General features: G+C 39.9%; 4 protein-coding genes, 2 long non-coding RNA genes and 2 pseudogenes across 14 annotated transcripts; all 8 read left to right on the plus strand.

Annotated features, from left to right (window-relative positions):
- Positions 1-4,993: 4,993 nt before the first annotated feature.
- Positions 4,994-7,304, plus strand: LOC133731171 (WD-40 repeat-containing protein MSI1-like). The gene is made up of 3 exons (XM_062158611.1): positions 4,994-5,082; positions 5,488-5,583; positions 6,924-7,304. The coding sequence occupies exons 1-3, from the start codon at positions 4,994-4,996 to the stop codon at positions 7,051-7,053; spliced, it is 315 nt and encodes a 104-aa protein (XP_062014595.1). The 3' UTR covers positions 7,054-7,304.
- A 1,287-nt stretch (positions 7,305-8,591) lies between these two features.
- LOC133734298 (uncharacterized) lies at positions 8,592-10,553 on the plus strand. Its single transcript, XR_009858216.1, has 4 exons — positions 8,592-8,731; positions 8,894-8,955; positions 9,536-9,600; positions 10,230-10,553. It is a non-coding gene; the product is annotated as an uncharacterized LOC133734298 (long non-coding RNA).
- A 5,356-nt stretch (positions 10,554-15,909) lies between these two features.
- Positions 15,910-18,184, plus strand: LOC133728929 (uncharacterized). Of its 8 annotated transcripts, none has more exons than XM_062156381.1 (5): positions 15,910-16,340; positions 16,527-16,633; positions 16,803-17,013; positions 17,426-17,525; positions 17,829-18,184. In XM_062156381.1, exons 3-5 carry the CDS (start codon positions 16,834-16,836, stop codon positions 18,083-18,085), a joined length of 537 nt encoding a protein of 178 aa, XP_062012365.1. In that variant the 5' UTR covers positions 15,910-16,340; positions 16,527-16,633; positions 16,803-16,833; the 3' UTR covers positions 18,086-18,184. The 8 variants fall into 8 exon arrangements, with proteins under 8 accessions (XP_062012365.1, XP_062012366.1, XP_062012360.1 ...); XM_062156382.1 differs by having other exon boundaries at positions 16,527-16,625; XM_062156376.1 differs by having other exon boundaries at positions 16,527-16,611.
- Positions 18,185-19,157: 973 nt separating this feature from the next.
- LOC133728930 (uncharacterized) lies at positions 19,158-20,365 on the plus strand. Its single transcript, XM_062156385.1, has 2 exons — positions 19,158-19,812; positions 19,907-20,365. Exons 1-2 carry the CDS (start codon positions 19,521-19,523, stop codon positions 20,029-20,031), a joined length of 417 nt encoding a protein of 138 aa, XP_062012369.1. The 5' UTR covers positions 19,158-19,520; the 3' UTR covers positions 20,032-20,365.
- Positions 20,366-35,302: 14,937 nt separating this feature from the next.
- On the plus strand, positions 35,303-36,623 carry LOC133728927 (probable zinc transporter 10; annotated as a pseudogene).
- Positions 36,624-54,310: 17,687 nt separating this feature from the next.
- On the plus strand, positions 54,311-58,020 carry LOC133728931 (E3 ubiquitin-protein ligase RSL1). Of its 2 annotated transcripts, none has more exons than XM_062156386.1 (4): positions 54,311-54,632; positions 54,901-55,528; positions 56,007-56,767; positions 57,338-58,020. In XM_062156386.1, the coding sequence occupies exons 2-4, from the start codon at positions 55,121-55,123 to the stop codon at positions 57,726-57,728; spliced, it is 1,560 nt and encodes a 519-aa protein (XP_062012370.1). In that variant the 5' UTR covers positions 54,311-54,632; positions 54,901-55,120; the 3' UTR covers positions 57,729-58,020. The 2 variants fall into 2 exon arrangements, with proteins under 2 accessions (XP_062012370.1, XP_062012371.1); XM_062156387.1 differs by having other exon boundaries at positions 54,311-54,583.
- Positions 58,021-60,646: 2,626 nt separating this feature from the next.
- Positions 60,647-63,951, plus strand: LOC133732617 (2-oxoglutarate-dependent dioxygenase AOP3-like; annotated as a pseudogene).
- Positions 63,952-69,497: 5,546 nt separating this feature from the next.
- LOC133729260 (uncharacterized) lies at positions 69,498-70,667 on the plus strand. Its single transcript, XR_009856319.1, has 4 exons — positions 69,498-69,606; positions 69,752-69,862; positions 69,984-70,101; positions 70,560-70,667. It is a non-coding gene; the product is annotated as an uncharacterized LOC133729260 (long non-coding RNA).
- The last annotated feature ends 273 nt before the right edge of the window (positions 70,668-70,940 follow it).

Genomic DNA, 70,940 nt, shown 5'->3' on the forward strand with positions numbered 1-70,940 from the left:
ATTATAACGAAAAACAATTATTACAATTAAAACGATAATATAATTACTACATTATTTATAAAGACATATTTTACTATAATGTATCAACAAATTAAATGATTTGGGTGTGTGTGTTTGGTGGGGTGGTAAGGCTTTGGTCTCATATATAAGAGGTCAGGAGTTCGAGCCCCATCAAGGGTGGGAATGGGGTGGGGTTTTTTTTAAAAAAAAAAAAAAAAAAAAATTAAATGATTTATCAAAAAATATAAAGTTCATAATTTTAATAAGAAAGTATCCCACCGTTTTACAATAAAACTCAATAAGTACAAATATAAATATCGTGGTAATTACATCATTATTTATCAACTAATTAATTTAATTATAACGAAAAATAATTATTACAATTAAAACGATATTATAATTACTACATTATTTATCATGTAATATTTTACTATAATGTATCAACAAATTAAATGATTTATCAAAAAAATATAAAGTTCATAATTTTAATAAGAAAGTATCCCACCGTTTTACAATAAAACTCAATAAGTACAAATATAAATATCGTGGTAATTACATCATTATTTATCAACTAATTAATTTAATTATAACGAAAAATAATTATTACAATTAAAACGATATTATAATTACTACATTATTTATCATGTAATATTTTACTATAATGTATCAACAAATTAAATGATTTATCAACAAATACATACCTCATCAACCGCATTCGAACCGCTCTTGTACCAATTTTTTGCTTGCCTTAATGCACAATGCCACTCAAAGAGTTCAATCTTGTGTACTTTCCACCTTCCCTGCAAAGATTGGGCTGATCGGCTCTTGGGCCAATTTGCGTCAAAGTGGCGCTTCACGCGCAACCATAATTCATTTTTTTTCTGATTTGTGCCCACAGCCGGACATTGGCTTACAACTTTCCAAGACTTGCACAATTGAACATCTTCCTCATCCGTCCATCTCCTTTTATCTTGGGTATCTTCACTTTGATCTCCCTCTTGTCCGGCCACTGGACGTGTGTTTCCCCTTTGTTCGACCATAGTGGATAATGAAAAATATGGATGATGAGAGCTATATGAAGAGGAGGAAGGTGTAACTATGAACTCTAGTATTTTGGGTGTGAGATGTTAGAAAAAATTGTAGGTATTTATAGAGAAATTTTTGGTATGATTTTTAGAATTTTTTACATATTTTTTTTTGCCCGTTTTCTTACCGTTACCTATATTAGATTCATATTAATTCCTAGCCGTCAGATCCATTTTTGCTGTTGATTTGGTCGGCCCAGATTTCTTGACCGTTGGGTTAAATTCCCAAAGCAGCCAACGGCTACTTGCCACGTGCCATGCACTGCCATTAATTGTCGCTACGCGACAAAAAACTGATCCTCCTGCTGTGATTGCTCCGTGCTCTTCACGGCCTCTCTCTGGCGCGTCTCTCTCTGCGCTGGCCCATGTGACGTCAGCCACGATCGACTGTGGGCCGAGGTGGTAGCAGGCCAAGCTTGGGCAAGACAAAAGCCATGGGCTTGGAATTTTTCTTGCCCTTGGTCAAACAAAGCCAAATGCTGCCCAGGCAAAACAGGCCCGGTGGAGGGGAAAAAAGGAGCTTGCCCAGTCAAAATCAAGGATTGCTGAGGTGGTGCCCGGGCAAAAGAGCACCGGTGCACTTGCTCTAATGAACCAAAGGCAAAAGCCAATTCGTCTTGCCTGTAGGCCATTACTTCTCATCAAAATTGCCGTTGCACTCAAATTTTTCGATGCAGCAGTTAATGGGAATTGCTTTATTTTAAATTTAAATCATATTACAGCTTTTTTTCATTTCAAAAAAAAAAAAATTTTAATCATATTACTAATTAGTTTACTATGGAATATTTAATTACATTCATTTTTGATGATATCTATATTTAATCCCAATAACTTGAATGCGACCTGAACATTTCATCTTTTTATATACTCGTTGTAGTTGATATGTCTTATTTAGCATCAGCTATATATCCTTATATATCATCAGTAGTCTTCTTTTCTACTTTTAAACAATATTGTATGTGGTATTCCTGAATAAAAATGAATGCCTAGATTACACTACTTGAGCTAATCTCGATTGAAGACTTAATAATTGACCGCAACTCAATCAATAGTTAACAACGGAGTCTAGTAATTAACTTACCAGAACTAGAAACAGAGTCAGAATTTGAAAATAGTTGTCACGTCCCGGATTAGGTGTTAGTAGATTTTAAGCATCTAACCCCGAATTTGAGGTGGATGTGAGTGTGACAAAGTAGAATGTAAATGAGCTCTTTCTTTTAGGCTCGTCAAATCCCTTTATGGCTCGACAAACTTTTAATACTTCTCTGCAAAAGATATTAAAAATGAGTGGGTGAGCAAAACCACGCGCTTAGTAAGTAAAATATGTAATATGCTAGTGAAGGCTGTGAAGCCATGCAGTTTTATGCGTACCATAAAAATAATATATAATATCACAAATAGCATTATATCTCATCATCCATTCTTATTGGTTATTCTGCAATTTTGTGATCCCCACAGGCACCTATATTGGCAATTTTCGCAATATACCTCCGTGTGATACATTCTCATGTCGGCATAACCAATCAAGAAGTTCACATACTCCATGAATAATCTCAACCACCAAAATTAGTTTAATATATATAAAATAAATCCCATCTCAAGAACAAACATGCTTCACTTCAAAAAGAGAGAAGAAGGTTAGAAATGAATGTGAGATTTATAATATACCGGCCTTCGTGTGATACATCCTTAAGTTGGCATAACCATTCAAGAAGTTCATGGGTAATTTCAACAACTAAAAAAAAAAAAAATACAATAAATCTCATCTCAACAATAAACATGGTTCACTTTAAAAAGAGAGAAGAATGTTAGAAATAAATGTGAGATTTGTAATACATTACATAACCCATTCACCTCAACAATACGAATCGCCTCCCAAAATACCAATAAAAAACCGAGCCTCCTAAAATGAGTCTTCTAGAATTAACTATCCAATCTTACTCAAACCTCAAAAAATGGTAATAGGGTATCAAGAAGAATCCGTAGCTTTTCGCGGATTCAAAATCAGAGTTACGAATAAAAAAGGGCTAAATACTAGTTACTACCTTGTAGTTTAGGTTCAAAATCAATTCAGTCCCTGGACTTCCAATTTCATCAAAAACACCCCTGGACTATCATTTCTCATCCAATAGGTCATTCTGTCATGTGTCCGTGAGATGAAGCCGTTAAATGGCTGACGTGGCATGCCAACTCAGTTCAAGTGGGGCCCACATGGAAGGCAAAATTCCAAAATTAACCCTGCTATTTTCTAACCGAGATTACACCCACAATCCCTATTACACGACCTCTCCCTAAACAAACAGATCAAAAAAAATCTTTGCAAACTCCAGAAACCAAACTCTTTTCGTTTGAATTTGTGCGACACCCAAAAAACCCAGAAGGCTGATTTGGGTGAATGAATTCTAGGAAGTTATAAACTAAATAGACCAGAATATTCAACCTAAGAAAGCTGCGCACTACCAAATTTGACATCACAAGAGGAGCATTTCAATTGATTCTCGTTGACCTGCTCCTTGTTTGATTTGAATCTTTTCACTCTTGTTTGAAGAATCTGACAGTTTTTTGCTACAAATTCACCACCTACATCACAATCTTAAATCTCAACGAACTCACACAAACTGATTAACAAAGGCCCATTTCAATACTGAGCTCAAGCAACTAGTATATTCATTAAAATTGACAAATTCCAAATACCCAGATCAAAATCATGAATGTATGTAAATCCCAAAGAGAAACAAACCAGAAAGGAACTGAAGCAATTTATTGGATAAAAGGGAAAAGTTGGGTCTTTTGAAGAAGGGGACTATGATCGTACTTGAAGCAGAGGCACCGCTGGCAATTGCAGAAACGCTTACAGACAATGTTTGCAGGCAGCGTATTTGCGCCGCTCAAGGTGTCGGCTTGGCACTATTTCAGAGTTTGCCCAGCACTTTCTCTTTGCTTTTGGGTCGAAGAATCGTGCCCTATCTTCGCTGTTACTGCTACTATTGTTACTGCCACCATGAGAACGATGAGGATGATGAGGAACCACTCATCTCTCTCTCTCTCTCTCTCTTGGTGATTGGTTTATGCAATTGTTCTCATCGTTCTTCATATGTTATACACACTTAACAGTTTATGTGTTTGGAGTTTTGATTTGGGACTGTGTTTGTTTAGGGAAGAGCTCGCGTAATAGGGACTACGGGTGTAATCTGGGTTAGAAGAGAGCAGGGTTAATTTTGGAATTTTACCTTCCATGTGGGCCCCATCTGACCTGAGTTGGCATGCCAATCAGCAATTTAACGGCTCCATCTAACGGACACATGACGGAATGACCTATTGGATGAGAAATGATAGTCCAGGGGTGTTTTTGATGAAATTGGAAGTTCAGGGACTGAATTGATTTTAGAGCCAAACCGTAGGGTAGTAACTAGTATTTAGCCCAATAAAAAATTATGATCTACTGAAAGTACAAAAATAAAATATAGAGAAAAGCTAGAGGGAGAGAAACTCTCTCGTAAACAATGTGTGTAATGCCCCGTACCTTAAAGTTTTTACTAGTTACATTTTACCGTGGTTGACCGAAGAGTGACTTTTTCTTTAGTCCGGTAAATTAGGAAATTTATTTGAGAATATCGTAGTATACGAAAAATCGAGTTCGGGGACACATAGTTTGTTTAAATCGGAGTTGTTTTGGGGAAGTTGTGGTAAAAAGGGGAAGTTACTATTCCTAGCATGGTTTTTTTTTAAAAGGTGAGTTTCTATTTGTGGAAAGGAGAAGATTAAAAACAGAAAAGGAAGAGAGAGAAATCGGGAAACCCGATTCCAGCTCCCCCTTTTTCCGGATTCGGCTTCTCTGCTAGAAAAGAAATTGCTAAGATATGCTTGGATATCATTGTGAGCTCGCCACGTCAGCCTCACTCGATCTAATGGCTATTAAATTGACACCAGAAAAAGCCATAAACCTCACAAACGTCGACGTAAGTACGTTAACGTCAACACTGAATCTCCAGATCTGGTTCGTCTCCTCGCATCTCCCTCTCTCTCTTCGTCCAATTTCCTCCTTCCCCTCACCATCTAGTCGTGAACTGAATCGAACAAGATCATGGTGGAAGTCGTTGGAGCTGAAGAAGCCGATGTCATGGTCATGGTGAAAGTACTGCTCGACGGGAACCGGAACAGGAACGTAATCGTAGACTTGGGCGTGTATTTCAATTTAATTGATTTGGGTGTATTTCCATTTATTGGATTTGGGCGTGTTTTGTTGGGAGGTTGTAGGAATGAATTCTATATTGTTTTGTTGATGCAGTAGATCGAATTTCAAGATTTTATTCATGGAGCTGAGCTGATAGCTTCAAATGATACACTTCTGTTTGATAGAATGTCTGTGCAAAATCTTAATCTCAAATTCTGTCTTTTGTAGGGAGGAGGTTTTCCAAGTTGGTTGGAATCCGAAGAATGAGACTATCTTAGCTTCTTGTTGTCTTGGCAGGAGACTGATGGTGTGGGATCTTAGCAGGTAATCCCTTAACCAACCAATTGCACTATTTCATTTTATTACATAGGAAGAGGAGATATTGACGTTATCATTTGCTGTTATACTAGATATCAAAACATTTTAAGTGCCTGTTTTTTTACAAAACAATTTCCTGATTTCATGCATGTATGTAGGGTTGTGAATCTATAGCATTTAGTGGTTTGGTTAGTAGCCCAGATGGTAAGAACAATGATCGGTCTGGACAGCCAGATCAAGTGAACTGTGTTATAAGAGGGAGATATGTTCACAAAAGAAAAATAAAAATTGTTGCGTCTTATTATGAATGTGGTTAGAATACTTTGATAAGTAGAAAAAGCTAGACTGTTGGTTCCAGTTGGGGGTTAGGATGCTGGTTCATTGATGAGGACATCATTGTCAAACCATTTTGGGTTTATGAGTGGAAGAAATGGAAAAGGAGAACATCTAATTCGCTGGATTAATTGAATTCAAATTAATTACTAAGTTTTAGTTACAGAACATCTAGTTCATCTCTATCCATATGGCTGGATCTAATTGATCTTGGAGCCATAAAGTTTCCTCTATTAAGTCTTGTATGCTTCAGCCTCACAAGTCTAAGTCTCATCATTAATTGAGTCGTAACTGATAGTTAATGGGAGTGTAAGTGCCTTTTGTCAAGTCATGGTTTGATGAATAAATTATCAGAGTTTCCTGAGATGGGATTTGTTGATGTGAAGTCTCGTAGAGCTTCTAATTCTTGTTTTCTATCCCCTGTCCTATTGTTTCTGTCCTAGTTTGCTCCTAATATTAGAGGTTGCTGATCTTGGTCTCTAAGGCAGTAGGTATACTGCACCACTTGTAAAAAAACCGAGGCACATGAAATGGATAGTAAAGGATAAAAGGGACAGGAAGAAACAGAAAAGAAAAGGAAAAAAAAAAAACAGAACAAAAAAGAAAAAGTAGCGGCCTTAGACAACAGACGAAACAGTAGGCATTATCCTCTTTGTATTGAAAGGCAATGTATATGATCAAGGCTTAAACTTTTGAAGAAACATTGACAGTTCGATATTGAGCAAATATGACATTATTGTAAGGATAAATTATGCACAATTTTGTATTTTCAAAATCTTGGTGCACATGTAGATGACAAATCCATATACATCCAGCAAGAGAGTGAAAAGTATCATTACTGTTACACATGTAGATAAATTATTGTAAGGATAAATTATGCACAATTTTGTATTTTCAAAATCTTGGTACACATGTAGATGACAAATTCATATAAATCCATGTATATGAAATTCAATCGAATTTAAAAATCATGAAGTCTATGAAGCTAATGTTATTCATCTTCACCTTATCAGGTTTATCATGCTCATGTTGTCAGTGACAATTTGTACAAGAAGCCATGCATGTTGTTGTAGGACTCGCTTTGATCTCTACAATGAAAGATCCCGTGAACGAATGAAAATTAGAGCACAACATGTTGGTTGAGATATGGAAGTGGAGCTGATGATGTTAACAAATAGTCTCTTTTTCATTGTTGAAGGCTGTTGGGTTTTTGGTGAAGGTGTAAACTTTTACTTTTGGCCATGACGGGTCAATTTGGAGTGAATTGTTAAGTTTCTATGTATGAAAAGATTGTGCAGGACTCCAATTTGGAGTGAATTGATATGAAAAGTTTCTATGTATGAAGAAATTCTGCAGAGTATTATTTACATGAATGAGAATTTCATTTTTTATATTGACTTGGCAAATGACCAGCCATGTTATTCAAAGTTCTCAAGCTTCTTTAAGTAAAGTAGACAAGCAAGAAAAAAAAACTCACATTGATTGTAATTGTAAGTATTCGAAAGATGAAAACAGGAGAGAATAATTCAAATTGAGGTGTGTGATTGCCTATAATAATCTTTTCAACATCTTCAGTACCCATTCAAATTATTAGCAATTATGTCAAATGCCCCAGAACAAATTCCCAGACCATCATGCAGATTGAGCATCACAAAGTCAAGGAACTCTTTCACCAGAAGTAAATCTTCAAAGTGTCCATTCATTATCAAATAGGTAATGCTTAAACTACAAAAGCACAGAGCATTGAACAGTTCCACAAACAAGCATCTTATTATATAATATGAAACTCCCAAACTGTAGAAGAAGACACCAAGCTGTACAAAGCAACGATTCTGTGATATCCTTCACCACAGATGGCAAAAAGAAGAAGAAACTAAACTCTTAAGTTCAAATAGCATCAAAGACCAATCATTCATCACCACACTATGAGTCTTTCCCATCATCTGGAAAATCTTGAGAGTTAAGTAATGCTTGGAATAAATTGGAATACACCCAAATCAATTAACAGTCTCCCACACCATCAGTCTCCTGCCAAGACAACAAGAAGCTAAGATAGTCTCATTCTTCGGATTCCAACCAACTTGGAAAACCTCCTCCCTACAAAAGACAGAATTTGAGATTAAGATTTTGCACAGACATTCTATCAAACAGAAGTGTATCATTTGAAGCTATCAGCTCAGCTCCATGAATAAAATCTTGAAATTCGATCTACTGCATCAACAAAACAATATAGAATTCATTCCTACAACCTCCCAACAAAACACGCCCAAATCCAATAAATGGAAATACACCCAAATCAATTAAATTGAAATACACGCCCAAGTCTACGATTACGTTCCTGTTCCGGTTCCCGTCGAGCAGTACTTTCACCATGACCATGACACCGGCTTCTTCAGCTCCGACGACTTCCACCATGATCTTGTTCGATTCAGTTCACGACTAGATGGTGAGGGGAAGGAGGAAATTGGGCAAAGAGAGAGAGGAAGATGCGAGGAGACGAACCAGATCTGGAGATTCAGTGTTGACGTTAACGTACTTACGTCGACGTTTGTGAGGTTTATGGCTTTTTCTGGTGTCAATTTAATAGCCATTAGATCGAGTTAGGCTGACGTGGCGAGCTCACAATGATATCCAAGCAGATCTTAGCAACTTCTTTTCTAGCAGAGAAGCCGAATCCCCTTTTTCCTTCTTCCTTCTTTCTTTTTCTCTTCTTTCTTTCTTCTCTTTTCTGCAAAACCGGAACCCATTTCCGGCGAAGTCACCGCCACCGGCCGCACTACCGGCCATTAGAGGATCTTCTCTTCCTTCTCTTGCATCTAAGGTAAGATTTCTGACTTGGGTAGCCTTGATTTGAGAAGAAATCGGTGAGGGATTTCAAGAAATGGGAAAATCGGATTTTTCTTTGATCTTCGGTTTCCGGCCGGATTCTTTGAGGGTTTTGGTTGTTGGGGAGGTGCTGAACGTGTTCCTAACCTTGTTGCAGCTCGTTTTGATCGGTGGAGGAAGATTTGAAGGTGTTTGAGACTGTGAACAGTACCGTGAACAGTAACTATCGAATTCTTGGGTTCTTGTTTAATTTTTCCGGACATTTCTACTTGAATTTGGTTGTTGCAGGTATAGAAACTGTTAGATTTAATCTATGAATTTTGTGTTAGATTTAAGGTTGTTTGGATAGTGAGTTTCCTTGGAGTTTTGATGTTGGATGTGGTTCTAAGGGTGTTAAGATTTTAATCTTGGGTTGAGAACTTGTTGTCATATTTTTAGTGATGAGTTGAGATTGTTGAGAGGTTGGAGAAGTAAAATGGGTTTCGAATGTCAAAAGAGAAATTGGAATTTTGGAAGAAAATGTTTTGTTGTTGTAACCTTGTTGGCTAATTGTTGGTGGAGAAATTGGAGAAAGAATTTGGAGATTTTGGAAAGAGAATTATTTATAATTTGGTGGTTAGTTTTAGTTAAGAAATTGAATTTGTAAGGAATTCCGAAATTCGAGTGTTGAATACTAAATTGAAGAATTGGTTGTTAGAGGAAATTTTGTGAATAACAAGCATTACTTTTCGAGGGAATGAGTTTTGATTCTTAGATTATTTTCTTATTGAGGTTAATTATATCCTGCCAATTATTACAGGACGTATTGAGCCCTCGAGCGAGGAGGACACGGGCAGGCAGCAAGATTAGATGCGTGACTCACTTGTGAGTGGACTTTTATTTTATTTAAATAATGCATGCAGCATGGTATTCAGTTTATAATGGACTGTTATTTGAGTAAATGTGGTTTTCATGGAAAGAAAAGAATTTAAGGAAAGGAGTTGGCAAGGAGGCTATTCTCGGCGCATGCGTACATTACCTAGTCGGCAGTCCCCTCTAGGTAATAGTCTGGTCGGCAGTCCCCTCCAGACTATATCCCGGTCGGCAGTCCCCTCCGGTGAGTCATCTGGTCGGCAGTCCCCTCTAGATGAGGTAGTTAGTCGGCAGTCCCCTCTAACTACCTGTGGTTAGTCGGCAGTCCCCTCTAACCACCGCCTCCTAAATCCGGTCGGCAGTCCCCTCCGATGTGTCATCTGGGCAGCAGTCCCCTCCAGTTGGCATGAGATGACTAGACAGCAGTCCTCTCTAGTTATCGAACGAGTTTTCTTGAAAGGGATATTTTAAAAAGGAATGAGTTGGAAATGTTTTGTAAATCTCGCTGCATGCCGGATTTTGTTAACAAGAAAATGGGAAAGCATTCAAGCATTGGTTTCATAGTTTATTTTAGTTTCGTCCACTCACTCTAACGGTTTTTAAATGTTTTTCCCCTGGGCCCTTCGGTTTCAAATGCCCAGATTTCAGATTTGCCGAGATCGCGTCCAGGAACTAGAGGCTTGGAAATCAGCGCTTCCGTTTTGTTCGTAGGTTATTACTTAACCTACCTTGTATGATATCGGCTTAGTTATGTAGAATTGCTCTGATAACCCCTTTCAAATTTGGAGAATGTTAATGCTTGAGAATATGTTATCTTATGGAGATTAACGTGGAATTCGTACTTCCGGAATGTAATATATACGCTTGGAATGTAAATGTTAGAATGTATCTTCGTGTGTGAGCTTAGTTTTAAGCATGTCCAGGTTTTGCAAATTTTTGGGTAGCTCATTTTAGGGGAGGTTCTGCCGATTTTTCGTCAGAATTTCCTTTAAAATGGGTCCCGCAGGCTCGTATCCGGGTCGGGTTCTGTCAATGTGTACGGAGAAATTGGGTGCTGTACGGAAGAAATTATTATATAGAGAAGATTGACTATATGTGCTCAGATTTTGTGATAGTGTCAATGTGCCATGTTGCATGCGGAGAGAATGAAAAATGATTCTTAATTTTAAGTGCCATATATGGTGAAGCTTAATTAATTAATTTGATTAGAATACATGTTCACCTATACTTGAGGATTAAGAAAGGGTGTTTCTAAATGTACCCAGCAAATATCTTAACATACCCAGCCCTAAAATATTATGTTAAATTTTCCAAATTTACCCTCAAGTAAAATACACCCAGCAAAAAACCCAGCAAACTTCTAAGCTGCAGGCACCATTCAAACCCATAAGAGAGACCATAGATGATCTGATTTTGGTTTTGAAGCGAAGAACAGAACCCATTGCAAACCCAAGCCCTGTCCAGATCTCATGCCTTTCATAATTGCCATAGCCACCTGGCCCTCCTCATCCAATCATTCTAATCAGGAGGCTGTTGCAATAAGGAAGAGAAACAAGTATGATCAAATTAAGTTCTTGATTCCTCTCATCTACGCCCCTGTTCTTCCCCTCATTCGGCTCACACTGCGAAAGAATCCGGTTGTTGTCTTGCGTTTTGGAAGTTTTTTTTTTTTTTTTTACCATTCAATTTTTTGCAGATCATGCATACAATTATAGAAATTAATCTGAAAGAACTATAGTCACAACAAGAGAGGAGAGGAGAGGAGAGGAGAGGAGGAGCAATAAAAGATCAAAGAAACCGAGTGATTCCAGTAGCTGGTGTACCCATTTGTTACAGTTAATAAAACTTAAGCAGTCTATATAGTCACCCCCTATCCATCCTTTAGCTACAAGCTGAAGTCTTATCGTGCCTTTGCGGGACCGTTTGTTTACTGCTGTGTGGTTGGAGCATTTGCTCATGGCTCTTATTTGGTGTGACGGATCTTTATGATATCGAGAGCAAGTAAATTTGCAGAGCATAGTTTGAGATATGAGGTAGCTTACACATCTTCAGCAACTTTGAATTGGTTTGCGGATTCTTTGCAGCTCAATGCTTCAATGGCTTCCAGAGTATATTAAGACAATTTTGATACTAGGGAGACGGATAGAGTCGAGGTCCAATTGCAGGAGATCAATTCCTAGTCTTGTCGACGTCTCTCGGATCTGGTTGTTGGGTTTGTAAATCAAAGCAAGGGTAAAGTTGGAAAGTACAGGACAATATTTTAAGTGCTGGGTGTATTTAGATATTTGCTGGGTACATATAGAAAGACCCTTAAGAAAACTTCTGTGCTAAGGGTTTCTCTTGTTGATTAAGTATGTGTAGATACGTTTAGTTTAATTCAGCAATCTAATCCAATTATTTGATGAGCGAGCAAAGGTAATGTAGTGGCACCTTCTCGTTTTTCGGTCTTCTTTATTATTCTAGATTAAATAACTAAATGGTCACATTTGGTAGCAATGCTCACAACTAATAGTTTATATGTTAGGGAGCTTCTATTCATACCTCTAATATTGATATTTGATTTTTTTTTTCAAGCTATAGTTGGCTTTATCAACTCATGTCAAATTACCAATAAAGACATAAAAAGGAGAAAAAGAAAGAGTTTTTTTTTTTTTTTAATTTTTAAACCTCAACCCACCCCTTTTATGATGCCAGTGAGATTTGAACATGTGACTTCCACGATGTCGATTATTCTCATAGCTAACAGGCAAAAAAAAAAAAAAAGAAGGAAAAAGGGTCTCTTCTTACTTTTACAAACAATAAGTTTCAATGCGGCAATTCGCAAAATTCTAAGTTGTGCATCGCCTATGATGTTGTTCCTTGCGCCTAGGACAGTAGGGACAGAGGAGTTTGGCACGGTGGTACGTAGATCCATGTTCTTGGAACCTGAGTTTGGGTGATCTGATGTTGTCACCTGTTGTTTTAGTTGGTTTGCTGGCAGCTAGGGAAGAACTCATGGAGTTCTTTCAAGATGGGAGATGGACTCATGAATCAATTCCACTGTCTGTGATAGTTTTTTTTTTTTTTTGGAGAATCATTGTCTGTAATTGTTGGTAGAAGAGGAAGAAGAAGATTGTGAATTTTTTTTTTCCGTCTCAAAGGTTATTTTGGGAATTTTTCCTTTTAGGTGGGCCTTGACGCGAAAAAATATCAGGTTGTCAGTGCCACGTCACCATTTAACTGCACATTTAGACGGAGCTCTGGGAATTGGACACGGAAGATGAATTTGGGAAGTGTAGGGGTACACTTGATTAAAAAAAAAGATCAGGGACTAACATGATTTTCGACCTAAAGTTTGAGGAGGCAAAGTGAAATTAGTCCATAAAATTATTATAATTATTTATTATTAAGGATGAAATACTTGTTACTCCTCAAACTTTTGCCTGAAAAACAGTTTAGTCCCTCGCCTTTCAAATTAAACTGGATAGTCCTTATTTTTTCTATTTCTCACACAATAGGTCCAAAATAGATCTAAAATGACTATTCTACCCCCAAGATCTTTATTTTTATTTTTTTCTCTCTCTTTTTCTAATTTTTTTTTTTTTTTTTCCTGGTTCTCTCTCTCTCTCTCTCTCTCTCTCTCTCTCTCTCTCTCTCTCTCTCTCTCTCTCTCTCTCTCTCTCTCTCTCTCTCTCTCTCCAAGACTATTCTACCACCAAGCGCCTCTTTTCTCCTTCTTTCTTCGTTCTTCTCTGCTCTTTTTTTTCCCCCTTCTTACTCTACTCCATATTCCAATTTAATTTAATCTAGAGCCAATCCTCCCCACAAAATTCCTCCACCTCTCCAAATTCACACTCCCAAATCCAAGAGTAACCCCATACCCAAACACAGTAGCACACCTTGGCCACCTCTTCTCCGCCAAGGCCTTCTCTGCATGCCTGAGATCGTCAAAATGGACGGTCACGATCCCGTCGCAGGACCTCTCCGTCTGAAACCACCTCACCTGGCTGAATGCCTCCTCGGATAGATCCGAGAACTCTTTGAAGCCGTGGACTACTGTCTGATCCAGAGCTTGGTGCTCGGCGGTTCTGCATGTACTCCTTTCTAGTTGGATACTCCTTCCCATATTTCTCCGTCAGCAATTTGAATCCCTCCTCGATCGGCGGCGGGCTGGCTTTTATCATCTCGCCGGACGATGAGGTTGTCGGAGACGCCGGCGGGTGCTTGGGGCTCCAGAGCGTGGAGGACCCGGGTTCGAGTTCCAGGTTGAGCTTCGTGGCGGTGGACCTCGTGAATTGCTGGATCAAATTCGGCGGGTCGAGTCGGGTCTTCAACATATTCGTTTCGTATTCGAATCTCAAACCCAGAGACCCGCTCCTCTCCTTCCCTCTCGATCTTGATCAGTACGTGAACGACTTGGGTGTTTCTGGGTGTTTAGGATCTGGGTTGTTTTTGGTTGTTTATGATCTGGGTTGTGTGTTGTTATTGCTCGATCTGATCTGGGTGTTTCTGATCATTCGTAATATGTTGGATGATGATAGTGAGGTGGCTTATTGGTGGGAGTGGTGGAGGATGAGGAGGAGGAGAGGTGGCTGAGCTTAGTGGGGACGACGACGGAGGTGGAGATGGAATTGTGGCGGTGGAGCTTCCATGAGGGGTGGAGGGGGCCCACCAAGAGCTGCAGAGTGGTAGTGAGTGCGGTGGATCGAGTGGATAAACTCGAGGTCGGATAAGAGCTGGGAGAGAGAGAGAACCAGCCAGAAAAAAAAAATAGAGAGAAAAAAATAAAAAAAGGATCTTGGGGGTAGAATACTCATTTTAGACCTGTTTTGGACCTGTTGTGTGAGAATTAGAGAGAATAAGGACTATCCAGTTTAATTTGAAAGGCGAGGGACTAAACTGTTTTTCAGGCAAAAGTTTGAGGAGTAACAAATATTTAATCCTATTAAATATTAATATATATTGTATTCGTGTGATTTTGTAAGAGAATCAAAATATGGTGACTCAAATAGCATCCATCAACCAAATTTCCAACAGAAATAATTTCAGAATACCTTAAGACTTTAAGAGTCACGTACGTGCATTCGATGCTTGAGCAAAACACAAGCATACATGGGCATGACACATTTCTCCCCAGTCCCCAGATATGACAAAATGCATGCCTTTCCCCAAATATGGCATTCTGCAGGCCTTATTGATGTTACACACATAAATTATATCAACTACACACACAGCATTTATATATGTTAAGAGTATATGTCAAAATCAATAGAGATGGTCAAAGGAAATAGGAATCCTATCCTTTACTGTAGGTAGTAAGTCATCTTTGTAAAAATTATTTAGAGAAAAACCATTATCAGTTTCCTCTGTTCTCTCTCATTGTTCTTCATCTTCTCCATCTTCAATTTAGGCTTTATTCTTAGTTTATTTCCTTCAGATTTTTACAGATTTTCTATATTCACCATGAATTTTAACAATAGACACACACACACACACACAGCATTTTCTGGTTAATTTCGTTGACCTGCAAATTTAACTGAAAGTGACTTCAGAACTAATTAGAAACAAAAAGTCAGACTAATCTGAATCTACCAATCATATTCTGTAATTAAAGACAACCCAGTTGAATATATTAGCCGTAGGATATATCATGCCAATTATAAGAGTGATTTTATTTTGACAGGCATCTAGCTTAGTATATGTCAATTAATTAATAGTCTAACAATATAACATGTGAAATTAACTAACCAACAAGAGTTATATATATATGTAGTTTAGTTGTGTATTTGGCAAGAGTTGCATATTAATTTATGCAAATAAGTTCTACGTACAACTCGGTGACAGAGTACGTTAGATCTCTTCCAAAAAAAAAAAAACAAAAAAAATTAGGTATATGCATAATATTTATGAATTGAAAACTTGTGTTGGCAGGTATTAGAACTGGGAAATATTATTCACTCTGTTGTTAGAGGGCTTTCAGGTGCTTCAAACAACACTTGCACCGTTAAAGGTCTTCAAGCTGCCTTTTGCTTCCATCAAATGTTTGAAGGCATGGGCCTTGGTGGTTGCATTCTCCAGGTACATATCCTAGGGCTGGGCATCCAAAACCGAAGTCCCGGTACCGTCCCGAAATTCATCGGTACGGGTCGGGACCAAAATCTGAAATTTACTATTTGGGCCCGTCCCGTGGAAACGGGCCCGGTACCGGTACTAGCCTAGTAGAAACCGATTGGTCTCGTCCCGTTTGAATTAATTAAATTAAATCTTTAATTTTTTATATTACTTGGTTGGTTTTGATTGGGTAATTTAATGTGGGAACACAAAGGAATGACCACACCTCACCTGATCAAAACCTTTTGACCTAAACGACCTAAGTCCCTAAGCCGCTAAACGAAGTCTGATCCCCAATTCACTTCTCTTCTCTTCTGATCGCGTATGGCCTGGCCCATGATCTCCTCGGTTGTCGAAGAAGTTGACGCCGTGGTCGCGGCAGCACTGGAGCAGCGACTTCGCCTCCTTCACGTCCAGCGACTTCGACTTCGCCTTCGCCGTACGACAGCTGGCTCACCTTCAGCCCCGACCCCCCTCAACCATCGTTTTGTTTCCCCTCCAAGTGGAACCGCAACTAGACTTGAGGCGGCGAATTTGTACACGGTCCTTGAGCTTCTCTCCTCTCTTTCTTATTCCTATTTGCGTATTCTCTCAGCTATGATGTAGGTGTGATTGGTCTATTTGGTGGCTCCCTATTGAGTAGTGCTATGCATGATTCTTTGGTAAGCTATAGTATAGTCAAGAAGAGGAAACCTATAGCATCATAGCTGCTCAGCATTATTCTGGACAATCGAGCAAAATAGTTGAGAAAATGATAACAAAGATAAATAAATCCTATTAAAACAGTTGTAATAGTTAAGAAAATGATAATAAAAATAAATCCTATTAAAGTTGGAATCTGCATGCAGAATTGGTTGTTAGGAGATGATATTGCTCAAGAGGTAGAGGAGCCTACAATTGAGAACACAGAGTTCTATGAGCAGGCTGAGAAAGGTACCTTGATCATGGTAAAGGGGTAAATGAACCTAGCTAGCTAGCTTTCATCAAATAAATAAACAAACCATGTCATTTGATCTAGTTTTTTCACATTTTGCTCATTCTTTGTTTTCCAACGCATTTTATTATCTTATACTTGCTGGTGTGTTTATTCTAAAAGTGTCTGTTGTTGCTTGTGATTGCTGCAGTATTAGTTTGTGAAACCTAGACGTATTGTAGATGGGAGATACTGAGGTTACAATGAAGTCTAAGAAGACGGTTTTTGTAACTGTTGGAACTACTAGTTTTGATGCTCTAGTGAAAGCGGTGGACACACGAGAGGTTAAAGAAGAGCTGTCAAGAAGAGGGTACACCGAGATTCTCATTCAAATGGGCCGTGGCTCCTATATTCCCTCAAAGGTACTTTTGAAATTTCGGTCCCAGCTGTTTTTTTTTTTTTTTTGCAGGAATTATGTGATTAACGTATGCTGCTCAAAATGTACTTTAAAGTAATATCATCGGGGAGGAGCTAATATTGATTAGACAAGAAATAAAATATTTTTTATGCGTAACGAATTTAAAATTTCTTCACAAAGAAAACAAATTGATCTCGAAGAATAGGGAGTTTGTATTCTTCATCTTTGATTGATTGTAGACCTCGTCATTGTCTACTAGATTGAAATTAGGATATTTGCTTGAGACAGTTACATATAATCACTTGTATTCTCTTATCTTAACACACTGAATTATCTTCCATTAATATAATTTTAAATGTATCTATGCTTCTTTTCATTTTCTTTATCAACGCCCTGAACAATTTTTTTTAATGCAGTCTGACGGAGGTGATGACTCCATTGCGGTAGATTACTTCACTTTTTCATCAAGCATTGCAGACTATCTGAGAGCAGCATCTCTTGTCATTAGCCATGCAGGTATAGTTGTAGTAATGTGTTTTATTCCTCTGGCTCTTGCTACCATGGATTTAGACTGTTAAAATATTGGCTCATACAACCTCAGATTGGAGAATCACTACTTCAGATATGTGTCTAACATTGACATTTATCTGAAGTCACATGATGTATAAATGCTTTTATGAGGACACTTTTTATATGCTCACTACTTTCACGTTGTAGATCACTCAAAACTATAATAGGAAGAGAAATTAAGTTGATTCTGAGCCCTTTTTACACTTTTGATGCTTGATATTTTATGCATGTAATTTTACTGTGGTGCAGGGTCAGGGAGCATATTTGAGACATTGCGGCTTGGGAAGCCTTTAATTGTTGTAGTTAATGAAGATTTGATGGACAACCATCAAAGTGAGTTGGCAGAAGAACTAGCAGACAGGAAGCATCTGTACTATGCTCGCCCAAAGACACTTCAACACATTATAGCAGATATGAAAGTGGAGTCCCTCATTCCATACCATCCAGGTGATGCCACACCAGTTGCCAAGCTTATCAATAGGTTTCTTGGTTTTTCAGAGGATTGATAGAAGTGTATGATTTTGTTACTTGAACTGAATATATCCATAAGATGTTAATTTTGCATAATCAAGATGGATGTTTTAGTGAAGCATAAAAATTCTCTCTCTGTGGGCATGAATGTCTAACGGACTATAGATTGGTCATCAAGGTTTTGCACTTATCATCCTCTATCTATAGTTTTGGCAGGTTTCTCAACCGAGCTTTATTCATGCAAACATTTGGTCTAGTTGTAGATGGCAACTGCAGACCTGGATACTAGTCCGAAATTTAAAGTCGTAGATGAGTGGCTGTTTAGTGGTATGTTGATTCGAAAGCTTGTAACCATGATGTGTTCCTGAATAAGATGGATGGATCAGTCATAGATGGATGAAGCAAATGAAGATTAATGTGTTGGCTATGCTCTCAACAATTTCATTTGCATACTCGAAGAGATTCATCGATGAGTTTTGATGCATCATGTTATCAGTTTGAACTTGACCCTACTTAAACTGCAACTACAGGTTACGCAACAGCTAAGTTTAGAAACAAAAGTAAAGTCATATGATACACGGTCACGGAAAGTTGCTTGATGTCTCTCTTTCGCACCCAGGAAAGACTTGAATTCAAAAGACCGGCCGAGATAAAGCGACAAGTTCCCAGCTATGGAGACAGTAATGCGGTACTGCATCTACCGTCATTACCGTGGGCAGTGGTCGGTTCGTATTTCAATGTCTCTCAGTTGTTAAGGGCAAACAAAACGAATATCTATCACAGGGTATTGCATTTTTATCTGTTATCAACTCTTTGTATGATGTTTGATGGGGGATCATGTTGGGACTTGCGACTGGAAGGAAGTGAGATCTGTGTAGTTTTAGGATCAGTATACTTTTGAGTTTTACCGACTGCACCAGCTCTATGAAACAGTGAAAAATCAAACAAAATTATTAGACCTGTGGAACTTTACTGGTGTGCAGTAGTGCAGTATTGTCTTGCTTCATATTCTCCTTGTTTTCTGGGTTCAAGCTGCTATTTTGCTTGTTTAATATGTTGGTGGCAATTATAAATTTATACCCAATTGGTGAAAAAATCGTTGTCCAAATGTCTATGCATTCCCATAATGATATAGATAATACAAATATCTAGAAGCTGGAGATTGGCTTATTATTGGCAAATAATTATCTGATGAGAATGAGTGAAAGTGGTGCAAAAGCTTCCAAGACTTTCTGATAGGAAGACAGAGACAATTCCATAGAAAGTACAAAAGAAGAGACGAATGGAGTGCGAAATACCACTTGGTATTCACGAGGGGAGAGAGAAGAAGAAGAGGAATCATGTGAAGATATATGACCATCCTACCTAGAAGGGAAACCCAACCCCCCCGTTACCATATACAACACACAACTCTTTCTTTCTGTGTCGCTCGCTGCCATTTTCTTCCAGTTTGCATTGCTCTTTGTGCTCATGGAAGTTAACACTACTGTTGCGGAAAACCATACTGATCATAAACACCACCTTTCACATTCCTCTAGCCACCACCACCATGGAAGTTTTCCTTCCAAGTTGGCTATCATTATCATCATTTCCATCGTCTTTGTCATGGTCGTTCTTGCTATAACCCTCATCATATTATTTCTCAGACGGCTCAAGTCAGCCAAAACTAGTGGTGGTGACATTGACGATGAGAAGGGCAGCTTGAACAATACAAGCTGCAGGTTCATTGCTCAAAACTCCATGAACTTCAACTCCAGCCCAGGTAACAACCACAACCCATGTTTTGCAGATTTCATTTTCATGAGCTTTCATAATGCACATGACTAATGCATTAATGCTTGAAACAAATGTTGCAGATGTGAAGGGCGGGTGCCTTCAAGGAGGGAACTTGGGAAGGTCAATGAGGACATCAGTGGCAATAATGGTGTTCTTCTTCTCAGCAACAACCCCATTTGGAATAGCACTGGGAATGCCCATTTAAGGGCATTAATTCAGCTGGGCTCCTCATCTACATGGCTTTGGTTGATCTTCTCTCTGCTGACTTCATGGGTCCAAATTTGTTACGCAGCATCAAGTTCCAAATCAAGTCTTACATGGCGGTTCTTTTGGGTGCTGGTTGCATGTCTTTGTTGGCAAAGTGGGCTTAAGTAGCTAAGATCATCATCATCATCGACCATATGTACTGTTTTCATATGAACTAGATCGATCATGTTTCCTCAAGCTTACGGAAGTTCATGATCCTTATGTTTCCACAATATCGATGTTAGCTCAAATGGATTTAAATACATAGTGGCCGGGTTGGATCAAATAGTAGTCAAGCTCATCTTTTTGTTTGTTACAGTGGAAGGCAACTGATCGATCGAACCGAACCCATTTTCTCATAACTCGAACAGTGAAGCTTATCTTTGCCATCAATAAATAAAAAATTAAGAAGAATTAATTGGAAAAAGAGCGGTTCACTTACAAGTATCCCTTATTCCCCTAAATAATTAAAATCAATCCATTTACTAATTTGTTATGATTGAAGCCACCCTCAAGTATAAGAGCTAAGTTATAGTGTAGTGAGGGTTTAGAGTAAATGATATCGTATCCAAGAGATTGGTAAATCCCACTCTAGCTAGGAAATACCTAGAGGAAAACTAGAAAGAATATGCAAATATATAATCACAAACAAAAGCTCACAAGTGAACCAAAGTTCATGGTGAGTATGTGCAAGATGGTGTGTAGAGATTTGATTTTGATTTTGAGAATGGTTTCAATTCAAATTGAAACAATGAAAGCAAGTAATGTAAATTAAGCTAAGCTAACAAGTTGTTATCAAATGGATGAGAGTAATAACTACCTAGAGACAAATTCAATTACTGGATATGTCTCAATCTTTTGCCCCTAAATGCATAAAGCTTAGAGTTTAGGTAATCAAGCAAGCAAACTAATCCTATCTCTAGGTGATTTTAGCTCACCACTCTCACATGCACACATGGTGTGCTTTGATGCTCCCTTTTGCCTAAAGGTAATCAATCTCTAAGCAAAACTTCATGTCATGGCAAACACATAACTCAAATTGATTAGGTCTAAGTAATGCATTCAACTATTGAATTAGCATGTGAGAATGATAATATGAATTTGCATTAATTTATAAACAAAAACATCAATATAAACAGGTTTGGCTAGGGCTTTCAACCCTAGCCCCAACTAGTTCACTACTCACACATAGCTAGAGACACAAGCTTCAACATTCTATTAAACATCAAATACATAAAGAGTTATAGAGTAAAGGGTGACTATTGATGATGCCGGAAGTGGTGGTGGAGGTGGGTCTCCAAGAGCATAATGTGGTGATAGTCACCTCCTTTTCCTTACTCCAAGCTCTTGATATTGGTGGTGAAATTTAGAATCTCTAAGGTGAGTTGTGGTGTTGAGAAGTGGTGGAAATGGTGGTTTTAGTGGTGGAAATAGTGGTGTGTTCTCTAGAGAGAAAATGGGTCTTGGCTAGAATGAAGCTAATGGAATGATGGAGTCAAGAATCTTGAAGATTAGGTCTTTGGCCTCTTTTAATTTGATTAGCTATGTCCCTTTGGTTCCAAGATGTGCAAGAGATGCTCTTACACCATTGTCCCCTAAATGGTCCCAAATTTGCAAGATGACAAAGGACAAGGTGTAGGGAGATGTTTGAATTTCAAGTGATGGGAGATTCTAAAAACCATGGTCCTCCTTTGCTGGAGAAAGGATCCTCCATGAGTGGCAGCTCGCCGGAAAAGTTCACCAAAAAAGTCGATTTGCAATTTTCTTCCAATCTCCGTGTCTTCTTCTCTTAGCTTCAAATAATCTCCGCATTTCAAGCCTCAAATGGTCATTTTATTCTCAATGCATGGTTTCCTACAAATAAAAGAATATGGATTAAAAAGGATAAAATAGCATGGAAGACAAATCAATTTTCATAGTTATGGGGCACAATTGCATAAGTAATTTGTGACTCAACATATATAATTAATAAACATAGGCACAATTCCTCATATCAACTCAAGTGGAGGCTTTTAACTATTTACTTGAGGTCTTGATGATAGTGACTGAGCTGGAGATATTAATGATAGAAGGAGTATCACTGGATTTGTTTTTTATATGAGAGATGCAGCTTTCACATGGACTTCAAAGAAGCAACCCATTGTGACACTTTCTCCTTGTGAGGCGGAATATGTTACTGCAACATCATGTGTAAACCATGCTATTTGGCTAAGACATTTATTGAAAGAGCATAACTTGACACAAAAGGAAGCTACAGAAGTCTGCATGGACAACAAGTCTACAAACGCTTTGACCAAGAATCTAGTGCTCTATGAAAAGAGCAAGCACATTGACACAATGTATCTGAAAATTAGAGAATTTGTGAGTACGAAGGAGATTCAACTCAAGTTTGTCAATTCAGCCGACCAGATCGCCTATATCTTCACAAAACCTTTGAAGATAGAGACATTTAACAAATTGAGAGCTTCACTTGGAGTCGGTCCAAAACCAAAAAGTCATGTTTAAGGTGGAACGTTGAAAATTAAACATGTCTTTAATTAATTGTTAATTAGTGTTTAATTATAGGGTTAAATGTGTTAGTTACATGCATGAGTTAGTGGGTGTAATGCATGAAATAATGTGTGTTTTCAACTTTTCATTATGTAAGTTAGTGAGTCAATCATAGTGTAGTGAGTTTTTATGATAAGATGTTATAGCACCCACTACCTATGTACGAAGTCATGGGTTCGAGTCACCATGGGGGTAGGAGTGAAATCCTTTGATCATCTTTATAAAATTTTGTAAAAAAAAATAAAAATAAAAAAAAATAAAAAAAATGTTATAAGTCAATAAGTTGAATGTCGGTTATGGACGTTATAGGGTCTAGAATTATTATTAGTGTACTAAATGTTAATTATTGCATGTAATCATTGTAGTAAAATAATTCCCCTTCCATAGTATTGAGTGTGTGTGATTCTCCATCTAGTTCTAACAACCTTATGGTCTTTGTTCTGAGTGATCTTGAGCTTCTTTTTTCTTAGATAGCTATATAGGCAATTAATTCATTCTCTCTCCCCTTAAAAGTTAAAAATTCATAGCAGAGCTTCTATAGAATTAGAAAGTTACATGATAATTACAAAGTTACATGAAAGAAGCATTGGTTAAACAAACCCTGGATAAAGTTGCATGCACTATATTCATCATTCATGAAGTTCTAACGAATGCCCTATTCGACCAAAAAATGAAGTAAAGAACGAAAGCAATAGTAATAATATAGAAGCCCTAGTACTTTGATATATAGAAATATATCCTTTATACATAGAACACTGAACAAACCCTAGATATATCAGAACCTTTAGGCTTAATTAGCAATACAGAAGTATACACGATCAAGCAGATTAAAAACATGGGAAAATTTTGCAAACAGTACACAAACTAAAGGCCACTAATAATTTTTATACATAAAGTTTCAAACCGAGCATTTTGGTACACGAAATCTGAAGACCTACTCACCATCTAGACACGACGTCAATGACACCGTTAGTTTCAGCGCCACCTGCCCTAATTTGAGGGGTAATTTGGTCTCTTCAAGGTATTACTCTAGGCACCCAGGCTCTCTCTCTCTCTCTCTAGGCACCCATCTATCTCTTCTCCTCTGGAAAGGTAAAAATAGGTTCTGAGATTTCTGGAACAAAGCGAAGGAGGAATCTAGAACTCTCAGTCTGGGGAAAGTAAATGAGCTACAAGGGACCAAACAAATAGTGCATTAGTAACCCACTCTGTGCAGATTTGCACCCAAACTGATGTCCAGCCAACGTCTATAAGGTCTGAGATCTCTGATGTGTTGGTCTAACCCAAAAGTAAAAACCCCGTTTTGATCAAAAACCTATTTCTGAAACATCTTCAGGATTCTCCATTATTGATGCCGAGAACATGAATTACCAGAAGAGGAAGCAAGACCAACTTTGCAAAGTTTTCCTTTTTCACATAAAACCAAAGGAGAAAAAATAATCAACTTCAGTAAAGTGGGAGCAGAGCTCTTCTTTCCCTTCAAATATTCATCCCAAAATAAGAAAGATTGGTTCTTGAAGCATTCATTCATGTCCTTTCTTCCAAGAACAAGATAGTACAATGAGAAGCACATCAGCAAACCCAAAACATGAAGAATGGCAAACAATAACAACAAACCCAATAATCCCTATCGATTTGTCCGCATAACAAAACCATAAAAATGACAAAAACCCATTGATAAATACACAAATTGTGAAATGCATATGACAAGGCATTGTTAAGAGGTTGACCTCAATCTATGTTGTAAGCTCTAAGAGAGAAAGGAGAGGTAGAAACCCTGAGCTGAGAGAGAGAGAGAGAGGAAAGTACGAGCCACTAACTATTTCAGATCAAGCAAACGAGAACCAAAGGAGGAGGAGGAGGGCGGAGCCAGCGACAAGGAGATTTTGGTGACGGGAATTCTGGGATTCTTCGATTTGGGGTTAAGGTTCTTCATTTTGGGGCTTTTCCATTCTGGAAATTTTCGGGTTTGAGAGAGACTGAGAGTCGTGGGCCTTCTAGAGGTGGTGGAGAGGTATGGAGCCGGCCTTCTGGTGGCGGCTCATCTCCGACTTGGTAAGCTTCCGGTCGCGGCGGCCATGGATGGAGAGAGTAGTGGGTCTGTGGAACAAGAGAGGGTCTCTCAGTCAAGAGAGTCAGAGAGAGAAAATTGATGAAAGTACTTAATTACCCTCAGACAAATGAAAAATGACACAAGAATTAACGGCGTCATTGACGTCGTGTCTAGATGGTGGGTAGGTCTTCAGATTTCGTGTACCAAAATGCTCGGTTTGAAACTTTATGTATAAAAATTATTAGTGGCCTTTAGTTGGTGTACTGTTTGCAAAATTTTCCCTAAAAACATTTATTCCATAGATTTGCGAGATGCATGCACACCTTATTGATCTGGCTAGACACAAAATTGAGATCTATACGCAAGTGACATATTCAAGTAATACAAAAAATTCGATATGTGTTTAAGAAAAACTGAATTTGGAGAGAATTGAATCGTGCTTTCATTGATAATGGGGCCGGGCCTCTTTATATAGAGGATTACAAGTATAGAGATAGAGTTGTACATGGAAACATAATTGTACATTGATTGGATATCTTCTAAGATTCTCCAAGAATATCTCTAATATAAACCATATTTCAACTAGAGCAAGTAACCTTGAGTTTGGGCCAAACACATATTCTGGATTTACTTGAACACTCCCCCTTGTGTCGCCCAAACGTGGTGCTTCTCTTGTTGCCTCATATAAAAACCTTACTGAGTAACAAAAACCCTGTGGGACAAAAATAACCTCGGTCGAAGAGGAAAAAGAGCACAACACACCCTTCACGTTTCGAGACCATACATGTAGACATCTCCCCCTGATGACAACGGTCATGAGAGTTCAGATAACTTCCGCAAATGATGCTACCAACATGTTTCTCGAAAGTGGAATTTAGGCAATGACTTAGAGAGCAAGTCTGTCACACTGTCCTCAGATTTAACCTAGTTCACTTTGATCTTGAGGAGAGTCTGTTGTTGCTGATTATGCTTGGTGTTGTCGCTTTTGATGTAGCCTTTGCTTCTTTATTCAAAACAAGCTGCATTATCTTAAATGCTCGTAGGCTCATCTGTGGTAGACTTCAAACCACAATTGTTTCGAACATGCGTAATTATGGATCCAATGCATATATATTCACGAACCACTTTGTGAAGAGCAATAATCTCTGCATTGTTCGAAGATATAGTGACTAGGGTCTATTTCTGTAGACCTCCAAGATATCACGGTATTTACCCATGGTGAACACTTAACCAGTTTGGGAATGACCTTTGTGTGGGTCAGAAAGATACCCAAGTACCCAACATCAGCAAAACCTTCCAAAATACATGTCGTTTTGGGATGGGGATAGTGGACGCAGGCCAGAGTTGGCGGCGTTCCTGGTGTGTGATGGGTCTGAATCCATCATCTCTCTGTAGGGATAGAACAAGCCCATATTAATATACATATCAATTATCAAAAGATATCTTTTACACCAATCCAATGGCGTCACGGTGGCGCAGAGCTATATCTAGCTAACAAGTTCATTGCAAATGAGATGTCCGGTCTTGTGCATTGAGTTAAGTACAATAATGCGCCTATTGTACTTATGTAGGGCACTTCCGCTTCTAGCACATCTTCGCCATCATCCTTCGGACGAAGAGGGTCATTTTCAGGATCAAGACTACGAACGATCATGGGGGTGCTTGAAGGCTTGACCTTGTCAAAATGCCTAAACATCTATCAACACGATGCTCAAGTTCCAAACCGAGACATAATTGTGTTCTCCCAAAATCCTTCATCTCAAACTTGGATTTCAAGTGTTCAGCGGTTTTCTTTAACTCTTTAAGGGCTTCCAATGAAGATCATGTCCAACATGAACCGCGATAGAATCTGAGACTTGTTATAGAAACGCGTGGGCATATCCCTTCCCAATCAAGTAGTCATCTTAGTGAGCGTTTCAACCTTATTGTAAACGCACTCCGTGGTCTAGAGCCACTTGACTTGGGTAAATGAAGTTCACCATGAACCTTCATGTATATTCTGTATCTAGATCCCCATTGAGATACGTGTTGACCACATTTGTAAGCTGCATGTTCAATTATTTGGAAACTACCAAACTGACAGGGTAGTGGAGTGCTGTGACTTCCATTACGAGATAATATGTCTCATCGTAGTCGATTCCAGGGCGTTTTGTGAGAAGTCTGACGCCATAAGGCAAGATTACCATATCTTTTTCTCATCACGCTTTCTAACGAAGACCTATTAGCCAATAGGTTTTATGTCAGGAGGTGTTGGCATCACTGGCTCAAAAATCATTCCTCTTCGTTAGAGAATTCAACTTAACCTGGATCGCATCTTTCCATTTAGGCTAAATCTCTCTACGTTAGCATTCATTCATCAACGGAGCGTGGTTCGATATCATCCGACTCAACAAACTCATGCACAACGAAATGCGCAACTACATCATCAATTATGATGGAGTTTCTATCCCACGTCTCATGTACACTAGTGTAATTTTCATAGAGCTCTATATTCACAGGAATATGTTCTGACGTTGAGGCGTCCCCCAACGATAACCATAACCCGGAAGATTCTCATCAGACGGATTTGGAGTCTTGATGATCAAATGATTGAAATGTGCCAAAATATCATTCGAACCCACGGGCCTCCCATGCATCCTAGCTGGGGCCATGACCTATAATGCAAGAGTGCCACTCTCTTTGGCGTTGGCGTCATGCCTATCTCCGTGTAGGGTGGCGCTACGTCCTCTGGTAGGGACGTCCTTCTTTGCAGGCATGTTTGCAGCATATTTATGTGATCTCGTCACTTTAATGGGGATCAAGATGAGACATAGTGGGGACAGACCACGACAATTCCTGACAGATCACGACAATTCTTGTCGTTCCTGCTGAACATCTATGTTCTTATCTCCCCCTAACGACGGGAAGATTGTCTCATCAAAATGACATCCGCAAATCTAGCGGTAAGGAGATCGCCTAGCAAGGGCATGAAGTGGCGGACGATTGTTGGAGTCTCAAATCCAACGTAGTTGCCCATTCGTCTGTGAGGACCCATCATAGAGCGCTGTGGCGGCACAATTGACACATAAATGGCACACTCAAATATGCATAAGTATGATACTTGTACCCAGTCACTAGCTGTAACGCAGAGGTAGATTGAGTGGCGGTAGGTCGTAGACAGATTAGCATAGCTGCATGCAATATTGCATCACCCCAAGCGGATATAAAGAAATTGGTGCGCATTACCAATGTCCGGACTACCATCGTAGTCGTTTCCGCGAGACCATTTGGGTGTGTACATGGGAATATGATGTCCAACATCAGTTCCATTGCAATAACCATCGAAAGTCTTCGATGTAAACTTTCTAGCATAGTCAAATCCAATTGACTGAATATGATGATTCGGGAAGTGAGCCCGTTGTCATATGATATGTACTAGGAGTGTAGCATAAGCAACATTATAAGTGGACAATGGCACAACACGTGACCAGCGTGTTTGCGTGTCAACCAACATCATGAGATATTTAAACGTCCGCAAGTTGGTTGAATCAGTCCATAGAATCCTCATAGATTCTATGTAAGAACAGAATGAGTATTTTCATATCCTTTGCGTAGGACGGTCTCAGTTCTAATTTCCCTAAGGAACGGGCTTTGTAAAACGAGTGAGAGGCTTTAGAAGCAACCAATGAGAATTTTGGTTGGGCCTGAGAGTCAGAAACGCTATTTGAAGCAAAGTTGGTGATTGCAGCATTACCTGGGGTGCCATCACCATGATGGACGTCATCCATGGTGTCATGGATAGGGACTATGCCACCCCTAGGCTGGTGGTGGACGGCGGCGGCGGTCACACTTAGTCCAAGAATCAACTTTTGATTCATACTTCGTTTCGCTCGAGAAAATAGATGTTCGTGTGAAGTCTTTAGTAGACGGATCATCATATCATGACCAGGATGACCTATCTTGTCGTGACAAAGCCAATATGTGTCTAAATCCAAGAGATATTCTCTCATAACTTCATTGGATTTAATAGCTCGAATAGTGACATAGAGTCCACTAGAGAGACACATAAATTTCTCTAAGATGCGCTTTTGTTTGCAAGCATTAGATGTATTGCAAAGGAACTCATTTCCGTTCTCTACATGCGTTTTCGCATGGAATCCATTGGCTATGCATAGGTGCGATTTGCCCTAGGAGCGTAGAGAATTTCTGTGACAGTAATCAAGGTGTCATTTGGCAAGGGGAACTTGGGCTATTCCATGTCCTTGAAGTAATACTGATGGTCCAGCCATCGTAGTCACAAAGTCATATGCTCAGAATCAAAATGGAGTCATAATGAAAAGAACTCGAAATTTTATTCATAAGCCAACGGAGTAACATCATTGTCTCTTTGACCAAAGAAATTCTAATCCAAAATGCTAGCTAATGCAAAACAATGGTAGTCGTCTAACTTCTTTCGGTAATTCCAAAATGAATGTGACCAGGTGAGTAAAGAGATGTCGGTGGAGCAAGGCTCGCTTAAGTACCACTAATCTCAGAACCTTCCTAGACATCACACTTACTTTTGGGTGAGCCTACTTTGAAGAAAGACTAAACCATTGACATTTACTACAAAGTATATGGCAATTGCCTATTACATCTCTTGGAAAAATAAAGACTTAAACAGAATTGGCGATCTATTGATCCTAGCCAGATTTGTAGTCTTCAACCCTTCACTCTAGATCATCTTCATGATCTTCTTGTTCCACATAGTGAGCTTCTCTTGCTTCACAATATGCTTTGTAGGCGGTGACAATTTCTTCACGAGCTCTACAAATGTGTGCCCAATGATTGGATACTCCACATCGAGAACATACATCTCTTTGCTCAGACTCTGTTGATTGAGGCGCTTTGAAAGCGTCATTTAGATGACTCTTAGTGTTGGTGTTGCCACCAACATGGCCAGAGGCGTTGCCTCCCTCTCTCTTTCCACGTTGACCTCTTCGGTTCCGTGTTCGCCTATTTTGGCGGTTACCTTCCCAAGTAGAGCGATTATATGGAGCATAACGTCCAGAAGTATCCCTATGGTTAGGGTTTCGCTCTTGGCGCCTTCTCTTAGGGGCGCGAATATAATTGGATTCCGGAATATGCTATATTCCCACGGATCTCGAATTATAGTTCTTCACAAGGATGTTGTCATGCTTTTCAGCGACATTCATAGCTCCAATGAGCTCATGAAACCTTGTGATTCGTCCTGCAGTAACATCGATTCAATAGTTCTTAGCAACCATCAATGCAAAGACGGGGAAGGTAGAGAGAGTCTTCTCAATCAACATCGCATTTGTGATCTCTTTACCACAGAATTCCATTAAGGATTTAATGCGAAGTGCTTCCGAGTTGTAGTCAAGAACTGACTTGAAATCACAGAAGCGGAGGCTATGCCATCTCACTTCTAGGTCAGGAAGCAGGGAGTCACGGACGTTGCCAAATCTTTTTTCGAGTGAGACCCACAGCCTTTTGGGGTCTTCTTCATCCATACACTCGTACTGGAGTGAATCATCCATATGACGAGTCAATAGGATGATTGCTTTCGCCTTATTTACCTCTAAGGCTGCTCAATTTGCTTCCAAAGCTTGAGTTTGCTCAACAGTTAGCACATCCTGGCTAGGCTCGAGAATCGTATCCAGGATTCCATCGGCTTTGAGATGTTGGCAATATCACGAACCCACTTGTGATATCCAGAGCCAATTATTCCCAATGGACCAAAGTCCAATTTGTTCAGGTTACTCATCCTGAAAGAGAACAAGAATTTAGGGTTAGTTTCGGAGCATAAAAGACTACCACGAAAACATATAAAATTTCTGAGCGTAGTAGCTCCCAAGAAATTATGAATTTCTGAGCGTAATCGCTTCCAAGAAATTAGGAATTTCTGAGCGTAATCACTTCCAAGAAATTCAATTCCAAGAGGTATTGGATTAGATCGAAACAATGACGTAAGTGATCGATCATAAATTCTCTACAAACTCTAAGTTTGGAGATCTCTACAAGTTCCAAGCTTGGAGTGAGCACGAACCCCCACAGTTCTGCTTAATTAGGTCTCCCCTATGATGAAGAAAGGGGGGGGGGTAGAAGAAGGGATGTTGCAAGTCCCCGAAAAAGAAGAGAAATTAAATGTAAAAACTCTAAAAAATAGGGGAACTTTTAGAAAAAAAAAAACATCGAAATAGGTCGCCGGAAAAGTGACAGGAAAGTCGCAGGAAAAGTGTTCGGAGGCGGCCGGAACAGTGACCGGCGGTGACGTGGCACCGGTGTTGATGTGGCGTGCTGACGGTAGCTGATGTGGCAGGCTAAGTTGGCGTTGCTGCTGAGCTGAGGTGGCGCTGGAGTGGACCTGGCTGGCAGTGGGCCAGGCTGCTGTCCCCCCCCCCTTTTTTTTTTCTTCTTCAGCGGGCTGCGGGCCGAGCAATCTTCTTTCTGGGCCGAGCTCCCTTTCCTTCTTCTCTGGGCTGGGCTGCGTCACTTCCTTCTCTTTTTTTTTTTGGGCTTGTCTGGGACTGCAGGAGAATTAAGGCGACGGTTCACTGATTCAGTAATTCTGGTGGCCGGTTTGGGAACTTCAAGGCCGGTTCCGGGAATAATTTTTCCGGTTCCCGGATTGTAGGATAGAGATGCGGCCTTTGATGAAATATTATGGTCAAAAGTAGACTGGAATGGTTCGAACCGGACAGAGGATGTTCTTCTTTTTATGGTGGTCGGTTCGTAGTCTTTCCTGCCGGTTCTTAGGGTGGCGCTGCCGGTTCTGGACTCTTGGGATAGAGTTCTTCAAGGTGTGAGGTGGATGCAGAAAAGGCTTCAAGGTTTTGTATTCGGATTCAAGGATTTTAGCTTCTTGAATCAGGGTTTGGCTATTTGTTTCAGGGTTAAGGCTTCGTGCTGATAACGTGTTTAAGAAAAACTAAATTTGGAGAGAATTGAATCGTGCTTTCATTGATAATAGAGGCCTCTTTATATAGAGGATTACAAGCATAGAGATAATCGTACATTGATTGGATATCTCCTAAGATTCTCTGAGAATATCTCTAGACAAATCATTATCAGAAGTTGCTCCATCTACGAGTTCCGTGTCCGATATGGCTGCTGAGGAAACTGATGAACCTGTAGGAGCACAGCAGACAGAGCAGATTGGGACCGATGTTCGGCCTTCAGGGTTAGGAGTTCCGAGTCTAGCCCACCTGTTCAGGCTGCGCAAGTGGAGCCTAAGGTGTACAAGAAAAGAAACAGGACTGGAGGTTGCACTCCCTCCCCAAAGAAACTTAAGACAATCCTGGGTGGTAAGATACCCATACTACAAGCAGATGCCCTAGGGTTGATTGAAGCTGTGAATGAGTATGAACAAGGAATTCTGAAGAAGAAGGTTGGACGACCTCTAGGAAGCAAGAACAAACATCCTCGCCCACAGAAGAAGATGAGTGGGACTTTGCGTCTGACTTACCCTTCGGTTGATGCTGCTCATGAGATTAGCCCTAAGAATAAGGGCAAAGGAAAGCTCTAAGCTTCCTGTGTTCAATACCTAGCATTTGATTCCAGTCTATTTCTATTTAAGTTTAGTTTCTCTGATTGTACACCAATTGAGGTCCTTGGCAATTAGGGTTACTCTAGAAAGGGTTTAGATAGTTGTTGGATTGTCTCCTTATGGCTAGGTTAATTCTTTGTGCTCCAGTTGTTCCCAATGGGGGTTACCTGTTATTTGCTTAATAGCTTAGACCAACTAGGTATTACTTGGTGTAAGACAACATATAATGTACGTGCCTTCTGGCCATAGATAAGTAATGAAATTATCTACTTCTCAAAAAAAAAAAAAAAAAAATTTCCTATGAATTTTATTGATCTGCAAATTTATCAAATCACTAATAATATATTGAAAACACCCCAGTTGAATGATTGCATGGGTATTGCAAGTACGGTAGAGGTACTGCAAATCTGCAATTCTTCAGTGAAATCGCTTTTCCTATAAAAAAATATATATATACACACACATCTCTTTGTTGTACGGAAAGATTAAATATATCAACCATATAGTATGACCATTAAATTTTCCTATGGATTTTATTGACCTGCAAATTTACCAAAATACCAAATCACTATTAATTGAAAATACCACATTTGAATGATTGCATGGGTAAGTAAGGCAGAGGTACTGCAATTCTTCAATGAACTCTCTTTTCCTGCCAAAAAAAAAAAAGATACATCACTTTGTTGTTAAGAAAGATTAAATATATCAACTATACAGTATTATGACCATTTAATTTTCCTACGGATTTGGTTGACCTGCAATTTTATCAAATCACTAACAATTGCAAAACACCCCAGTCACATGATTGCATGGGTATTGCAAGTACGGTAGAGGTACTGCAATTCTTCAATGGCTCATAATATAGGTTTTATTACTACTCGAATATTTTGATATCGGTAGCAATAAGTTCTTTGCCCCGCTGCATGCAATTTTTGATTAGTTAACTTGAGATCGAGAAGGAGGGAGGGGGGAAACCCTTTTTGGGAAAAACATAAGACAAAAGCGGATTCAAATTTGCTCACCACCAAAATATTATTTGCCCCGCTGCATGCAATTTTTGATTAGTTAACTTGAGATCGAGAAGGAGGCAGGGGGGAAACCCCTTTTGGGAAAAACATAAGACAAAAGCGGATTCAAATTTGCTCACCACCGATATTTTGGTGGTGATACAACGACTCAATATAAAACTGTCATGTGTTATAAAATATAATTATAGTTAATCATGATGTTTTATTAAAAAAATATAATTTAAGTATTCAATTAATTCTATATGACGTGACAAGTTTTAATAGTATGGTGATATCACCACAAAATAAAAGTGAGCAAATTTGAATCCAACAAAAGTCAAACGAAAAATATTTTACTAAAGAGAGAAAATAAAGAAAAAAGAAGGAAGTTTAACAATTAATCATCTTATAAGTCTGTACATCTTCAGCAATAAGGCTAGTAGTTTAACAATTAATCATCTTATAAGTCTGTACATCTTCAGCAATAAGGCTAGTCTCTATAAAAGAAGATATGAGAGCTCTGCCGCCAGTAAACCCTAGCCGCCCTGGCTTGGGTATTCAAGGATGCTTTGAAGCGTCGACGCCATCACTGGTCGGAGCCTGCTTCGCCAGAATTCAATGTCGAGATCTCTTGACGACTATCTTTTGGGTTCTCTGCCTCCGATTTCCTGCTACGTTCGAGGATGCTAAGCCTGCAACTGTGAATCATACTCGAGATCGATCGCGTCTGGAGTGGGGGATTCGACCACGGGTTCGGAAGAGGAAGACCCGCGACCACCTGCGACTGGGTCGTCTTCTGGCGACGACATCGGTGGAGCGAGGCGGTGCTGGTTTGATTGGGTTCATTTGGAATTCCACTTGGAGTGCGGCGGTGCAGGTTTGGCTGCTGATGGAGGCGGTGCTGGGTTGTGCAGACTTCACCGTGTTCTTGTTTCCTGTTGCAGGGAGTATAGACTACTGGCTATGGTGGAACATAGGGGCGGTGATTCATGGCGGTGGCACCTTGAACCCGATTGGGCTCTGGGTGCCCAGATTACTTTGGGTAGCTGTGCAAATGGATTGTCTTCGGACCCGAGTTCGAACCCGGATCTGGGTGACGTCGAAGGCAAGAGTTCTCTCCTTGTGGAAGAGGTCTGATCGGCCAACGTTGATGGCGGCGCTGTCGTCATGGTGGTCTCCAGCAGAGAAGCTACTTTTGGGCCTTAAGCTTGTTGGGCCTCCATCTGGGTTGGGTGCCCTAGTCAGTTTTGGACTTTTGTTGGGGTCCACAATGTCTAGTGGGGCTTTTCGCCTTGGGCAGATGGTTCAGCCTGGAGCATGGCACATTGATTCTGGGCCTGGCCCTTTTGGGTCCGGAATGACTGGTGGGTTTTTATACCCACCCTCTAGTTAGTTTTTTAATTTAAACTTGTCTATTACTATGCGTACTATGTCATAGTTAATAGGCTCGCTTTGAATAAGTGAGCATGACATTTCGAATGAATGGTCCTATCCTATGTATCACCGTGGTGTCTACTGCATCACAGCTTCTTGTCTATCTGTACATGGTAGCGGAAGGATATGTAATGGTCATTCTGGCCTTACCGTATTAATGAAATCTATATGATTATTTGTCAAAAAAAAAAAAAAAAAAAAAGAAGAAAGATGAAAGAAAAACAAAAAGGAGAGGATTCTTTTTGGAATTGGATAAAGAATAACCAACCGAAATTTTTTTTTTACTTTTTACGTGACATAAAAAGTAAAATTTCTTCTAAACAAACAAGCGAAAAGAATAACCAACCGAAAAAAAAAAAATTGCACCAAAATCAAAGATTCAACATTACTAGAAGCGTCTTATTTGGAATTGGATAATGATCTTCCAATGTGAACTTAATCCCCTAGTATAGGTGGACATGGATTCTTCCAAATAAATTAATCTTCACTACATATGGCACTTAAAAATTTAAAATTAAGAATCATTTTTTCATTCCCTCTGCATGCACCACGGCACATTGGAACCATCACAAAAACATAGTCACAATCCTCTATATAATGAACCTCGAGGAAATCATAAAACGTATCCCAGCAATATATTCCAACACAAACATTTCAGTGATCACCAAAGAGGGAGATCACGGTAGTCAAATATGGCCACTACTACTTCACTTTCCAAAGTACTCCTCCCAATCTTCGTCATAATCCTCGTCTCCGCACTCATTCCTCAAGCTCATTCGCAATCCGAGAGTGATGAATGCGAGTCTGAAACTACCAACTCCTGCCACGACAAGGCAGGAGCAGTGCCACTCAAAATCATAGCCATTGCCTCAATCCTGGTCACCAGCATGATCGGTGTGTCCTTGCCACTCGTCACTCGCACCATACCTGCCTTGCATCCCGATCGAGACATATTCGTGGTCGTCAAGTGCTTTGCCGGTGGCATTATTCTTGGCACGGGGTTCATGCACGTTTTGCCAGACTCTTTTGACATGTTGTCCTGGAATTGTTTGGATGAGAAGCCGTGGCACAAGTTCCCTTTCACTGGATTTTTTGCTATGTTGTCCGCTATTGTGACTATGATGGTGGACTCCATGGCTACTAGCATATACAGCAGGAGATCCAGAGCCGGAGTTAACCCCGATACTACTGGTGTTGCCGCCATTGAGGGAGATCAAGAGATGGCTGTGGCGGGTGGCGGACATGGACATTTTCATTCACATGATCATCAAGTCAAAGGAGGAAGCGAGCCACAGCTGTCACGCTATCGCGTTGTTGCCATGGTAAGTTGTATATATTAGCCGGGCGATCTAATAAGTCAAACAATTATAAGAGATTAAGAGGAGTGATTTTCTTTTGACATGTATGTAGATCAGTATATGCCAATTAATTGATAATCTAACATTATCACTTGTGAATTAACTGACCAACAAGAATTATAAATCTATATATACGTAGTGTAGTTGTGTACTCGGCAATAATTGTCCACATATTCGATCATGCAAAAAAGTTATACAATTCGGTGACATAATATGTCAGACTTTTGCAAAATAAAAATAAAATAAAAATAATTAGGTATGTAAGAAGGCAATAATGGTGTTCTTCTTCTCAGCAACAACCCCATTTGGAATTGCACTGGGAATGGCCATTTCAAAAATGTACATAGAAAACAGTCCAAGTGCATTAGTGACAGTAGGACTGCTGAATGCTTCTTCAGCTGGGCTCCTCATCTACATGGCTTTGGTTGATCTTCTCTCTGCTGACTTCATGGGTCCAAAGTTGCAACGCAGCATCAAGCTCCAGATCAAGTCTTACATGGCGGTTCTTTTGGGTGCCGGTGGCATGTCTCTGTTGGCAAAATGGGCTTAAGTAGCAAAGATCTTCGTCATCAACCATATGTACTGTACGTTGTCGTTTGAACTAGATCGATCATGTTTCCTCAAGCTTATGGAAGCTCATGATCCTTATGTTTCCCCAAATTCGATCTTTTCCTCTGTTAATCTTGTATTGTATGTTGTTTGCTCAGGGGCACTAAATAAATAGTTAAACTTTCTGCTGGATCAAGTGGTCAAGCTCTTGCAGTTTGTTGCATTGGAATTTTTGATTCTATCCCATATTTTCATACCTAACTATCACGTATAATAAGCATTGTTTTTATTCAGTTTTGAATCCTGTTACTCCAATATGAATGCATGCAATATTTTGGTGGGCTATGGGTTATTTATATAGCAAGGCTCTCCTTCTATGTCGTAAGAGGCCCAAATATGTTTTTAAGCCTTTAAGGGGATCATAATCATCATCATATAAACTTGGAAACTGAAACGAAATGAGAGAAAATAGACAAGATATCCAGACATGGCCGATGGGCTTTGAATCATCATTCTTTTCATTCCAATGATTAGAAACACAGAAGCAACAGCTGCAAACCACATTACAGTATAATGATGCTAAACCACTTTCTTAAGCCCAAGCCCAAATTGGTTAAAATTCTTTCTTTCATAAAATTAAGGGCTCAAAGTCGTGAACCATTCATGCAGCAGTGAAAAAGGATAACTCTCAATGTTATTCATGTGTCATAAAAAATTAAAAATCCTAGTCTTATATCAGAGGCCACCACCATCACCAATCGTAGTCCAAACTCCATTTTAGAACGTTATCAAATTTTCATCACAAAAATAACATTGTTGATAATCCGCAAAGCTGGACATGATTTGAGTGTAAGTTGTCTTTGCAAAAACATTGAACAATTGGATTTTTCCACCATTTCTCCATCGGTCTTACAAAGACAATTGAAACATCAATAAACAACTGAAAATGTACAACAATATATTAATCCGTGAGTTAAATTCATGACCATTCCACTTACACAATAAACACTAACGTCACTAGATCAAATGAGACTAGGCGGTACATATATTAATTTAACTTTGAACAAGTTATGTTAAACAACATCAAATTCAAATTCATGTGCACTGGGAACCCTATATGATGCTAATATGCTTGTAAAGATCGATGGATGGACTTATGGAGGAAATAAAATAAATCAAAGTCAAAGTTGTAGCTAGAAAATAATATTGACTGACCCGGCCTTGGTAGACAAAATGAGAAACTTGCCAGTCTGTTGCATCAGTCAAATATTTCGAGACTAAATTACGAATGAAGAACCGGAAGAAGGACAAGTCTTATATAATGTGGAAGTGCAGAGTTTGTTACAACTTACAAATTGACTTGACATGGCTAGCTAGCTTCCATGGAACTTTTACTAGCAATTACGAAGATTTTACCATTTTGGATTGTTGAAGTGGAACCAATATTTACTGAGGAAAGCAAATGATTTAGTCCAACTTGAATGTGACATGCACATTTCATCTTTTTATATACTAGTTGTCTAGTTGATGCATGTCTCAATTAGCAGCTAGTTAGTTTATATATATATATATATATATATAATCTAGTTAGTTTTCTAGTTTTAGACGTACAGTCTCATAAGAGGTGTTGCTAAATTTGAAAGGGTACCTTTATCACCTTACTTGCTAAATTTGCTAAAGCCTATTTTCTTCTACATAAAAAGAAGATTTATAAGGTAGTTGACCAATCTGATTTGGGAGATTTGGAGGCTTAACCCAACAATTTAAATAGTTTTTATAATTTTAAGGTGTTAGTTAATACCAACTCAAACACTTTTTGTCACGCCACTTCTTCCCTCAATTTAAGTTTGTTAATAAGAACTTGATGTGATTTTTTTTTTTCCAATGGTGAATATTTGACTAGAGCTTGCATTGCAAGAAATATGGAAGAAGAAGAGTGCAAAAATACCAAAACAAGATGTTCAACGAATTACCTAAAAAATCTAGGGGCGGGCAGAAACCGAACCGGAGGGCCAAAACTGGCCGAATCAGCCCGGAAAACCGGATCGGGGACCGAACCGGATGAAACAAGTCGGAAAAAAATCACTCCACCGCACCAGACTGGATTTTTCCGGTTTGGGACCGAGTTCAGGTTGTGAACCGACCGGAAAAAAACCGGACCGCCCGCATATTTAATAATTATTTAAATAAATATTATTTTATTTAAATTAATATTATTTTTAAATGGTTGTCGAATTGTTATTGGTTGAAATCAAGGAGTATGTGAAACCTGATGCACCTGATTACTCTCAATGAGAGAAAACCTAGCCGACTTTAGTCAGCCCCTCATTTCTGATTTTCTATTCGACTTCGCCTCATGCCCTCATATCTCTCTCGACTCCGTCTTCTCAGCCGACCAAGGACGCCGAGCAACGCTGACCGAGGACGCCGAGCAACGCCGCCGAGGAAGTCTTCTGATCTCATCTCTTGATGGAATCGGTAGGCTCTTGTTCGATTTTGAATTTCTGATTCTGTTTTGATGTTGACTTCCTTGGGAGACTTGACTTGCTTGCTTCTTCGATTTTGACCATGAGAGACTTGATGTTGCTAATTAGAGAGTTGCTTGTTCACTGCAAGTATGTTCTTCTTGCTGAGATTGGTGTTTGGACCCAAAATGAGCATTTTGGCCTAACAAGGCACGTCTTGGAGAAATTAAGCCAATGTCAGTGGCTCAAGCTATATATTGTTGACAAGTTTGAAATATATATTTAGAGGCTAAAATAAAGCCTACTATGGAAGCATGGAAGCATGAAAGCATGAAAAGTCAACTTTAGCTCATTTTCCTACTTCGGCTAGGAGAAACCGAGCTAAACAAGGAAGGAGGGGCGGCAGACTAACCAAACGAAATTCAAATGAGCTGAAAATTTCCAGATTAAATCTAGAAAGCACAAGAATCATTTCTTATGAAGAGTGCCAGAGCTAGTTTTGAGTGGAAGGCCTTCAAACAATCAGTCCAATATCCTTGTCTAGAGAGGCTTGGAAAACTGGACCTGTAAGAGGTCCAGCAGCGTTTTCGGCCCAACCACTACATAAAAAGCTCTGAAGGTTTACCATAGTGATCTGCACTCATAGTGGAACATTTCTTATGAAGAAGTCATGGTCAAAATCTGAGTGCTTGATGGAGATAAAATTGAAGGAATAAAGGAGCAGAAAGTACTTCCTTATCTCCAAAATTCATCATTCCTTATCTCCAATTATGCCTCCTTATCTCCTTATCTCCGAAATTCATCATGCTTTATCTCCAATTATGCTTCCTTATCTCCAAAATTCATCATTTCTTATCTCCAATTAATGCTCCACTATCATTTGTTTAATGCTAAACACCTTGGCATGGTAGCCTATAAATAGAGGTTACAATGAAACACTTAAAGAGACAATTCACTCATCAATACATCTCTAAGATGATCTAAGTCTCTCTAGAGCAAACCTCTCTAAGAGCAACTCTTCTCCTTCTTTTTCTCTTACCGGTGATCACACTCCTAATCCTAGTCTTCTCAGAAGCCGACTTTCAGTGCCACCAAACCCTCTGTCAACGTACTTCGGTCCTAGTCTCCTCGGGAGCCGATTGTAGTACCACGACCACAACGGTTATGGAACCAGCCAAGCTAAAGTCACGCTTTAGCAAGTTCTCTCTACTTCCCAGTGGTTCTCGCTCTGCTCGATCTACAACATCGAGTATCGATTGTGATTTTCAAGAAGATTAGCAAAAGTCTTCACCACGAGGCATAAAGAATCCCACGACGAGGTTGGTGCTCTCCTCGTCTACAATTTCTTGAAAGAAGTCAGGTCAAGGGACACCCCCGACGACCGCACCCGAACGGTGCTGGCACGCCCGCGCAGAAAAGAGACTGTTGACCAGCTGCAACAAAATTGGAGCCAAACATTTTGGCACGCCCAGTGGGACATCATGTGAGCTGTAAATCACACCACTATTAAGAAGTTGAGGTTAGTAAGGGGTTGTGAATCATAACGGAATATGTGAAGTCTCTTTTGTTAATATTGACCTAAACCCCTTATTGGTGCCTAGTTCAGGTCCCTTAAGGTTAAGGGTGGTTTTTATTAACACTTGTTGAACTGTCTTCACACTTATGATCTTTCTCATCTTAGTAAGTATAGGCTATGTGAAATTTTGTCTAGAAAGGGGACAACGTTCATAATAGGTTATTGAATCCAGAAGTGCGTACAAATGGGCATAAACCACTATGTGGGAGTAGTTCATGCCAAAATGGATTCTGCCTCTTTTGTTCGCCCTCCCCCACCTGTCCATTTCAGTAAGGTTGCCCAAAGGATTTGAAAGAAAGTTTGTGTCTAGGCGACTATACTTGGGCCGCACGTCTAAACTACACCAGAGTCTTTTTGTGTTCACCATCATTGGGATGCCAGAGAAAAATCTTTACCAAAAGAAATTCTTGAAGTCATGCCTGTTTTTCTTAAGAAGAAGAAGTGCAAATTCCTAAACTTCTCAAAGCGCAAGGCCTCCAGTTACAAGCCGCATAAAACTGATGGTGACGCCGCTGCTGCAGATGACGAGGCGACGATAGAAGGCTATGTGCCCATTCCCATTCCAGAGAATGCAAGCATAGAAGAGCGGCTTGATATCCTTCAAAAGAATTCTACCGCATACCATGAGAATCTGAGAAAAGCCCTCGCGGAGGACCGTCGACGGCTCGATGAGTTCACGATTTCGGTCAAGAGGCTCGAGTTAGGGGGACAGCAAACACAAGGTGAATTGGAACGTCAAGAACCTGCTCTCGAAGAGGTCGTTTCTGAGACTAACTTGCCTATTGGTGGCAATCAACCTAAGGGTCTCATTGGTGAGTCACAACCTTATACAGAGGCTGTGCATGGAAAAGGTCATCAACAAGATTGTTCTTTTGACAATACAATTGTCTCTGAACAAATATCTGATTTCTCCACTGATCAAGCCAAAAACGTGGCTACTGATCAGATGCATGGGGGGCAAGATATGACCCATGATCATCCCTTTAATCAAGAGAAGATGCCGACAGTTGGCGACAAAGCCGATCTTGGGACACCGTCATCTCCCGAATTACAAATGAAGATCATGCCTCGTCAACCAACAAAGATACTTGGGGGGCAAGATTACCCCTCTCACGAGCCAAATTCTTCCAAAATCTTCAACGAGAAGTATCTTTGTTCTTTTCCTACAAGCTCTCACAGGAGGGATTTTTACCCTACAAATTTTGATACATCGGAGCTTGGAATGAAGCATAGATGGCCTCCCCCGTGGTCTTCTAGAGGTTAGCCAAACGTGTCGCTGCTAGCTCCTTGCTTTATTGTTAATTTCCTGTCAGTTTTCAGTTTTTTACCTTTATTTTTGTAGTTAACAAAAAAAAAAAAAAAGTTGAATTTGGTAAGGGGTTGTGAATCATAACGGAATAGGTGAAGTCTCTTTTGTTAATATTGGCCTAAACTCCTTATTGGTGCCTAGTTCAGGTCCCTTAAGGTTAAGGGCGGCTTTTATTAACACTTGTTGAACTGTCTTCACACTTATGACCTTTCTCATCTTAGTAAGTATAGCCTATGTGAAATGGTGTCTAGAAAGGGGACAACGTTCATGACAGGTTCTTGAATCCAGAAGTGCGTGCAAATGGGCCTAAACCACTATGTGGGAGTAGCTCATGCCAAAATGGATTATGCCTCTCTTGTTCGCCCTCCCCCACCTGGCCATTTCAGTAAGGTTGCCCAAAGGATTTGAAAGAAAATTTGTGTCTAGGCGACTATACTTGGGCCGTATGTCTAAACCTTGATTCACATTGTCTTATTGAATTCAGCTACTTATAAAAAAAAAATAATAAAAAAAATTTAGTGCGATCCAAAATTTTTACTGCGGAGTCAAAACACTAAAGGATTAATTTATTAGCCAGTCTCTTCACATAAGCCTTCGTGGGCAATTCTAGTGTTCCTACACTCGCGAAGCCCATTCATGAAGGCCTGTTTTAGAGGTCCATAATCATTTCTTTGCTCTGCCTAGCAACACTAGGGGGCAACACTATACAATACTAAGCCCATTTAGCCTAGCGACACTTCAATAGAAATTGTTTGTTTATATTCATATTTCGGTTTTTTGTTCTTCTTTGTTCTTTATTTCGTTGGTTGTTTTTTTTTATTAGAGTCAAAATGAATTTTGGGTAAATATCTTCTTCATAGTAGGCGCATCCAATGGGATGTAATGTCTAAGGTCTAGTTTGGATACGAGAAGTGCTGACAAAGGGTCTCGTCCCCTGTCAATCAAGTGAGCTGAGCTCCGCCAAAATCGTTCCTCTCTTCACCTGGTCATATTCCAAAGGAGTTACCAAAAGGAGAAGAGAAATATCCCTAAGTCCAAAACGTTTTTTCTTGTTTGTTGCGTCACTTTATGTGTTGTTCTTGTTTTTGTTTTGTTTTGAGTCTTAGGATGCCCTTTCAACTGTCTATGTTGAGTTTTTGTCTCCAAAATTATGGCTTAAACAAAAAAAAAAGAAAAAAAGAAGAAGTCGTAAATACAACTCTTAGGGGGCAATTCTAAGTGTTCTTACACTCGCGAAGCTTCTAAGCCGAATTAGCGGCTCCAGAAACTTTTTCCAGCTTTGCCCTCGCAAGAAAGACTGAGCTCAAGGGAAATGTGAGAGCCACCACCGTGACCGCCACCTCCATCGTAAGTAGTCTTCATGTTGTTAAAGATGTCCTCACCATGCACGGGAAACAGTGAAAAAGTTTCAATCTCCTGGTGATCTTCTCCTCTTTGTTCCATGAAAGTTTGTTCTACATTCATGTCAAAGAAAGTAGAACTAGTTCCCCCTCCAGCTGAGATTGAACAATCCCTAGCACTCTTCTCCATGTTCATAGATCCATAACCACCATAGTTCCCCATCTGCCCCTTAACAGCAATCATCACACCAGCGGAAGAAGCAGAAGCAGGTGCAGAAGATCCAAAGTTAATATACTGATCCTCATGTTTCCAATTGGTAACATTGTCATCACCAACAAGCCCTGATCTTTGCATGGGCACATGAACATCCGAAGTGGACTTCTTCTTCTGCTTCTCCTGAGCCCTTTGGTTCACGAACCAAAAATAGACGTTCTTGAACTCGATCTTGCCGTACCATTTCAGCTGGAGATAGATCCTCTCAACCTGCTCTACAGTTGGGGACCTAACTCCCTTATTGTAGAAAAGCTCCTTTAGGATACTTATCTGATCTGTAGTGGGATTCCACCTGCTCCGCTTACAAAGCATGTTAGCACTACTCCCGGCTGCTTTGTTGCTTCCTCCATCCTCTGTTGGTTGCTGGGTTTGTGGTTCCATTGGTGATGGATTGAGAGAATGCGAGAATTGAAGAGTGATGATGATGAGTAATTAAGAAAGATTGCTGTTAGAAATATTCGAATTGATGAAATGATTTTGGGATTGGAAATTTGGGTTTATAATGTGGAGGAAGATATAGGCATGCAAATATCCACCCTTGGATGGACGGTCAAAGAGGAGTCAAATCGATGTCAGTAAATCGAGATTAGTGATTCCAAATCTCGGGAAAAAAGGGACTAGCAGCATGTGAGGAGCGGTTTTTGAGGAGTTAGCTATTATTAAAGGATTAATAGCATTTGGGGAAACCGAACGGTTTTCGAGGAGGTAACTGTTCTTTTCACGAGATTATTTTTCACGACTGTTGTTTTTCAACAAGTGATTAGTGCCTTAAATCTCGGAAAAGAAGGAGTTATTGACGCTAAGAGTTTTGAGTTGGGAGCCAGCAAGTGGATCCAAAAGATACATATTTTCTCAAAACCCTCGCCGCGAGGCTCTTTTTTACGCGGAGCATATTTTAAAAGTTCATATTATTTTCAATATACAACTATAGGGGCCTATATTTGGGGCCTTGCGAGACACAATTATTGGCTTCTCACGGATATTTGGATATCAGGATAAGAAAATATTATTGTATTCATAAAGTGGCTTTGCGGCCAAAAGCAGTACATTCATTACAAAGCCAAAAGTGGCTACAATACAAAACAGGAATCTTCGGATATCTTCTGAATCTTTTCTCAAGTGGAAGCAGCTATGGAATCCAACGCCGGGTTGAGCCGCGCCATTATCTCAAGGAGGAGCAGACTTCAGGGAAGGAAAAAGAGGAGCAACGGAGCCCCCGCGGCCCCTTTACATGGAAGCGGCAGAGGAATCCAATATAGGCTTAGCCAACACCATTATCCATGAGAAAGGGAGACTCCAGTGAAAGAAAATGGATCCCCCGAGCCCCCTCAATTGGAAGCAGCTATGGAATCCAACGCCGGGTTGAGCCGCGCCATTATCTCCTGGAGGGGCAGAGAGTGAAGGAACCGAATATCAGCTTGAGTCTCTGCACCCCCTCTAGCCATGGTAACCACCATTAGTTGGACGTGAAGTATAGGAACAGCCGTTCTGTGGCTTGAACCCATTCCTTCAAAGAGTCCATCCCTTCTCATCCCTCCAAGATTCTATCAAGAAGAGAAAGGGGGAGAAGGGGGTGAGAACCAAAGCCCCTTCCATCTGGAGGGCACAACACGGGCCGGGTCCAGAAGGAAGGAAACAGAGGAGGAAAGACGAACCTCAGAGTGGCCGTCCTCCCTTTCTCCGTTTCGCTCCGCGTGTAGGATTATGACAAAGATGATCTCGCATGATCGTGGATCCCACACTCGGAGCCCCCTTGCGTTTCTAAACCAATCTGAAGCCTGGCATTGTTGTTGCAGAATTTCAGAAGGAAGAAACAAGGGGTTGCCTAAGATTACGCCATGAGGCCTAACCCAGGCTTAAGATTACGCCATAAAGCCTAAAATTTAGAGGCTAAAGGTCATTTCATGAGGGGAAGATTTGTGAAAAAGGAGAAAAAGAAGCAAGGACTGAAAGGCCATTTCTTGAATATTTCAGAAAAATTGTTGTGAGTATTCCCTTCCCGAAATACAACTATTTATAGGGACTTCAGGCAAATCCCCACCCTTGAATGAAGCTCAATTTCAAAACCGATGTCAGTAAATCGAGATTAGTGATTCCAAATCTCGGGAAAAAAGGGACTAGCAGCATGTGAGGAGCGGTTTTTGAGGAGTTAGCTATTATTAAAGGGACTAATAGCATGTGAGGAGACCGAACGGTTTTCGAGGAGGTAACTGTTTTATTCACGAGATTATTTTTTCACGATCGTTGTTTTTCAACGAGTGATTAATGCCTTAAATCTCGGAAAAGAAAGGATTAATAGCATGTGGGGAAACCGAACGGTTTTCGAGGGGGCCTACAGAGATTGGCCCGCAAAGCTCAATTTCAAGCAAAGTTCCTCCACGCGGAGGTTCGTCGCAATAGCACTAGCTTCAGCCTGAGTGGCCCGTTCTCTGAGATGGGCCAGGTTGCGGCCCATTTCTTCAGAAGCAGCCAGAGGTTCATCAAGTTGGGCTTTTTCTGTAGCAATCGCGTTTTCAACAAAGGCTAAACCGGTATGGAGGTCCTCGATCCGAAGTTTGAAGTCAGACCTTTGGATTTGTAGTTCCCGCAGGCGGTTGGTTCGCTCATTTAAAATACCGCGAGAGATGTCCATTTCTCGAGAGATGCTATTCAAAGCCTCTCGAGTGTCGTGAGCCTGGGCGTTCGCGGCCGGTTGACGTTGGCGGGCCTCACCAAGTTCATTCAGCAGATCGTCAATGGCACTAAATTGCTGCAGGGTCAATGCCTTCTCCTGGCGAAGATACCTTAGAGCTTCCAAGACTCGCGGGAGGATGTCAGTCTCCAATACCCGAGGACCCAGATGTTCGTGAAACACCATCTTAGCCTCATCCACAGCAGAAGGAGGAGTTACCTCTAACACCCTCATCAATCTCTCGAATCTGGTAGGACAAGGAGGCGGCGGAAACGCCACAGGATCACGAACCACCAATGCAAAAGGGTGGACAGCTTCCTCAGTTTCTTCATCTTCAACAGGTTGGTATGTCCCTTCAGCTGCAGGAGAATCTGGAAACTCAACTCGCGGCTCACCATGGGCAAGTGGAGCAGATTCAAGCACAGAGCCCTCGGCTTCGACAGTTGTCTCATTTATTCGCGAGACTTGGGGGGGCACCACCACTGTCAGTATCATTTTCCATCTCTGGGGCGACTGTCTCGCCGATAGGACCCTCAGCGTTTGCAGCCACCTCCTCGGTCCAAACAGAATCCTAGTCAGGTTCAGAAATGTCAGAGAGCAGGGTTTGGATCTAAAGGAAAATGGAAAGCATTGGCCAACAGTGGCTTACCTCTCGAGCTGTCAGGTCAATATCTGGTACGTGGTCACCAAGAGGAAAAGGCCCCGCCTCATTCACCTCTTGGACCTCTAGTGTCGTGAGAATCTCTGTCGTCATCAGTTCCTCATAAACAGCAGAAGTCTCAGACTGGCTTTCCACGCTTTCATCCTCCGAGGAGTCGTCATCAGAGATCGTTATTAGAATGGTAGGACCTTGCAGATGCTCTGTAGATGTGGGAGACGGAAGAGGCGCCACGGGGTTAGTTGATGCTTGAACTAGCAAGAGAGTTGGCTCTTCTGCAGCGGCTGAGGATCCAGCCTCGCTCAGGCGAGAGGGATCAGTGGTCTTCTGACGGACCTGTCAAAAGATACATAATGAAGATCCTGCCCAGATTCTAAAATTTAAATAAAATAAAACAGGGCCAGAGCTTACCAGCCGCATTGACAGAGGCTCGTCATCCTCAAAGTCCTCTTCAGCGATTTGGGCGCGACCGCGTTTGCAAGTATAAGCAGCAATTACCTGCACAGAAGAGGAATCACAACTCAGAAAATAGAAGGGGTCTGGAAAGCCAAATGTGCAAAGTCAGAATTAGTCTGGGGCAGTTTACCTCAGCAAGGCTCACATCGTCATCATCAGAGGACTCCCCCTCAGGAGGCTCCTCGGCTACTGCCTACTGTTTCCCGGCCTGAGTAGAGGCTGCCATGCTCCAGTTGGTACGCTGAAAATAAAACAAATGCACTTAGCAATAAGGATTGATACTCAAGCCAAGGAAAAGGAATGGTGAAGAAAGACAAAAACTTACTGTTGCCCTAGGCTCGTGGATTTGTATCCCTGGACGCGATGATCGAGAAGGTAGAATAGGTCGCGGGGGTTGTGCTGCAGGGATGGAGAAGTGCTCAAGAATCTTGCGGTCCTCCGGACCAGGACTACTCATGCCACGAAAGATCAGGACGAAGAGTTCGTCATGTGGCAGGTCCCAACAGTTCACTGACACTTCTTTCCACCAATCAGCATAGTCATCATCGACATCGTTGAGGGGGTATAGTGCTATGACCCAAGGGGGAATCACTATCAAAGTAAACTGACTCTGAAAGGGGGCAGACCCAGGCGAGGCTAATCTCCGCCAAGAGGTGTAGTAATTGGCAGAATCAACCAGAGGCCAGGGTACCAACTGGGCCAACCCAAATTGGCGAGCAAAGTGGTTAGGGGCATAGAGCTCATAACTTACGCGGTCAGTGGCAAGACGAATATCCAAGCAGGAGATAGCGCGACGAAAGGCCAGGAGGGCTCTTTCGCTATGATCCCGTCCACTGGGCAGAAAGCCATCATCAAGGGGAGGAGGGAATCGCCTAGAAAGGACTATTTTTGGGTCTGGCATCTCTCCTAGCAAGTACAAGTAAATAAAACACTCGGAGTAGGGTGGAGCTCGATACCTTACGTTGCGGCAAAGCCAGTTCCCCAAAAGGGAATCAACTGGAGGTTCCTTTGGAATATCACCGCGATGGAAGAGAGGGAAATAAATCTGCAGCCAAAAGGCAAGGATCCAGAAGGGGCCACTAATGTCGGTATCAAATGGGCGCATTACGGCTCTATAAAGGGAGCGATATAACGCACCCAATACAGGTTGCCCAAGGCCAACACAAATACCATTGTAGAGAGCAGTAGCCAGAGAATTCCAAGACCCAGTAGGTTTGTTGGAAGAAGTGCAAAAGATAAATTTGCAAAGCCAGAATTCCAGGCATGCGATACCTCCTGTATGGTCATGCCGGGTGCAGTAATAGTCGCGCCAGGATGGGTAGGATCTGCTATAATGCCCTCGACCAGCCATATCCATTCTCAAAGAAAATTGAATGCCATCAAATTGACCATGCACATAGGGGTCAAAGTCAATGGGCAACCCCGTGATGGTAAGAACATCCAGCAGAGTTATGCTCATCTGCCCAAACCGGAAATCGAATGTATTGCTGGAGGTGTTCCAGAAGCAAAGAGCGGCAGCTAGCGGTGCATGGCTAGTATTATTGGGAAGACAGAAGCATAGATCGATGGTTTGGGTGATACCCACCGCATCCCATCGGGCCAAATCTCTCGCTCGGACCTCCTGATACCAAATATTTTCCTCGGGAGCGACGGTAGGCCAGTAGCCCACTTTCCTCCTTGGTCCCCAACTGCTAAAATCACCAGGCACCTGCCGAAGAGCCGCTATGGGACGACGGATGGGAAACCCATAATAGGCCATAGCATCATCTGGCAAACGATCGCGAGGTGTGGGACCTAGACTCGCTTGACTATCACCGCCACCAAAGCCCATCAGTCGACTTCTCTCCTCTCTGGTCTGACTTCTACATCGAACACTCATGTTAGTCCGCCAGGCGAATGCGGCTTTCTCACTGATTTCATCTGCCTGATCGATAACGAATGGTTTCTTGGATGCCATTTCTAGGTCGCAAGGAATACTTCTCCATTACACCTTGATTTATAGCTCAAATATGTTTGGAGATTAATTTATTAGTTGGGCCAGTAAGTGGCCCTAGTTGATAATTAATGAGTCATTATTCCATCTTGAGAATCGCATCTAAGGCGACAGTGAAGATACTTCTCCAATACGCCTTGATTTATAGCTCAAATATGTTTAGAGATTAATTTATTAGCTGGGCCAGTAAGTGGCCCTAGTTGATAATTAATGAGTCATTATTCCATCTTGAGAATCGCATCTAAGGCGACAGTGAAGATACTTCTCCAATACGTCTTGATTTATAGCTCAAATATGTTTGGAGATTAATTTATTAGCTGGGCCAGTGAGTGGCCCTAGTTGATAATTAATAAGTCATTATTCCATCTTGAGAATCGCATCTAAGGCGACAGTGAAAATATTCCACCTTTTCCTACCACCGCAGGGCCAGCATAGTGGCCTGATGTTTTTTAAATAATTTTAAATAAAACATGATTAAAACCGATGCGGTTTTAGATGCTAAAGTTGCAGCAAAATATGGTGGTTTCTCTTGGTCACACGTCATGATGACGATAGCCATGATCCAATCATCCTCTTTGGCATAAGACTCGCGAAGGATTAAATGAAAGCAAACAGTTTGCTATTTTGCATCTTATTTCGCCAAGTACTATAGGCCTTGATCTAGCCAGGAAAGCGGCTCCAACACCTACATTTGAGAAAATCAACAAAGAGCCAGCAAACAAGGCAGATACTTGTTGCTATACACATGGCGAAGCTACCACCAAGGAAGAGAAGGATCCTCATTCGCTATCAAAAGCAGTCTCCTTCGCATGGGGGGCACGCTAAAGTTTTGATTGCCTACAACCTGCCCAAGTTTCGCTAGATCCATGGGGGGCAATAAAGTTGGCAAAGGAAGCGTCAGTTCATGACAAAGGCATTTCAGATTACGGCATTCAAGCTTTATGGCCTATTTAGAGGCCTATATGGAAACAGTCAAGCCAATACAAGTGGTTTTGGAGCGACAACATTATAAGAGTAGTGCTGATTCAAGACCTCTTCATTCAAGACGAAGACCTTTGACTTCGAGGTCTGGGGGGCAATGTTTGGACCCAAAATTAGCATTTTGGCCTGACAAGGCACGTCTTGGAGAAATTGAGCCAATGTCAGTGGCTCAAGCTATATATTGTCGACAAGTTCGAAATATATATTTAGAGGCTAAATAAAGCCTACTATGGAAGCATGGAAGCATGAAAAGTCAACTTTAGCACATTTTCCTACTTCGGCTAGGAGAAACCGAGCTAAACAAGGAAGGAGGGGCGGCAGACTAACCAAACGAAATTCAAATGAGCTGAAAATTTCCAGATTAAATCTAGAAAGCCCAATGATCATTTCTTATGAAGAGTGCCAGAGCTAGTTTTGAGTGGAAGGCCTTCAAACAATCAGACAATTTCCTTGTCTAGAGAGGCTTGGAAAACTGGACCTGTAAGAGGTCCAGCAGCGTTTTCGGCCCAACCACTATATAAAAAGCTCTGAAGTTTTACCATGGTGATCTACACTCATAGTGGAACATTTCTTATGAAGAAGTCATGGTCAAAATCTGAGTGCTTGATGGAGATAAAATTGAAGGAATAAAGGAGCAGAAAGTACTTCCTTATCTCCAAAATTCATCATTCCTTATCTCCAATTATGCCTCCTTATCTCCTTATCTCCGAAATTCATCATGCTTTATCTCCAATTATGCTTCCTTATCTCCAAAATTCATCATTTCTTATCTCCAATTAATGCTCCACTATCATTTGTTTAATGCTAAACACCTTGGCATGGTAGCCTATAAATAGAGGTTACAATGAAACACTTAAAGAGACAATTCACTCATCAATACATCTCTAAGATGATCTAAGTCTCTCTAGAGCAAACCTCTCTAAGAGCAACTCCTCTCCTTCTTTTTCTCTTACCGGTGATCACACTCCTAATCCTAGTCTTCTCAGAAGCCGACTTTCAGTGCCACCAAACCCTCTGTCAACGTACTTCGGTCCTAGTCTCCTCGGGAGCCGATTGTAGTACCACGACCACAACGGTTATGGAACCAGCCAAGCTAAAGTCACGCTTTAGCAAGTTCTCTCTACTTCCCAGTGGTTCTCGCTCTGCTCGATCTACAACATCGAGTATCGATTGTGATTTTCAAGAAGATTAGCAAAAGTCCTCACCACGAGGCATAAAGAATCTCACGACGAGGTTGGTGCTCTCCTCGTCTACAATTGCTTGAAAGAAGTCAGGTCAAGGGACACCCCCGACGACCGCACCCGAACGGTGCTGACACGCCCGCGCAGAAAAGAGACTGTTGACCAGCTGCAACAAAATTGGAGCCAAACAATTGGTAGGTTGAGCTTCATCACATTCTAACCGATCTCAGGATAATAAAACTGAGAAAGTTAACCTTTTGTTTCTTTTCTGCTAAGTGCTAACTTATGTGTCTGATTTCATTGTCAGGGAAGTGGAGCATCGCAAACTCCCAATGCGACACCAACTGAGTCAAGCACCGGAACAACACCAACTGCTACAACACCAACAGTTGGAGCAAATTGTTGATGTTTGAATCTTTGAATGTTTGATAGTTGATCTGCAGGTTTGAGTGTTTGACAGTGTTAATGTTATTTGTCTAGTTGAGAACTTGAGATTTTGATGTCATGAACAGGTTATTTGAAATGTTCATTACTTGATTTAGTGAACAGATTATGAGTGGTTTATTTTGTTGATATTTTGATAGTAATGGTTACTCATTTTAGGACAGCTAAATTTGTCCACTTTGGTCGAAAATATGTGAAAAAATAGAAAGTCGAACACAACCGAAACCGATCCGCACCGCACCGCAAAACGGTGTAACCGAAGTAAGCGATGTATGTTTTAAAAATGCGGTTGCGGTTTTAAATATAGCACAACCAAATGAAGCGGTTCGGTTGCGGTTTTGGCCTAACACCGATCCGCACCGAACCGCGCCCACCCCTAAAAAAATCTATACAAGGGCGAATGGTCAATCCAGCTATAAGTGACTCGTCAAAAAACTGATTAGTCAATTGGAGATAGACACTTTCATAGCAATTGATGAGAGACATGCAGCTTGGAAGCTTAGAAGCTGTAGTTGTAATTGCTTAATGTTTAAACACCTCAATTCTAGTCAAGTACTTATTTGTGACTTGCAAGCGTCTACATAGCAATGGGATTTTTTTTTTTTTTTTTTTTTTTTTGGTGAGAAACAGCAATGGGATAGTTAAGTTGCTTTCTCCTATTATTGTCGTGTTTGTTTAGTCCAACGATCCTTAGCTACCAAACATCCAAACCTAACCCTCACAAAACGATGGAATTAGAGACAAAAGCCAACTAATATAACCAAACTGAGGCTTATTTAATAACATGATGAATGAATATTGTAGCCTGCAAATGCTGGACCACAAAGTGATTAGGTGAGCAGAAAGAGAAGCATTCCCAGGCATTGGCATTCATATTCTGCCAATATAATAGCCCACATTGTATTAATTTCTGGTAAATTATTGCCAACAATGGTTTAACTATTCTTAGTGCCCCACTAAAGTATAGTTTTATTATGAAACAGAGTTGAGTTGCTTCCCAATTCCAGGATGCATGATGACTCAGTAAGGCAGGCTTAAATATCATATCCATAAATCCAAATTCCTATAATTAAGCAAATAAACTCTACTGAATCTGTTCATGCTGTTACACAGTGCCTTTTGTTTAATTGTCTAATTAGTCAAGTTATAACAACTAACAAGATAGGGTTAGTAATCATTAACATTTTGATCTTTTCTATACTACTTTTGCGGTGGTTCTTTAACAATTTCAATTCAAAAGAAATATTGTCAGGAAGCTGAAAAAAGTCAAAAACAAAGTCACATTTTCCACATCCAAGAGACAAACACCATGTGCTTGACTGCATAGATTTGTAGCACCGAGATAAATCCTGCATAGGTTTTCTCAAGGGGATTTCTCAAGTCATGCCAGCTTTTTGGCTGAGAATCTTAACTGGGGGTTTGTTTTAATCAGAGGTTCTGTTTCTTCAAAGTTTATGTTTACTGATCAAGAATTGTATAACAGAAGCTAGGAAGCTAGGTTCTTTAATGGAATTCTAACATAGGTACAGTTTAAGACAGTCTTCCATACAACTATGTATAATATATTCCCAATTCTTTTTGTAGTTGAGGCAAATGCAAGATATTCTATTTGTTAAAACTCTAATACAGTTAACTCTGTCAACACTTAAACCGCCTGAAATTGTATTAGAAAAAAAAAAATCACAAAAAAATGACAGAGAAAAACTCCTAAAAATACAACTTAAGATGTTGGTCAAGTTAATTGTTAAAGTAGAAATGCCGAAACATAAATAATTGAAAGTTAATTGTTGAAGTAGAGATGCCGAAACATAAATAATTGAATCCAAACTGTTTCGATAGACAAAATTGGGGGATACATTGAATTTTAATTGTTGAATTTTTGTGCATATTTACCAAGTAGGACCAATTTTTTTCAGAACTTGATTGATCAATGTTCGGTTCAGATTTTAGTCATTTCATAAGAGATGGTAGGGATGAAAACATGAAAAAGATAATGGTATACTTTTTTTTGACTTCTCAAAGAAGATGAGATCTGCAAGTCTTTGTTTTCGTCTTCAGATATATGGAAGCATATCATCATTTTCACTCTTCATAATATTTGCAGACCGTTCAGAAAGATTTTAAAATCACAACTAAGAACTTCAGTTAGTTCAGCAACTCATCTAATAGTAAAAATAAAAAAATGTAAAACGGCATGACTCATCATTATAACGAATTTAACACTTTGTTGTTCATCATAGCGAATTTGACACTTACCTATTTTAAAGTGTAGTGTAAGTATTAATATGTGATCGAGTATGAAATGCCGAAATCGGTATCTTATTAAAAAAGAAAAAAATTATGGAACAAAAGAAAAAGTTTAGTTGGATTAGACATGTGTTAGGAAGAGAATGCCAGCAAAGCAAAAGCCCTCAAAGGCACTTCCTTTTCTCTTACGCCAATAACTGCAAGTTACTGAGGATTCCTTTCTCTCTTTCTTTCTTTCTCAGCTCTCACATCCCCCCCCTTAATAAATCTAATCTTCCATCTAATAAAAACAGCATCTTCTGAGTGGCTGTGGCACCAAAAGGATTGAACTTTGTCAGATTAGGGTTCTTATTACTTCATCATTGCAACACAATCTCTCAGATTTCAGAACCCAAAAAGAATCTGATTCCGCAGACTTTAATTTCCCTCCGGATAAGGTACCGGAAGCTTCACATTTCCCTTCTCTGCCTGCAACTGTTTCTGCATGTATGTATATATGACCGCCCGTCCTTACCCATAAAACAGTTAAAAATCAGTGCTCCTCTTATTATTAGTGTTCATTTTCTCTTTTTTCGATTGATTGTTTTTTTTTTTTTTATGTTGAATTTTTTTTGATTGTGGGGATTTGGGGTTATCTACAAGGTAAAGCACGGATTTTTGGTTGTTTTGGATTGATTCGTTGATGGGTTTTTCTGGGTTTTTGATTTTGGTATTAGTAGCTGAAGTATTGGTGTCTGATGTGGTACTTTTTCAGGAGGATCTGATGCTACAGTTTGCAGTTCTGGATCGATTCCTTGATGGGTTTTTCTTGTATGATTATTTGTAGTTAGGCCCAGAAAGATCCTGATTGAAATTCATTTTTTCCATTTTTTTATTTTGGGGATTTAGCTTCTGAATTACAGAGCTTCAGATTGATTGGATTTTGGTATTAGTTACAGCTTTAAGTTTTTGAATTGCTGAGCTGTTGTGGGAAAATGGAGGGTCAGGTATTATTTGGTGATGAGATTCCTGTGAATTTACCTAGAGAGGAAGACGAAGAAGAGTTTCGAAGTTGCTGCGAAGATGATGAGGTTTGGAAGGAGAACGATGAACCTGTGAAGGTGGAGTCAAAAGATGATCTTGATGAGTTTTCGGTGAAGATGTTCTTCAAAGGCATTTCTGTAACTGGGTTTGGGGACTCCAGTGTTGGGCTTTCTGGAATTGGAGTTGTTATGGAAAGAGCAGCCAATGTTCCTGTAATTCAGGTGCAGAAAAAGCTTGATTTTTATGTGGAGGAGCCTGTGGCTGACTATCTAGCTCTGATGGATGGTTTAGTGGAAGCTGTGCAGAATAATATTCGCCGGGTGTACGCATTCACAGATTCTGAGCTTCTCTATGACCAGGTGAGTTCTTCATTGTTAAGGAGTTATGTATGTTCAGTCATTTTTTGGTTCCTTTTGTCGAATTTGAAGCCAAGAGTTTTCCTAATTTTTTATCTTACAGCTACATAAGTTTCTTTTCTATCTTGGATTACTTTGGAATATAAATTTGGAATTTTTCAATGACCGTCAGTCCACTCATTTTCAAAAGTTTATTGCCAAATTTCCTATTGCAATTTCAGTAATGTCACTTCTTGACTCCATTAATTAAAGAAATGAAGAGTTTACTTCTTATCAGTTTGTTATCCTTTTCGTACTTGTTTAACAGCAGAAACTTTTATAGGTCCAAATGATGGGTAATACCTTTTTCTTTACCAAAGGGCATTTGAGTGATTGCTCCTGATGATTAGTACACCTTTCTTCATTTGTGTTATAGCGCCAACATTATTCAAATCATCTTATTGCTTGTCAAGTTTTCTTTATTGGCTTGAGTTTTTGACAGGTATCAAATGAGGAGAAACTTGATATTCCCCTCCTTGTAGCACTGAGGGAAAGGATCCTAGAACATGCCGGTAATCTTGAAGCTTTTGTTCTGAAACTTGTCCCTACTGTAGATCTTGATCGACCATCAAAATTAGCCCAAGTGGCAATCGGAGTTGTCTCTTTTCCTGCTAAGGGCGTTGAATCACTTGAATACTGTTCCATCTGTTGTGATGATAAACCATCAATAATGATGATCACTATGAAGTGTTCTCATGAGTACTGTTCGCATTGCATGAGGACATATGTTGATGGGAAGATACAAGCCTCTCAAGTCCCCATCAGGTGCCCTCAGCTCAGATGCAAGTATTACATCTCCACAGCTGAATGCAAATCTTTTCTTCCACTCACTTATTTCGAGTCACTGGAAAAAGCCCTTGAGGAAGCAAATATTCTACATTCGGATAGATTTTACTGCCCATTTCCAAATTGTTCTGTCCTGCTCGATCGTTCTGAATGTTCTTCAGCTAGTGAAAGTTCATCAATTCAGTCAGATAACAGCTGCATGGAATGCCCAGTTTGCAAGAGGTTCATCTGTGTAGATTGTGGGGTTCCTTGGCATTCTTCTATGAGTTGTGAGGAGTTCCAAAACCTCCCACTGGAAGAGAGAGATTCTGCAGATATTACCTTACATCGCCTGGCCCAAAATAAAAGCTGGAGGCGTTGCCAGCAGTGCCGTAGGATGATTGAGCTTACTCAAGGTTGCTACCACATGACATGCTGGTAAGATCACTATCTTTTACATACGAAGATTTCTTTAAAGAAACTGATTTATTGAATTCAGATTCAGAGATCGGGACAGTTAAGTTAGTCCGGTAATGAATCATTCTCTAACTGAGCAACGGAAATTAGTAGCTTGTGGTAACTTAGATGTTAAGCAGCATGTGTTGCAAATACTTTACTTATAGGATCACACAGATGTACAAGCTTGTAATCGGAGCAGACTCGGGCAATATGGGCTCGATTTACTATGGTCCTAATTCTTATGTTACACTTAAAAGAGTCAATTACACCGGAGTAGTGAAAGATGGAAACTAATTAATACATGTTAGCATCTGTCTTTCTTTTGGATGGCATCATTTGATGAAGTGATTTAACTTCTAGGAACTTTTGGGAATATCCAATGCTTTTATGCATAGGCACTTGTATAAAAAGGAAATATGAATTAATTCATATTAGCTGTGATATTTCTGTGACCACATTTCTAATCAACCAATGGTAGATATGCTCAGTGTAAAGTTTACTTTCAAATAGAAGTTCTTGAATCTATACTGAACCTCTTGCTCATTTCAGGTGTGGCCATGAGTTCTGTTATGCTTGTGGTGCTGAATATAGAGATGGTCAACAGACGTGTCAATGTGCCTTTTGGGATGAAGACAACCCTGAAGACTTGGTCACTCAGTCTATGCAAGAATCTGAGCAGTGGGCATGGGAAACATTCAACTCACTTCCTATGATCATGGATGCATACTCAGAGCAAGAGAGATCACAGCTGGCACTGATCCAAAGGTTCCTAGCTGGGGGTTTCAGTTTAAGTGATCACCACCCTTACCAACCAGCCCAATCTCCGCCTCGCTGTACAGATGCCTATGTAGATGCCATGAAAGATCTCCACCAGCTTCCTTGGCTCGAGAGGTTTGTTTCTGTTATAAGTGATAACTACTATGAAGAATATATCCAATGAATAATAGGACTCCAACAATAATCTGCATAGCTTCCCAACAATACTGTAAACGTGGTTAAAGAGTTCCTCGCTCTATTAACTCTAGTTTCATGGTCATAGAGAAATTAGTGGCTCTCGTCCTTTTGAGATTCATAATCATCATGACCATCAAGGTCCCTTGTATTACCTCAAAGAGAAGCATCTATTCTTGACAATCGCTTTCTTCTTGAAAGAAGAGTAAAAAAAAAAAAAATAGTGAATTGGAAGAACATTTCTCATGTTAGTGAATGGAAAAGACATATTTTCATTTTAAGCTGCTCTCTCTGAGATAGATTGGAAACACTGTAAATACTCATCAAATCAATAGTTGATTGTTCTCTTTGATTACCAAGAAGTCCCTGAAATATGTCATTTATCATGGTTGCTTGAATAATGTGAACTGAGCTTTAGTTGCCCCCCATTACATCATGTGTGATAGAAAAGGACCACCCTCCCCCACTTAACAACTGGAACAAGTATTCATCATTATGATTATTTGGTGGTGTTATTGGTTTTGAAGAAATCGAATGGAGTACACACCTCTTATTTTGGATGAGGGATAATAGTGCTTCAATGAAATTCACATGTTACATGGAAGTTTCTGTCATGGAATGGGAGCAGTGGCTTCTATGATACCTTGAAGTAGACAGTAACCATATCTGCAATTTTTTTTTTTTTTTTTTTTGTCTCCCATATATTTTGGCACTACAGCATTTTTGAATTCAATTCAAGTCAAATCCGAGTGAACAAGCCTACAAGCCAATCTCCTCTTGCTGCAATTACCCCACAATCTATAGGGTCTAAGCTTTTACAAAGGCTTCGGTAAGGGAGTAGTATTTGTGTTTCTCCCATGTAGGTTTCTATTCTTTGGTGAGATTTAAGCCACTCGATCTAATGTTATAATGGAAATATAGACGGCATGACTAGAGTATAAGACAATCTTTTAATTGAATGGCTTGTGTTATTTTTTAAGAGTGAATGAACTAAGAGGATGATCGAAGAAGTAAAAGCTGAGCAACCATTTGCATATTTTTCTAAAAGTTTAACCTATACTAGACACATCAGCATACAAACAAAATAGTGTGAGGGAACATAGACCAAAACTCACATGATGAAACTAATTAATACATCAAATGGGAGAAAACAGTACATCGAGACATTTTATAATTGGGCAATAATCATAGATCAATGATCATGACCATAAGTATAAATATTAGGGTCATTGACTCAATGCACCAAAATCAGCTAAAATTATCCCACTTACCCCAGCAATAAATTTTTATTCATTCTAACCCAATTTGAAGTAAAATGACAATTCTAACCTTAACCTAATTAATAAATTAGTTTTTATGCCACTCTCCATCTCTCTCTGCAGCACGACACACTCTCTCTCTCCGGCACGATCTCTACCGGTCTCTCTCTCTCTCTCTCTCTCTCTCTCTCCCCTTCGCCGGAGAAAGTTTCCCTGCGACGTGGCCGGCTAAATCTCTAACTGGGGAGGAGGACGAGGTCGCGCTTCACAAGCCTCCTTAAAGCTCGCCAACGTCGAAGCCTTCCTTCCTCCTCCGGTGCTCGTTTCAAGTCCACCTCGTCGGTGTCGAGCACAGGAGCTTCTCGGAGGATTCTGGTACGGGTTATGAAGGTTCAAGAGTTTGTCTCATTGGGTCGGTTGGGTCGCTGGCGTCGTGCCGTCTTCTGATGCTAGCGCCGGGATCAATCTGATTTTGAAGTTTGGTCTGAACTGAGAGGAAGTTCATTAAACATCGATGTCTGCAGTTCCAAATTTCACATATCAAATGTACGGTTTTAGACTTTTAGCAATCATGCTTTGGGCTATTGGTACCGAGCCACTGTTTGTCTTCTTTAATTTTTGCAAGCATTGATTCAATTCCAATATCATCAATGCATGCCTCACAGGCTCACATGTGAAGGGCATACCCAGTGGAACTAGTCATGAAAAGAAAGGGAACAAGCGACGTCCCTCTTTTCTTTTCTTCTTTTTTTTTTTTTTTTGGGAAAATGGAGGTAGAAGGAAGGAAGGAAAAAAAAAATTATTGGAGGGCAATACAAGGCTATTGAGGGGCAAACTTTGATTCATTAATTAAACATCGATGCTTGCAGTTCTATTGGGGGCAATAGAGGTTTATTACCCCTCTATTGGAGGGCAATAGACGGCTATTGGAGGGCAATAGACGTTTTGAATTGATGTAATCTCCTTGTTCTTTTTTCTGTAATCAAAGTTTTATTTGTCTAAATTTAAGGAGATTAGTTCCTATTCTGGCAACTGAAAGTCCTATTGGGAGGCAATAGACGTCTATTGGGGGGCAATACATGGCTGATAGTCATCTATTGGGGGGGCAATAGACGTCTATTAGGGGTCAATAGACTATTGGGGCAATAGACGTCTATAGACGTCTATTAGGGGTCAATAGACTGTTGGGGCAATAGACGTCTATTGGGGGGCAATAGACCTCTATTGCCCATCTATTAGGCGCAATAGATGTCTATTGGGGGCAAAAAAACTTTCCGGTGAGATTTTCAGCAAATTCCGGTGGGCAGCAGCCGGTGACCGGAATCCGGTGAAAGATGACCGGATTCCGGCGAATGTTGACCGGATTCCGGCGAAAGTTGACCGGATTCCGGCGGCCGGTGACCGGGCTCCGGCGAAGTCTCTCATGGTTTCTCTCTCTCATTAACAAAGGGATGAGGGTAAAATGGTATTAAAAAAAATTAAGAAACAAAAAAAAATCTTAATGGGGTATTAGAGAAGACCTCCTTAGAGTGTTTTGGGTAAGAGGGAATTAAAAAAACTTAATGGGGTAAGTGGGAAAAAATCTCTAAAAATGGGGTAAATGGACAAAAACCCTAAATATTAAGTTTTGTGGGACTTTAATTTCATTTTCTTTTTCTTTTTTCTTGTCGAGTACATATAATAATAATGTATCCTCTCGGAGTTCGATCTGTCGAACTAGCTAAGCTTCTTATCAAAATACCAGCTCACTGGGGTAGAGACTAGGGAGAGAGAAACAGATATTGTTTCCGAGATCTGAGACAGAGAGATGGATATGGAGGCAATTCTTGATGAAGAAGTAATCCCAACTCTTGAATTTTCTAGTGAGTTTTTAGCCTCAAAGCAAGGGAGTGGGGAATGGAAAGCTATGAGGAACAAAGTGAGAGAGGCATGTCAGAGTTATGGTTGCTTTCTGCTGTTGGTGCGGGAAGAGACAAACCCCATCAACTTACGTGAAGAAATGGTGTTGGCCATGAAGGGTTTGTTCGATCTCCCTGAAGAGACCAAGCAGAAGCACAAAAATACGAACTCTTTCCATGACTACCAAGGCAAATCCCCCAACGTTCCATTGAGCGAAAGCTTTGGAATTGATAGTTCAGACCAGATTGATGCAGCTCAAGCCTTCACCAACCTCATGTGGCCTCAAGGGAACCCTGCGTTTTGGTAAATACATATTTTTTATCTCTTGATTTAATTATTATTATATTCATGCCTGTAATCTATTTGGTTTTAGACTTGAGATCATTTGCATCTTAGTCAGTGGAGAGCGTATATTTACTTTGAGATCTTAAATTAAATGAAACAAGATTTGCACATAGATCAAGGATTTAGATTGACAATATCTTCTGTAATATAAGATGTTTTTGTTGTATATGTACATATTTTTCGAAAGGGATTTCTAGCTAGAGACCCTCACGATTTATATGAAAATACACATTTTCTTTTGATAATATGCGCTAGTGAGATAATGAAATCAATGAGCTCAAAGCTGATGGATTTGAACTACTTCACCATTGTCAAAATGATTTTTGAGAGCTTTGGCATTGAGAAGCACTACAAGTAGCACGAGGAGAGCACCACCTGCCTTTTGCGTTTGATGAAGTACTACAAAGTCCCCACTAGTACCCAATCTGACGACAAAAACGCAGCATCATCGGCTGTCGTCGGTCAGTCGCCTCACACAGACAAAAGTTTCATAACAGTTCTTTACCAGATTAACCAAGTGCAAGGTCTAGAGATTCTCACCAAACAAGGCAATTGGGTTCAAGTTACTATCCCAAAAGGAGCTGTTGTGGTCTCTGTTGGCGATTCAAGGTTTGGAGCAATGGTAGACTTCATGCTTCAAGACACAGAGTGATCATGAGCAGTAATAGTACTGTAGACAACAAATCAGAAGACAGGCACTCTTGTGCGTTGTTTGGATTGCCGGAGGAGGAGTCGATGATCCAACCGCAAAATGAGCTTGTAGACATGGAGCATCCTCTGCTGTATCGGCCATTCAACCTCGCCGGATTCTTTAAGTACATTACCACCAATATTTATGCTCTTTCTGATAATCCGCTACGAAATTATGCTGGAATTGAACTAGTTCCGCATAATTGATGTGTGTTTCACTTAGCTTTTAAAAAAAAAAAAATTAATAAAACAGATGAGTAGCCGGAAGCATCTGGCTAAATTTTCTAACTAACAAAAAAAAAAGTAACACAACCAACGAGTAGGGAACATAAGACCTAACTCTTTGAGAAAGAAACAAGAATAGCTATACCGATCCAAATAAGTGAAATAAAGGACAAACATGTAAGCCAGACTAACGAAAGTGAAAATTAGGAAGCTCCAAATAATCCCTACGCCAAGTAGATTGAACAGACTCATAGAGAACATTCCACCAAGACCAAGTCAAACCATCTGTAGAACATATACAATGACAACTGACAACTATTATGAAGAACATATCCAATGAGTAACAGGAATCCAACAATAATTTACACAGCCTTCCAACAATACTATAAATGGGGTTTAAGAGTTTCTCGCTCTAGTAAATCTAGATTATGGTCCTAGAGAAATTAGTGCCTGTTGTTTTTTCGAGTTTCATAATCGATCGCTGTGACTATTAAGGTCCCTTGTATTAGTATATTACCAAGAAGGGAAGCACCTAGTCTCTCTTTTTTTGTCCAAAAGGATGATGTCAAGCCATCAATGATTCATGACCTGCCCGCAAGGGCTACCATACATGATACAACAACCTAAATGCAATTACCGCTAGTAATAAAAATAATCAAGGGTATAGAAGAAGCTCGTCCTAACATATTCAGAAAGTTTCCAGGACCAGCCTGCGCAAAGGTATGACAAAAATGGATCACACTTCCCCACGTAAATGTCTTAAACGACGAGAGGTTTAGCAACTTCCATCCAAAGATTGAGAAAGATAGCTTAAGCAATAAAGGAACCTTTTAGTTTGCGAGGTCGTTACCCGACAAGAAATCTTTCATACTTCATATGGGCATTTCTTTTGAATTACCTTCACGTGGATGCGACGCCGGATCTGCAGTACGGAACGGATCTCGGTGATTTCAGAGAAGAGGATACAGGCCCGACATGGCCGTAGTACCCAATATCAATTGGCTCAACAATGGGGACTGGGTACTACCCATCATGGCCTCGGCCTCGAAATCGATTCAAACATCGGAGGTCTTCAGAGCTGCTTGACGGGGAGGCGATCCACCTCTGATGGCTCCGTTTCTGGCGTGGCTCGGTCACCATGGACGGAGAAGGTAGCAGCTATGCGCTTCGTCGACTCTTTTTTCTACGGGTTTCGGATTTGGATACTTGGAGGTTGGTTAATTGGGATGCAGCTCTGGTGTTGCAGAGCAGAGACGGATTTCCAGTTCGGCGGCGGCTAGAGAGTCGATCTTGTTGGATCGGAGTTGGCAGAAGCGACGGCTGCTAGATGCTGGCGCCTCACCCAAATGGGTTTGGGTGTCCAGATCAGATCTGGCCAAGGTATTGGGTTTACTGGAGGCCCAAATCAAAAAAATTAGTCCTGTTGGTTGAGTTTACTTCCTACATGGGGCTGAATAGCTGGAAATTGGGCTCAACTAGTAAAAGAATTCTTGGAATTTTATGCGCCACAGAAGAGACATGAACAACCTTGGAGTTCCCAAAACCAGAATCCACGAACCATGACTACGGCTGATATTGTGTTTAAACCTTCTAGCCCTTTTGAGGGGCAAAGAAAGATGTAGTTTTTCTTTATATTTGCCTATAACTATGTCCTAGTTGTATTGTAGTTTATAGGCTTGCTTGAATAAGTGAGCACTGGTTGTATAATGAATGGTCTAGTCCTTATATACTATATGGTACCCCCACAACCTCTTGTCCATCTTTGAATGACATGTAATGGCCGTTCTGGCTTGAGATTATTAATGACAATCATTGATGGATTGATTAAAAAAAAAAAGATGATTTGTCGAGGTTTTCAATGAACTTAAAATAATAAAAAAATAAAATAAAAAGTCTTCGTACAAACAACAAGAGGGTGAATATCATGTCAAATTTGATGTTTAATGATAAAGTGTTAAGAAAAATATTTCTGGATATGGACAGAGGAATTGGTCAAAACTCAATAATTCAGTTTTAACTTTATACCAGCATAACTAGATAATTAGTATTGGCCTAATATAGTGTGCATGTTTCATATGCGAGTTTCTAAAATCCAGGCCACATACTAGACAAAGAAACAAGATCGAAATGCCCTCACTTGGATTCCCTTTCTTTCTGAGTTCATTGTCAGAGAAGTACGTATTCTAGCTAGCTAGTTGATATGTTCTTGTTTTATTGTTTGTTTTGTGTTTGTACTTCCTTTTAGCGAGAATTCTACTATGGATCATGGTCCACGTGGACCACGGTTATATTTGGCGCGTGCTGTTCACGCGCGGTTTGCTGGCGAGTGGAATATGAATATGAGGTTGTGGGTCCCATTGCTTTCGTTAAAGCGTCGGATTTGGGCGACTTTTGTACTCTTTATCGATTTTCAACCACCTGCAGAAACAAATCCGTTCAAATCCTCCTAAATTCGATTTCCGACCAGATATAGTTCCAAGCTGCTTTCTACTGCGGCGGCCGCTTGAGCCGGAAGATTGGTTGGTCGAATCCATGGCAGTAGTGAGTGATGCGGCAACGGCGGCGGGGTGTCCTGGTTGTTGGCCCAAGAGGCCTGAGAGCGAGTGGAGATTGGTGAGGGGTTAACAGAAGAAGAGAGCGAAGAGGAGGAGAGACAAGAGTGCTTGGGGGAACGAGTGGTGTGACCAGACGAAGTTGATGATGAAGGGGTCGATGAGGTGGCCTCCGCCGCTTCCGGCTCCGAGTTTCCATACAAGAACCCCAACCCTCTCAATTTGATTCCTAACAGATTAACACGCGATTTACGTGTGTTTCTAGCTCTAATTACCTTGAAATTAACGAATACTCAAGTATTATTTTGTAGTATTACTTTGTTTTCTTCATTTGTAGGAAATTATGATCAAGAGAGAAAAAAGACGAAAGAAGTAGCGAATTCAATCAAAAAGTCAACTTCTGACTAAAGGACAAAAAGTCAAATGGTTGACCATTGGGTCAACTAAGTCAACTTGGCCCAATAGCAAGAAATCCAGAAGCACAAGACCCAGTTTTTCTACACCCTAGGCCTTTTGGCCGAATTTGGGAGATCTCTCCCTTCTCACCTCTTCTTCTCTTTTTCATCCCCCATTCTTCACATGTAAGCTTGCACAAGGAGGAGGCACACACATCTTTGGTATCTAGGCCACCATCTCTACACCATGGCTTTCTAAGGGTAGCAAGAGAAGCCATGAAGTTATGGTAATAGCTACTGACATGCTTTGGCTTGACTTTCATGGATTTCTCCTCTCTTTCCCTCTTCTTTCTCTCTCTTATTTCTTGCTTATGGTGTAGTTTGATGTTTATTGATATATACTTGTGTGCGACCTCTCATGGTTTTAGGTTTTTGAAAACTAAGTTTAGTTTTGTATGGTTTGTTGAGGAATTAATAAAATTGATGTTTATTCATATAATTTATATACTCTTGCTTTAATTTCTTCACTCTAGATGTGTGGTTTAGGTTTCCCCCCTTTAATCTATGTTTGGTGTGTTGAAATTGGAATATTGAATTGAGGAATTTATATTTCAATTTAAATTATGGCATAAGTATGGTGCAATTTGCCCATTGCATATCTCTATTTCCATTTGGATTTTTTTAGATTGTGGTTCTCCAATCACCCAATTTTGGGTATTATTATCCTTGATTGTCAAAATAGTATTCGGAATTGTTTGGTAGGGTAATTGTTATCACAAGTACTCTTTTCGACCTTATTATTTGTGGTAATGGTTGCTAGAGTGTGTTACAATCGATTGTCGAAATCTAAAGCATTTAGTTTTGAGCACTTATGACCCTAACAAGGCATAAGATTTAAGACTAGTATAGGGTAGCCAAAACCTTAAGTATCTTTCTTCTTCTTCTTTTTGCTTAGGGTTTGACTACTAATTCATGACAATCAATTTAGCTTTCTTTTCAATCTCTTAATGCTAAATGGAAATCCGACAAAACATTTAAAGCATCTTTTGAATTAATCATCATCATTCCATATGATTTTGGATTTGGGTGGAGGACCTTGAATTCCATGGCGACCCTTGATGCGATGCACCTCATCCTTCTATCTATCTTATTTTTATGTTGTAGTTAATTAGTTAGTTTATTTTTCAAATAATGAAAATCCAAAAACATTGTGACTTTCCAACTACCATTCATTTGTAAATCCATGTGGACGTGAGCATTACAAGCACTTTTGTGTGTTTCACGGCCCTATCTAGGCCTTGCCCTACGTGACTTCACACAAAGTCATGCTTGAATGAGGCTCTGTGCCTTGTTTAGCATTTTTTCTATTTTTATTTGTTTGTGCAAGTGATTTTTGGTGACCTAGAACCATAGGATTCTTAGCAAGCTCGTAATGCCCGAGGTACGATAAACTGGGACGTAAATACTTCCTATCTTTGATGACCGTGTTGATTGTTACGCGATAGGCAAATGAAAAACGCTCAAATCACTACCTCACCACCACGATCAGCGATCATGATTCGATTATCTCCTGCATCATAGAAATCCAAACCCTAGAATCGATACAGATCCCAACTCCACCTGAAATTAACCAAAAACCCCCAATCTGAAACCCTAGATTCTTCTTTCACTCTTGTCAATTTCAAACCCTACAAACCCCAATTGAACGCAGACCTAGACCTACAAAGCTATCGGATACAAAGTTAAAGAGATTATAGAATGAATTAAAGTTCAAGTTCCGTTTCGATTGGAAAGACCGAGTGAGAGAATGAGAACAATGAGAGCGGGAGAAGGAGAACGATCGATCTGAGATAGGCTTTGTTTTATATATATGCATAACCAGCCGCAGTTAAATAACAGCGTGTGTCGGTCACCAACCGAATTTCGGCTTGGTGCTGGTGGACCTTGGTTCACAGAAGACTCTTTGTCCTTTTAGTTCATAAAGTTTTAAAGAGAAACCGTGCTAGATGTCAAGTAAACTCTTTCATCGGAGCTTCTTCGACCCACCTAAGTGGAAAGTTGGAAGCTCTTGGGCTTGGGCCATTTATAGGCCCAAAATAAAACTTACGCAGACGGTCCAGATGAAGAGTTGCTGAGATCGATGATCTACATCGCACTGTTTCAAATTTTCTTTTTAGTAAACTAATTTAAATTGATACCATTGATGAAAGGTCAGTGTCCTATGCCTTACATCCGTTGACGAACTTGCCCTTTGAAGTGTGTAGCTAATAAAAATAGGGTTGTAAAGTCTTATTCAGTTAACTAAGGAGATTGAAGTCAAAATATGAATGAAATTGCTAAATTTTTTACAAGAAGCCTAAAATAATGTAATTCTCACATCCAATGGTTGGAGTCTCAAACCTTACATTCGTTGATGGACTTGCCCTTTGAAGTGTGTAGTTAATAAAAAAAATAGTTATAAAGTCTTATTAGATCGAAGTTGAAACATGGATGAAATTGGCTTAATTTTTTTTACAAGAAGGTTAAAATAATGTAATTCTCACATCCAATGGTCGATGTGTCAAACCTTAAATTAGTTGACGGACTTGCCCTTTGAAGTGTGTAGTTAATAAAAATAGAGTTACAATGCCTTATTCGGTTAGATGTGATAATTACATTATTTTAGACTTCCGTCCAAAGTTGATCAATAAAAAATTAGAAAAATTAATAAAACACTAGCCACTTTCGTCATTGTTTCGACTTCAATCTACTTAGTCAAATCAAAGTTAGTTTTGTAACCAATAGGTTGACCGATGCTGTATCCACAAACCATCATGCCAATAATTTCACACAATGTGTAACTACTCGGTGAATAAATCTAAAGGGTAATCAAAATTTATCAATTTTGATTTGGTTAGTAGTAAGAAATACCAATTTGCCTATAAGTGTTGTATAACCTGTTCATTGCATATAGGAGAAGCCGACTGTTGGATGAGTGGATTACATTGTTTTATAAATGTGATAAATAAATTCAGCCAATTTAACCATAATTTCGACTACGATCCACTTGGTAGTATGACTAAACTAAACTAAATGTCCAGTTCACGTACATATCGCAATAACCTCACTAAAAACATACAAATACAATTTTTGAATAAAGAGAAGATTGAAATGTTTTATCATTGTTGCAAAAAATGTAGTCAATTTCGTCTTCGTTTCGACTTCGATCAACTTGATAAATCACAGTTACCTTTATAACCCTGTGTGTATCTTTATGGTTGTATAACTTGGACATTGCATATAAACTTATATGGATCTTAACGCGGTGAAAAATGAATTTGAAGAAATCGACAGTTGGATATGATTGTTGAAATATTTTACAATTATTATAAAAACTTTAACAAATTTTGTCATTATTTCGACTTCGATTCACTTGGTCAACTATAGTTAACTTTATAACGCTATATTTATACATAGATTCCTCAAAGAACAACCTCATTGAGATATAAAAAATTTGAGCAACCGACCATTTAATTTAATATGATCATTGAAATATTTTACAGTTATTGTACAAAATTTTACCAATTCCGTCATCGTTTTTGACTTTGATCCATTTAGTCAACTAAAATTACCTATACAACCAAAACTCATCACGGTTCCATTGTTCTTATGGAACTTTTAAACAAGTACATAGAAACAGCGTACGTGGCTGCTCGAACTTGAGTAGCCCATATCAATTATATGGTCCTTGACCACTGCACCGAAAGTTACCAGTGTTCGGTGTTTCCTTCACCTCTTTTATATTGGGAAACCGGTTTCGCCTGAACACCCAGATAGAGATCACTCATTCTTCGACGTCCTCCAAGGGGGAAATTGTTTAGAATCTTACGTTCAAACCTGATGGGATCTAACAAAGTAGTGTAAAACCAGTCTTGTTGAATTGTGATGTATGCCACTGTTTTCCTCTTCCAGATATGCTTGGTATGTTTTGTTTTCTCTATTATGTTGGTTTACTGGAATTATTGTTGGTTGGAATTATGGATGAGGACTTAGAAATAGTAATTGATAATGCTTCTTGTGGATGTTCTTTGATTTTGCAAGTTTTAACTTCTCATTACATTAATTTATTTTATGTGCTATTTTACTTTGATTCTTCATACATATATGCTTATGTGTAACTAATTTGGTCATGATCTGCTATGTTTCTCTTGCAGAACAGCGTATGATGTGAGTTTGAGTAATGACAGCTGACCTCAAGATCTCTTTGATTTCGTCTGCGGCAAACGCTTTCAAGTCATGGGAAAGGCTTGATGTGTAAGTTCCGACTGTTTAATATGACTCTTGCTGCTTTGTATGGTTTCTACTTTCCACTTCTTCTGTTTATTATTTACTAATTCTGGATACTGGTTTCCAGAGGTGGCATTATATCTCACTCTTTTGAATTGGAGGCCAAGATGAAAGGACTGTTTAGTGGTGCAACAGCTGTTATTACATTTCGCTTTCCCTCAAAGGCTGCTCTGCAGGTTGAATAGAATGTCCAAATTCCTTGTATAATGCGAGCTTTTCTTGTTTCCTTTAGGAGGCATATTCTGTGCATTTTCCCTTTACTCCTGTTCTTTCTTAGTAGGAGCCCTCCATTTAACGCAATGACTTGTACTTTTTCCACAGGAGAGTGTTGATGCTTTTATCAGCAGTGTTGTGAAAAACATAGGATTCAGCTAGGGAAAGCACGTTGCCTGTTTGATCAGAATATGGAAGGACCAGTCACATATACAATTGGTATACAGCTTCCTCCATTTTCTTCTATTATAGCTTCTTCCGTTTTTTTTTTTTTTTTTTTTGTATTTTTCCCTTCACTGCTATGTAATGATTGTTAAACTAGTTAATGAACCTGTTGCAGTTATACTTTCGATGAGAATACTCCACTTGTTGATGATCCAGAGTACATCTCTGCATTGGGTGAAACAATATTCAAGGGACTGCAAAGCAGAGATAAGGATGGGGTCTGGCTAATGCAGGTAAAAGGAAGGATTTAATTGAGTCTTACTATTTAACTCTTGAGTATCTCTTTTAAGAGAATGTAGCTAGTTACATTGACATTCCATTTGTAAATAGTAACCATGCCTTCTTATTTATGTTTCTCTAGATATTAGCACACGATACTTGCGCCATTTTTTTGGGGTCAAATACTTAAGTTATTTACTCACTGTGATTCAGGTTTCTTATTGTTAAGGTAAGCTCAACTCATTTCCTAATACTCTTCTTTTCAATTAAGAACATTATTCACTCATTTCCTAATTGCACTGATGGTGCCTACGTAAGTGGCCTCTTTTAGTGCAAGAAGCATGCATACTATGGAATAGTTTTTATACCCTCATATATTGTTTGTGCATTAGTCCCTAAGCATGCATACTCTGTGAAATCATAGTGATTATTTCTAGCCAAGTAAGCTGACTTGCCCCTCTGCTGCTTGTAGGAGAGAGATCTTTTTGCAGTTCGGTGATGGACCAAGAGAGATGATATATTGTTCTTATTTCAGATTAAAAAAGAGTGAAATGAGTCTCCTGTAGGGTTGTTTACAATAATTTGTGTTTACATATTTAAATATATATATTTTTTAAAATGGAATAAGGTTGTATTAGTGGGGATAAAGTTTTTGTGGGACCCATAATGGCAGACACCAAAAATATAATATGATAGTGGGTACTTAGGTTGTTGTCACGGCAGAAGGAAACCTTTGCTGATAATGGTGTCTGGACCGTGGCTATTGGTGTTATACACCAATGATTGGTACCCATTGACCAAATAGACACCATCAGTGATGGTGTCTAAAGACCAGATTTGTGGTAGTGACATC

The sequence above is a fragment of the Rosa rugosa genome, chromosome 2 (genome assembly GCF_958449725.1).
Source record: "Rosa rugosa chromosome 2, drRosRugo1.1, whole genome shotgun sequence".
NCBI classification, from domain to species: domain Eukaryota; kingdom Viridiplantae; phylum Streptophyta; class Magnoliopsida; order Rosales; family Rosaceae; genus Rosa; species Rosa rugosa.

Excerpts from the sequence above, each read along its gene's own strand:
- LOC133731171 (XM_062158611.1), top strand. The coding sequence starts at position 4,994 with ATGGCTATTAAATTGACACCAGAAAAAGCCATAAACCTCACAAACGTC. Across the intron at positions 5,083-5,487 it reads ACACTGAATCTCCAGATCTG|GGAGGAGGTTTTCCAAGTTG; the intron begins GTTCGTCTCCTC and ends TGTCTTTTGTAG. Across the intron at positions 5,584-6,923 it reads ATGGTGTGGGATCTTAGCAG|GTTTATCATGCTCATGTTGT; the intron begins GTAATCCCTTAA and ends TCACCTTATCAG.
- LOC133728929 (XM_062156381.1), top strand. The coding sequence starts at position 16,834 with ATGGGAGATACTGAGGTTACAATGAAGTCTAAGAAGACGGTTTTTGTA. Across the intron at positions 17,014-17,425 it reads GCTCCTATATTCCCTCAAAG|TCTGACGGAGGTGATGACTC; the intron begins GTACTTTTGAAA and ends TTTTTAATGCAG. Across the intron at positions 17,526-17,828 it reads TCTTGTCATTAGCCATGCAG|GGTCAGGGAGCATATTTGAG; the intron begins GTATAGTTGTAG and ends ACTGTGGTGCAG.
- LOC133728930 (XM_062156385.1), top strand. The coding sequence starts at position 19,521 with ATGGAAGTTAACACTACTGTTGCGGAAAACCATACTGATCATAAACAC. Across the intron at positions 19,813-19,906 it reads GAACTTCAACTCCAGCCCAG|ATGTGAAGGGCGGGTGCCTT; the intron begins GTAACAACCACA and ends CAAATGTTGCAG.
- LOC133728931 (XM_062156386.1), top strand. The coding sequence starts at position 55,121 with ATGGAGGGTCAGGTATTATTTGGTGATGAGATTCCTGTGAATTTACCT. Across the intron at positions 55,529-56,006 it reads CTGAGCTTCTCTATGACCAG|GTATCAAATGAGGAGAAACT; the intron begins GTGAGTTCTTCA and ends AGTTTTTGACAG. Across the intron at positions 56,768-57,337 it reads TGCTACCACATGACATGCTG|GTGTGGCCATGAGTTCTGTT; the intron begins GTAAGATCACTA and ends TGCTCATTTCAG.